General features: G+C 37.8%; 2 protein-coding genes across 6 annotated transcripts; one reads left to right on the plus strand and one right to left on the minus strand.

Moving 5' to 3' along the window:
- Positions 1-35,297: 35,297 nt before the first annotated feature.
- Positions 35,298-43,608, plus strand: LOC104233303 (nuclear matrix constituent protein 1-like). Of its 4 annotated transcripts, none has more exons than XR_712606.2 (8): positions 35,298-35,714; positions 36,562-36,771; positions 37,660-37,913; positions 38,054-38,324; positions 38,406-38,489; positions 39,040-41,081; positions 42,272-42,342; positions 43,026-43,608. XR_712606.2 is itself a non-coding variant. In XM_009786691.2 (8 exons), exons 1-8 carry the CDS (start codon positions 35,517-35,519, stop codon positions 43,275-43,277), a joined length of 3,429 nt encoding a protein of 1,142 aa, XP_009784993.1. In that variant the 5' UTR covers positions 35,298-35,516; the 3' UTR covers positions 43,278-43,608. The 4 variants fall into 4 exon arrangements, 2 of the variants coding, with proteins under 2 accessions (XP_009784993.1, XP_009784994.1); XR_011402388.1 differs by having other exon boundaries at positions 42,125-42,342; positions 43,026-43,094; XM_009786691.2 differs by having other exon boundaries at positions 42,225-42,342.
- Positions 43,609-44,275: 667 nt separating this feature from the next.
- LOC104231075 (uncharacterized) lies at positions 44,276-55,040 on the minus strand. Of its 2 annotated transcripts, none has more exons than XM_070156290.1 (9): positions 54,784-55,040; positions 51,523-51,927; positions 51,156-51,237; positions 50,632-50,707; positions 49,609-49,689; positions 48,147-48,280; positions 45,683-45,932; positions 45,444-45,507; positions 44,276-45,128 (listed from the first exon to the last, which is right to left on the minus strand). In XM_070156290.1, the coding sequence occupies exons 2-9, from the start codon at positions 51,905-51,907 to the stop codon at positions 44,593-44,595; spliced, it is 1,608 nt and encodes a 535-aa protein (XP_070012391.1). In that variant the 5' UTR covers positions 51,908-51,927; positions 54,784-55,040; the 3' UTR covers positions 44,276-44,592. The 2 variants fall into 2 exon arrangements, with proteins under 2 accessions (XP_070012391.1, XP_070012392.1); XM_070156291.1 differs by having other exon boundaries at positions 51,523-52,112; positions 54,784-54,986.
- Between the last annotated feature and the right edge of the window lie 17,049 nt (positions 55,041-72,089).

Raw genomic sequence — 72,089 nt, forward strand, 5'->3', positions numbered from 1 at the left:
ATTTTTGACTGAATTCGTGACGTGTTCCCGGGGGTCGGTTTTGGCCGATTTCGGATTTTGGCATATTTGTAGTTTTTATTGTGAAATTCAATTCTTTGGCACATTGTGATGGTATTAATCTGATTATGGTTAGATTTGGAGCTTTTGGAGACCGAGTCTAGAGACAAGGGCATCCCGGAGTAGGATTTTATGCGGTTGAGGTAAGTAACAGTTTTAACTCTAGCTTTGAGGGTATAAACACGAAGAATTTGATATCGTGTGACTGTTAGGAGGTGATACCCATGCTAGGTGACGGGCGTGTGGGTGTATACCTCAAGGGATGAAGACTTGGTCCGTCCTGTGAGGCCTCATGGCCATCATCTGTGTTTCCGCAGTTACTTGTTGTTGAACTTGTATACCTTCATGTTAGAGATCATGCTTAGGCTTTATTCATGCTCACATTATTTGTACTCAGTCATAGAAATTATTGTACATCTTTACCTCAGTCTCAATTATTTGCTAATATGATGTGATACTTGATGTGGGTTGTGTTCCCTTATTTGTTGATGATGGTGAGTCTAGTGAGGTACATGACTGAGTAAGGCCGAGGGCCTGGTTGTGAGGATATTAATACCATAGCAAGTGAGTTGTCTGCGTAGCACGTGAGTTGACCGTGCAGGTCCAGGTATTGATGCCATAGCGGTGAGTTGTCAGCGTAGCACGTGAGTTGACCGTGCGGATCCAGGTATTGATATGGTAGCACGTGAGTTGTCCGTGCTTAGCGCTTGGGATTTGGGAGCCCCTCCGAAGTCTGTACACACCCCTAGTGAGCGCAGAGTGTTGAGTGCGAGTGCTGAGTGATGGAGTTACATTGCTGTGAAGTTGCATTTACTTTTGATGTTGCTGCATTTATCTGTTAAATTTCTTTGTGGTATTTACTGAGTTATGGAATTTACATGTTTATTCATGTTTATTTTTTTAAAATTGTGAAAATAAATAATTGGACTGTTTTACTTAGCTCGCCACTACTGCTCAGTTCCTTAGTTATTTCTGTTACTACTGAGGTGGTTGTACTCATACTACACCCTGAACTTTATGTGCAGATCCAGGTGAGTTAGAGCGCGACAATAGTTGAGTTCAGGCCGGCTATCTTTGGAGACTGCAAGGTAGCTGCTAGCGTCCGCTGGGCCTTGTTACTCCTTTTGTCATTTCTTCTTTTGGACAGTTAGACAGTTTATATATCTTAGTTTATAGTTTTAGACGCTCATGACTTAGTGACACCCCGATGTTTGGGACTCGTTTTCATATTTTATATTATTTATATTAAGAGTTGGTTTAGTTTATCAGGAATTAAATTATTGCAAATATTTTATTAAATTCTTATAATTAAATTAGTAGTAATATTTTGGGAATAGGCTTACCTTGTAACACGATAAGAGCCATCACGACCATAGTTAGATTTTGGGTCGTGACAACTGTGCTGCTATTTTTCTTAATTTCTTTTGAAAAATAAACCAACATTGAGTCAAATATTCTCTTATAGTAACGGAACGACATTCATTTTTGGTAAAGATATACGTTCAGATCCCAAGGTTGCTCATAGACATGTATGGATCGTTCTTCCTGTATAATGAACCCAGTTCCCTTTTCCTATCAATGAATTTACTTACATGCCGTCTGTGTCTTCTCAATGCATATTGGATATTGTCCTCAGTTTGATGCTTTACTAGAAATTAAAAAACTTCAGCTTATATAGTGCTGAAGTTTTTACAAATGAACTAAATAACTTCAGCATCTCTGCTGAAGTTTTTGAAAAAGCTTATCCAGGACAAAAAAAACTTCAGCTTATTTAGTGCTGAAGTTTTTATAAATGAACTAAATAACTTCAGCATCTTCTGCTGAAGTTTTTGAAAAAGCTTAATGACAAAACTAATGAATTCAGGGACAAAAAAACTTCAGCTTATTTAGTGCAATTACAAACAAAAACTTCAGCAAATAGAGAACAAAACTTCAGCTACTATGCTTAAGTTCAGCAATTACAAAAAAAACTTCAGCAAATAGAGAACAAAACTTCAGCTACTATGCTTAAGTTCGGCAATTACAAACAAAAACTTCAGCACACTTGGTTCAGCACACTTGCTACTTCAGGCCCGTCTACTAGAATGCTGAAGTTTTGCGTGATTATCTTTGCTACTTCAGCCCCGTATGCTGAAGTTACGCGAAAAGCGGGTACGCTTGTAATTATTTTACAAAGCGGGCACAAGTTAAAATGTGACCCTAAAAGCGGGTATAGATGCAAATCCCCCCAATTTTTCATTTAGATACTTTAAGTAGGCTTTGTTCCTATTGAACACCTGAGTAGGCCCACATCATACCGGTCAGACACATTTCACTAACATGGTTGATAGCGTGAGTTGCACCTGAGAATGCTCGCGTTCATTATTCTCTACCGATGTCCTAGGAGTATTTTCGGTGCATATTATGTTCATACACACTTTCATCTCTTAATTACTCTATTTTTATTTAGAAAATATATTAATTATGGTTTATTTTTTGGTAAACTACAGCCCAGAACATCAAGCCAAAGAGTATTCTACGTTATGCAACTCATGCTATCAACTATATTAATGAATGTGTCAGATTTATATTTTGAGCCTATTACACGTATTCAATCAGAACAAGAACTATTGGATATGTCTAGATGAACAATCATGACAATGTTAAATGTCTCCTTATGTATTCGGACGAAAAGGAGTTCATCTATCTATATTATATTACAAGCACAAAGGCCTTTAGTCACATATCGTTCGCCTTTGTTTTTACCTTTTAAAGACATATTCTATTTTGGATAAAATTATAAAATCAAAAAACGTTTCTATAATTTAGGAGTTCAAAATCAAATAAGTTATTTTCAATATAATTATGAGTTGGGTGTCTTTTCCAAATAAAGACACAATATATTAAGAAAAAATAAAAAAGATTATCAAAAGATAAGAGGAAACTTTCTCTTTTCAACAAGAAAACTCCACAATTTGTATAATATTTTTGCTTTTTTCCCTTTCATTTGGACGATTTCCTCTTCCTAATTTAAGTTATAAGTAAATTTTTAAAAGTTTGATTTTTAAATCCGTTTTTTTCCTATTGTTTAAAATTTACTACAGTAAGTATTGCATAAAAAATATCTACCATTATGTTTTGAGAAAGTAATTATTGTTGGAAAAATAGCAATCTTTAACATCTTTTTTTAAATTTGTCACTAAATAGGATTTTGTACTAATATAATTTTGTCACGACCCAGAATTCCCACCCTCGGGACCTTGATGGCGCCTAACATTTCACTTGCTAGGCAAGCCAACGTTAGAATAACTTATCCATTTTTAGCAGCTTAAGTTAGATATTGGGAAGAACGGAAATAACTGAAATAAACCAAAGTAATAATGCGGAAGTTAAAATAGCCCAATGTTTAATACATCCCTGAACCCGGTGTTACAAGTGTACGAGCTACTAGAATAGTACATACAAGGGTCTGAAATAATTACAAAGTTGTCTGAATGAAAATACACAGCTGAATAAAATAAAAGGGAAGAGGAATCCAGGAGTCGCGGGCACTGAATAGTTGTACCTCAAGTCTCCGCAAGTTATCCGATCCAAGCTCACTAATAACCATCGTTAGGACCGACTCCAAAACCTGCACAAGAAATGCAAAGTGTAGTATAAGTACAATCGACCCCATATACTCTATAAGTGTCGAAGCCTAACGCGACGAAATAGTGACGAGGCTAAGGCAGGTAACTCACACTACAATCTGAACGCAGTATATAATAAAGGCAGAAAAAAAGAAAATACGGAACAGGATAAGAAAGTCAACTACAAATAATAATTGCAGCCTCAATAATAAGCCAGTGTCGTCAAGAATTACCAATCCTTAACATTTCAAATGAGAATACTGAAAACTAACACAACTCAAGGAAATAGAAATATATAGGTTATTGCGGCGCGCAACCCGATCCCACCCGTACACCATAGAATCCTCCCTTATTTCACCGTAATAACATTAACAATAACAATTAACATATATATGTTGCAGCGCGCAATTCGATCCCACCATATATCAATATCAGTATCAATGTTAATCTGTATTTCACTATATCAATCCACCCTTATTCCACCTGTTGCAGCGTGCAACCCTATCCCACCGTACAATACAAATTTACCCTTATTCCACCATATCAATCCACCCATATTCCACCTGTTGCGGCGTGCAACCCGATCCCACTATATAAGTACCAAATACTCAATGTGCACAGTCAATCTAAAAATTCAAATCACGAGAACCTTTACGATCATTGAATACCAAACTGAAGCAAAAAGGAAATCTTGTACAACATGGGCATCTACGTAAGTAATACTACACAGCGAGACCGGTCCATTAATTGACAACTACAAGGTGCAAATAAGCCAATTTAAGCAAATAACAGAGAATCATGAAACTATGTAAAGATCTAACATCATTAACAGGAGAAGACATTGATGAATAGGTAGCAGTTAAGCATGAAAAACAGTTAAGGCATATAACAATTAAGACAAGGACAGGGATAATTAAGGAAAAGAAGAAAATTAGGAAAAACAGATAATTCGGCGGCGTATAAGCACTCGTCACCTCGCATATACGCCGCTCACATGAAATTCACATAGTGCATAAACCGAGGGTTCCTAATTCCCTCAAGTCAAGGTTAATCACGACACTTACCTCACTCCGCAGTCATTTCAAAGCTCTACCGGGGATTTTCCCCTAGAATCCGCCTCCAAACCACTCATATCTAACCACAATTGACACAATAATATCAAATATTGCTAAAGAAATCAATTACAATGCATAAATTTAGAATTTCCAAACTTTCTCCCAAAAAGTCAAAAATCAATCTTGGGCCTGCTTGGTCCAAACCCGAAATTTGGACCAAAACTTGATTATCCATTCGCGTCTAAGCCCGGTTATGTAATTTATTTTGGAATCAAATCCCAATTTCTCAAAAATCCCTAATTTTACCCAAACCCCCAATACCATGCAAACACTAGATTTTAGGTTGAATTCTTAGGAAACGTAATGAAAGATTTAAATAAAATGGGTTAGAATCATTTACCAATGTATTAGGGAAGAAAGGGTCTTGGAAAAATTGCCTCTAGAGTTTTCTTGTTTTAAAATTTGAGGAATGAACAAAAATCATGTTTTTCTCTTGTTTTACCCAGCTACAGATATCGCAATTGCGACACAAGGTTTGTAATTGCGATGATCGCAATTGCGATCAATTCCTCGCAAATGAAAAGAATCACTGAGTCTGTCATCATCGCAAATATGATGCATATGTCGCAAATGCGAGCCAGGGTCATTTAAAGCGGTATTACGACTCACAAATGTGAGTCTTCCTTGACATGATTCCAGTCACAAATGCGAAAATTATCCCGCAAATGCAAACCCCGCCCCCATCGATTTGTGGACTTCTCTTTGCAAAAGCGAAGCTGACCCAACCCCCTCCCTTTTCGCAAATGCGAGCCTGACTTCGCATTTGCGAGGCTTGCATTTACAACCAAGTACTCGCAAATGCGAGATCTGCAGACCTGTTGCACTAGTTATGTTTTTTTCTAAGTCCAATTCACTCTGCAGCCTATCCGAAACTCACCGAGCTTCGGGCTCCAAACCAAACATGCACACAAGTCCAAAAACATCATACGAACTTGTGCGCGCAATCAAATCGCCAAAATAACTCCTATAACTACGAATTGAACACCAAATCAATTGAAATTTTCAAGAGAACTTTGAAACTTCTATTTTCACAACCGGACGTCCGAATCATGTCAAACCAACTCCGTTTCTCACAAAAATTGACAAATTAGTCATAAATATAGTAATGAACCTGTATCGGGCTCCGGAACTAAAATACAGATCCGGTATCAATAAATTTAAACATCAGTCAATTCTTAAAAATCATTAAACTTTCAATTTTCGATAAAAATTAATAACTCGAGCTAGGTGTTACATCTCGCGTTTTCGTACGTTAAATTTTATTTTCAATTAACCGATGTAGACTTGGGGATGAGATCATCTTGACGTTAACGTATTTATGTTATTTATACCAAGCGATAAATAAGTGTTATGAAGGATAAATGGGTACACGGATTAAAGAAAACGAGTTTCGTTGAAAGTGGCCAATTTGAAAAAATGCAGGTCGAGCGATAATACCCAATAATTATGAACTAGTACCATTAAAGATACCATATGACAACGGTAGTATAATATATAAAGTATATATGAAGTATTTTAAAAATAAATAGAATTTTAAGTAATTTATGACAATTTTTAAATTATGCGGGTAATTGATTAATCACCGGGTAACAAGATATTACCCAATTAACTAATAAAAGGATAAAAATTTAATAAATTAACCACCCTCCCACGTGGAACAAAGCCACCATGACAAGAAAATGACTCTTATCTTAGTCATTATGCCATGTGGCCACCAAAGACCTAACTAAGTAAGACTTGATTTTAAGTCTTACCTAGTTAAGACAAGAACTTGGAAACCAAGTCTTGAAAACTTTGAAATCAAGAATTTGAAACCAAAATCATTTCATGTCCTTGGCGGGAAACCAAGAACTTTGAAACAGAAGCTTGAAGCAAAACGTTGGAACAAGTTTAGCTTAAATCCATTCTTTGGTTCACAAAGCTTTAGAAGCAGAAGACAAGTTTGTTTCAATTTCAAGGAAATCCAAGTGTAGTTTTGTTCATATTTCGCAGAAGCAGATTCGTTCAAATAGTTTGTGAAACATGTATGTTAAGGCCCTCCCTTCTTTCTTTTGGCATGGTCCAAATTATACTGAAAAAAAACGAGCAAACATACAGTTTCCAAAAATTACTCTATTCATAGAAATAGTAGGGGTGTCTATATTCTTTATTCCCCATGAGAATTATTATTATCTTCTATTTATGGGTCTCAGAATAATACGTAGTTGGAAAAGTTTATCCGGAAAAAATATTGAGATTATTATGCATTTTTCATGCATTTCACTCATGTGCATTGATCCATGACCAGATGGTGTTATATACGTATATATATATATATATATATATATGGGATATGGAAAAAGGTTACGGCGTTATATACGCACCACCACCTGATCAGCTGGTATATGTTGATAATGTGTCCATAGTGGTCGAGACGATATGATGGGATGCCCTCAGTGGCTTGATGATATTATGTACACCCATAGCTATGCATGACACGACATTTATACGCATGTGCATGACGTTATAAATGTTTTAGAATTTACAAAGTTATTCAGATTTAAAGACAGGTTTCTATATTCCATGTTTCATCTATGTCTGTTACGTACTAATTTTCATGCCTTACATGCTCAGTACATTTTTCATACTGGCGCCCTATTTCATGGGGCCTGCATTTCATGCCCGCAGGTGCAGGTAGGCAAGCTGACGATCCCCCTCCTTAGGATCCCTGATCAGCGAGAGTTGGCGTGCTCCACTTGATCCGGAACTGCTTTGGTTTTGGTACGATACATTTGTATATTTGTATATGTATATGGGTATGACGTGTCTCGGTCTCATCTTTGTACAACTATGTTTCTATTAGAGGTCTCTAGACAGTATATCTAGTTGGGTTGTATGTGGCCTTGACGGCTTTTAGTTCTGGATATATAGTTGTCTATAGCAGCCTTAACGGCTCGCCCACTGTATTCTGCCTGTATACGTACATATGCCTTGAATGCAGGTTTTCTTCTTGTCTGTTATTTTTGTAATTCAGCAGATGTTATTCAGATTTATATTTTAGACGTATGCTTAGGGGTGTTTGACAGGTAGGACTCAGGAACCCGTCGCGGACCATCGGTTTGGGTCGTGACAAAAGTGGTATCAGAGCAGTTTGGTCCTAGGATTGTCTATAGACCATGTCTAGAGTCTTGTTTATGGGTGTGTTGTGCACCACACTTATAGACGGTAGGCTACAGGAGATATAGGATGATATCCTCTCTTCTTATCTTAGATCGTGCACTTTGACCATTCGTGTTCCTAACGATATGTTACATTTTTAGCGATGCCTCCGAAAACTACAGTCACTAGCACGGGTCAGAAGGCTATGATGGTGTTAGAAAGAGAGATAAGTTATACTATGGATTTAGACCCATCAGATATCATGTATTTTATTGAGGAGGATCCATCCGAGGATCCATATGAGTCATCCATTCGAGCTATTTCGACCACTCCGGTAGCAGATGGGGTGAGAGGAGTTTCGCCCTTTCCAAGGACCTTAGTTTCATTATCACAACCCGTTGATCAAGGTATGAGGGGGTAATGCATGGGTTGGCACAGCCGGGCTTCCCTCAGGCTCAAAATTATGTCATGGAATTTGAGGACACCAGCTCTTCTGAGGTTCCGGATAGTCCACAGTCTTGGGAGTCCATCAATCAAGGTTCGCCAGTATATGTTATGGGATATGCAGAGGAAGAGGATAGTAGTCGGGCCAAGAGAAGGAAGGTAACCGATAAGCATATGAAGGTCCCGCTTCGAAGTGTGTCTGATCAAGGTTCTTATATAGGACGAGGCAAGGACGCTCTACTGTAGACTTCCTCCAAGTGTCAGTTTTTGGTTGGTGAGTTCCACCTCTTCTTAGAATATTACCAAGTTAGGGTTCTAAATGTGTTAGGTTGTTTTATGAGGACGTAGAGAGCTCCTTCCCGACTTGTATATATTATGGTTATGCCTACTTAGAGGTTTTGCAAACATTAGCCTGTGTATAGTTTTGGGTATGACATGTTTACGACCTAGCCGACCCCTATGTATATAAACTTTTTTTGTAAATTAGTTATGCAAGTTATGTTTTAATATTGTTACCTATATATATGGATGTGGCCCGAAATGACCTGTGATAGGTTTGATAATAAACAAGGATAATATAGATGATGTTCGGTTGGGTAGGACTTGATATTATAATAGGTATGGATCGATTGGCCTTTTGTTATGCTAACATCAAGTGTGGATCAAAGATGGTTTGATTTCAGTATCTAGGAGAGCCTGTTTTGGAATGGAAAAGTAATACCGCATCGCCAAAAGGTAAACTTATCTCCTATCTCAAGGCAAGAAAAATAATCAGAAAAGACTATATTTATCACTGAGTTCGAGTTTGGGATGTGGAAGCAGAGTTATTAACCATTCAGTTCTTTCCTGTAGTCAATGCGTTTCCCGATGTTTTCCCCGATGATCTTCCGGGTCTTCTGCCAGAGCAAGAAATTGAGTTTGTCATTGACCTACTACTACCAGATATTCATCCAATATCTATTCCCCCTATAGAATGGCCCCTGCAGAGCTGAACGAGTTAAAGGGACAACTAAGGGGATTTCTTGGAAAAAGGTTTTATCAGATCTAGTACGTCACTGTGGGGAGCACATGTGTTGTTTGTGAGAAATGAGGATGGTTCCTTACGAATATGTATTAATTTTAGGTAGTTGAATAAGGTGACGATCAAGAATAAGAACTCGCTCTCGAGAATTGATGATTTATTTGATCAGTTGCAAGGTGCCAAGTGTTTTTCAAAGATAGACCTGAGGTCTGGATTCCATCCGGTAAGGGTTAAGGATATAGATATTCTGAAGACAACATTTAGGACCAGATACGGGCACTTTGAATTTCATGTTATGTCGTTTGGTTTGACCAATGCCCCAGCAGTATTCATGGATTCGATGAACCGTGTGTTCAGGCCCTTTTTAAGATTTGTTTGTAATCGGATTTATCGAAGATATATATTGGTATATTCTCGTTCAGTATGCAAATCACTTGCGTACTGTGCTCAAAGTTCTACAAAAAGGGAAGTTGTATGCAAAATTCTCTAAATGTGAATTCTGGTTGAACTCTGTAGCTTTCCTTAGGCATATCATTTCGCGTGAAGACATCCGAGTGGATACACAAGAGACTGAGACAGTGAAGACTTTTCCTATACCCACAACACCGATGAAAGTTCGTAGCTTCTCCGTTTGGCAGGTTATTACAGGAAACTTATAACAGGATTTTCTGCTCTTCTAAGCGCCTTCGACCAAAGTGGTATGTGGTGTCTCGCTTGATGTTCCAGAATAACATAAGGAAATCTATGGTGCAAGCAAGTTGAAGAAAGGTTGCGAATAAGTATAAATAGATATGTGTAGGTCGCAAGCTAAAGTATGGTAGAGCGACAATGTTTTAGGAAGATAGGAGGAAGGATAAGAAAAGATGAGTGAAAAAGGTAACGAGAATGGATAAGTCTTTGGGGATAAGTTCATAAGAAAGCTGATGATATCTCTAAGTTACAGAAGGCTCAGTATAGCCTGAAAGAACTTAAAGAGTCTAAGATTAGTAACGTTTAGAATAGATGAAATACTACCCTAATAGTGGGATAAGGGCATAATTGTAATGGATAAAGGATGATGTTTGGGCCTCCGAAGAGGGGAATTTCCTGAATTGTAAAGAAATTAGGATACCCCTGTAAGTTAACTCAGAAGGGAACTAAGTTTTCCATGGACCAATCCTTGCGAACGGAGTTTCGGGGCATTGAAGGACATGTTAACTTCAGCACCGGTTCTACTGCTCCCAGAAAGGACCGATGGTTATGTTATCTATTGTGACATTTCAAGCGTTGGATTGGATCGTGTGCTGATGTAGCTTAGTAAGGTTGTAGCTTATGCTTCTGGACAACTAAGTAAGCACGAGAAGAACTACCCGAACTGCGATTTAGAGTTAGCCTTGGTAATTCATGCACTAAAAATGTGGAGTCACTACTTGTATGGTATTCATGTTGGTATTTATACGGATCATAAGAGCCTCTAGTATATCTTTAAAAAAAATTGAATTTACGTCAAAGAAGATGGTTGTAGCTATTTAAAGATTATGACGTTGATGTTTCATGCCATCCGGGGAAAGCGAATGTAGTAGTCAACGCCCTCAGCCGTAGATCTATGGGTAGCCTATCGTATTTACAGCTAGAAAAGAGGGGAATAACCTATGAGGTTCATCAGCTAGCTAGTCTTAGAGTTCGATTACTGGACTCAGGTAACGTTTTGGAATTATTCTTCAAGATATGGCAACATCCTCTTTAGTAACTGAAGTAAAGGAACGCCAGTACGAGGTCCTGTGTTAGTTCATTATAGGGATACCACCCTTCAGAAGAAGAAAACACCGTTTGAAATTATAGGAGATGGGGTCCTCAAATATCGAGGACGATTATGTGTGCCTAATGTTGCAGGGTTGCGTCGGCAGGTTATGGGAAAAACTCACTATTCTCGTTATTTTATCTATCCAAGAGCAACAAAAATGTAATATCAAGAAGGTATATTGGTAGGACGGAATGAAAAAGGATATAACGGAGTTGGTTGCTCCGTGCCCTAACTGTTAGCAGGTTAAGATTGAGCTTTAAAAGTCCGATGGATTATTGTAGGTTATGGAGATTTCGACTTGGGAATGGAAAGTAATTAATATGGATTTTATCGTGGGCTTACCGCGTGCCCAACGAAAGTTCGATTCTATATGAGTGATTGTTGATAGGATTACAAAGTCAACCCATTTTCTGCTCATTAGGACTACCTATTCCGCAGAGGATTATGCCAGGCTTTATATCAAGAAGATAGCGCGACTACATGGTGTCTCTATATCTATTATCTCGGATAGATGAGCTAAGTTTACAGCTAACTTCTGGGGGTCCTTCCAAAAAGGATTGGTGACTCAAGTAAGTCTTAGTACAACATTTCATCCCCAGACAGACGGACAGGCTGAGCGTACTATTCAGACACTGGAGAACATGTTACGAGCTTGTATAATGGACTTCAAAGGTAGCTGAAATAATCATCTGCCGCTTGTTGAGTTCGCATATAATAATAACTACCATTCCAGTATTCAGATGGCTTCATACGAAGCTCTTTACGAACGGAAATGTAGGTTGCCTATATGGTGGTTCGATGTTGGAGAATCTAAATTACATAGGCCAGACCTGGTTCATGTCACGACCCAAAAATCCCTCCGAAGAAGTCGTGATGACACCTAGTCTCTAAACTAGGTAAGCCTAAAATTTACTGAAATAACATTGATATTTATTAACTTCAAATGAAATTTCTCTAAACAATTTACAATTCCCAAAACCGGTAGTACATGTCATAAGCCTTTTTAGGAGTATTCATACAACATAATTACATCACTATTCCGAACAAAGGGAACAAATGGAAATAAGTACAATTGAAGGTGACTCTGAGGACTACGAACGCTGCAGCAGGTTTACCTTGAGTCTCCACCGCAACGAATAGCTACTATCGATCAAATACCTGGATTTGTACACAAAAATGTACAGAAGTGTAGTATCAGCACAACCGACCACATGTGCTGGTAAGTGCCTAGCCTAACCTCGACGAAGTAGTGACGAGGCTAGGACCAGACTACCAAATAAACCTATGCAATATAGCGTACAAAAATAATACGAAGCAGGTACCGATGATGGCAACAATGATCAACCAATGATATAAAAAGCAGGTAACAAGAATACCATAAATGTTTCTCAACAATTAATAAATAAAAAGTGCAATCATCTAATCAAGTCCTTCAAATATAAATCTTTCACCTATAAATCCTTCAAGTAATAATCTTTAAGATAATATGCTTTTCAATGAATATCTTTTGAATATATTTCCTTCAAATAAATCTCTTTCAAATAAGCATCTTTCGAATATAATTCTTTCGAGTAAAGGTCATCTTGTGACACCTCATTTCATAATCATAATTAATATAGGTCTCAACCCACTTTCATATTTTTCACGACATTTCGTGCCCATATTTATATCACAACCGCACGGACAACACACGTGCTATTAAATAAAATCATAATATTTTTCCTGGTACCTCGTGCCTATATCATAATTTGTCATTAATAAAAATCATCATATTTTTCTCGGCACCTTGTGCCCACATGTCTCCGTCTCACATTTCGCAACAACATTCTCATGTTACTCAATTCATAGGGTCCATAACCCAATACAATTAAAAATGTTCAAAGAGCCTCATTTACTTAATATAAAGTAGAGTACAACTTCCAACCCAACTAGAAAATAAACAAGAAAAGATGAAGTTATTTTTAGAAATCGTTTGAATAAAGAAAATACCCTTTTTAATTAAAGTACAATTGTTGAAAATTTAAGTATTGAAAGCTTTATATAAATACAGCGAGATATTGAAAACAATATGGCTTACAACACAAGGTATCACAACACAGTAAAGGACTTTAAACAGTTAATACACTTGAAATGTTAATAACAAAAAAAACACAACAAATAGAAAGTGCACGGCATCACCCTTTGTGCTTTTACTCTCGTCCTCACCATACATGGCATCACCCTTCGTGCTTTACACTCTTCCTCACCATACACGACATCACCCTTCGTGTTTTACACTCTTCCTCACCCAAGCGACATTCACAAAGCAATCCAGGCAAGAACGTCAATAATATCAGGTATTAACAAGAAACTAATAAAGGAATATAAGGAAAGCCATAATTCAATTATCAACAAGAATCAGGAAAATAAAGGACAAGTGCACGGCATCACCCTTCGTGCTTTTACTCTCGTCCTCACCATAAAAATCAATATAATCTGCATGGCATCACCCTTCGTGCTTTTACTCTCATCCTGTCACGACCCAAACCCGGTCGTGATGGCGCCCAACACTAAAGCTAGGCAAGCCTAACCATCACTAGCTCTCAATTCGATAATAAATCTCAAACCTACAATTTAAGGAAAAATGTAATAATTTCTGAATAATAATAATCCCATAATATTAATAGAATAATTACGAAGATAATACGAAATCTGAATAATCACTCCCCAAAGATCTGGGTCACGAGTCTAGAGCCTCTAAACAAAACTGGATAATAATATCTGAATGAAATATAAAGAGTAGCCAGGTCCTGCGAACGTCAAGCAGCTACCTCAACGACTCTGAAAATAGCTGGAGACTACGAGTGCTCAGCTAAGCCTCTAGTGTACCTGAATCAGCACACAAGGTGCAGGGAGTAGGGGTGAGTACTACCGACTCAGTGAGTAATAAGCATATATAATGTCTGAAGGTAGGAAATCTACGAAATGCCACAAAGCAAAGCTAAAACTAACAGTCCTATACCTTAACTACGAACTAACAGCAAAGCAATATCAAATATAGCAGTCAAGTATCAGGTAAAGATGTAATGCAGTGCACATGAATTCGCTGCGGCGTACAGCCCGATCCATTTAACGTCGACGGCGCTCACTGGGGGTGTGTACAGACTCCGGAGGGGCTCCTTCAGCCCAAGCGCAATATCATTATATCATTGTTGCGGCATGCAGCCCAACCCATACTCAGTCCACAGTATGCATATGAGTCACATAATAGATTCAATCTAATTTTTTCCCAGTTTCCAATTATTAAGGTGAATATAATTTAGTTAATTAATTTCAGGAAAAAGGTGACTTAGCATTTAATAACAGTGATTAAACACAGGACTGAGATCAATGATTATGCAAATCATGCTATCATAAAGATATTCATTCTAGACGGATGCTACAAGTCGGCACAAGGCCCCAAACATGGCAATAAGCCCAATTATCAACAATACAACGTGCGTATCAGCCGCCAATAATTATATTTAGCTCTCGGGATGGACCAAGTCACAATCCCCAATCATATACGATCTCGCACCTGCCATGGGGTGCGAGTCACACCCTAACATAGCATCACGATGTGATAAACCAGGGTTTCAAACCCTCAGACCATCGTCTATACAAATTACTCACCTCTAACAGGTCGTAGACTGGTCCGCAATGCCCTTTCCCTTTGAATCTCCGTCTACGTGCATCGAATCTAGTCGAAACCACAATGAATACGTCACTATAGGCTAAATAAACATAACCCAATTGAAATTACTTGAAAAACACTAAAAATTGCGAAGTTGGTAAAACCCGAGCCCCGGGCTCACTTCTCGAAAAATTCTGAAAATCACATCATCGGATTCCTCGTCTCGCCACGAGTCCGTACATATAAAGTTTACCAAAAACGGAGTTCAAATGGCCTTTCAAATCCTCAAAATTCGTTTCTAAAAGCTATTAAAAATATTGAATAATATGTCCTAATTAGGCTAGAGAAAAATTTCATAATCTTAGCCAAACTCAAGATCAATTCTTGGTCCAATTAATAATAACAAGTACACAGTTACATGTCAATCAAATAGCCAAAACATTGCCACTGTGCCTTGTGCCAAAAATATCATCTAACATTTTAATCTAATCATTATCACATAATTACCTTTAATCATTGAATGTTATACCTTCTACGTTTCCTTCTTAAATATAGTATAAATTTCATATAATAGTTTCAGATTATTTTACAAACAGATTTTCAAAAGACTGTGATGGAGACTTCGTTCAAATTTCCAATTCCATATCTCATCTTTAGTTCTGTACTTATTAATTATTGTCTCCCAATGATTGATATAATCATTACAAACTAAATTATATGCAAATTACCTGATTTTAATTCCCAGGTTTTCTTCTTCGCCGCTTTCGAGTTCTGCTTCTCTTTGTTCTAATTCCTTGTTTTGTTTTAATTTTTAAGTAAGACCTAAATAACTCCTTTTCCTATACTTTAGGTATTTGTACATAGGCTAATAAGGAAAATACGTGAAGTTCAGCCCATTTATTTAATTTTTTTTATCTCAGTTATTTTATTATCTAACTTAATATGTGTAATAGTTAATTAGGTTCACTAACCATTTAAATAAATTTTAAAACTCTTAAGTTAATCCGTATATATAAAAATTTGGGTTATTACATTCTCCTCCACTTATCAAGCGTTCGTCCTCGAACGAGTCAAGAAACATACCTGGAGTATCAAACAAGTGAGGATATTTGCTGCGCATCTCCTGCTCGGTCTCCCAAGTGGCTTCCTCCACGGGCCGACCTCTCCACTACATCTTCACCGAAGCTATGTCCTTTGATCTCAACTTCCGAACCTAACGACCCAAAATGGCCACCAGCTCCACATCATAGGTCAAGTCCTCATCCAGCTGAATCGTGCTGAAGTCTAATACATGCGACGGGTCCCCAGCATACTTCCGGAGCATAGAAACATGGAACACCGAATGAACTCCCGACAAGCTAGGTGGCAAAGCGAGCATATAGGCCACCTCCCTAATCCTCCTAAGTATCTCAAAAGGTCCAATGAACCTTGGACTCAGCTTCCCTTTCTTCCCAAACCTCATAACGCCTTTCATAGGCGAAACCTTCAACAAGACCTTCTCGCCCACTGCATAAGATACATCTCGAACCTTCCGGTCCGCATAACTCTTCTGTCGCGACTGAGCTGTACGAAGTCTCTCCTAGATCACTTTTACCTTCTCTAAAGCATCCTGAACTAACTCTGTCCCCAATAATCTAGCCTCGCCGGGCTCAAACCAACCAACCGGAGATCTACACCGTCTCCCATATAAGGCCTCATACGGCGCCATCTGGATGCTGGATTGATAGTTGTTATTATATGCAAACTCCGCAAGTGTCAAGAATTCAGCCCAAGAACCTCCAAAATCAATAGCACAGGCACGCAACATGTCCTCCAATATCTGGATAGTACGCTCGGACTGCCCGTCCGTCTGTGGATGAAATGTTGTGCTCAACTGTACCTGTGTACCCAAATCTCGAGGAAAAGTACTCCAAAACTGGGAAGTAAACACGGTACCCCTATCTGATACAATGGAAACCAGGACCCCATGCAACTGTACAATCTCCCGGATGAAAATCTCTGCTAACTTCTCCGCAGAATAAGTAGTACATACTGGAATGAAGTGTGCGGACTTGGTCAGCCTATCCACAATCACCCAAATTGAATCAAACTTCTTCGAGGTACGAGGAAGACCACTCACAAAATTCATAGTAATATTCTCCCATTTCCACTCCGGAATATCCATCCGCTGGAGTACGCTACTGGGTCTCTGGTGCTCATGTTTGACTTGCTGACAGTTGAGACACCGAGCCACATAACTCACAATATCCTTTTTCATCCTCCTCCACCAGTAATGCTGTCTCAAATCCTGGTACATCTTCGCGGCACCCGGATGGATCGAATACCGCGAGCTGTGAGCCTCCTCTAATATTAACTCCCGGAGACCATCCACATTGGGCACGCAAATCCGGCCATGCATCTGCAACACACCATCATCACCAATGGTCACATCTCTGGCATCATCATGCTGGACCCTATCCTTCAGGACAAGCAAATGCGGGTCATCATATTGGCGCTCTCTGATGTGGTCATACAAAGAAGATCGGGAAACCACACTAGCCAACACCCGACTGGGCTCGGAAATATCTAATCTCACCATCTGATTGGCCAAGGCCTGAACATCAACCGCAAGGGGCCTCTCCCCAACTGGAATGTACGCCAAACTACCCATACTAATAGCCTTCCGGCTCAAAGCATCGGCCACCACATTGGCCTTCCCAGGATGATACAAAATGGTAATATCATAGTCTTTGAGTAAGTCAAGCCATCTCCGTTGTCTCAGATTAAGATCCTTCTGTTTAAACAAGTGTTGAAGACTGCGATGGTCCGTATATACCTCACAAGACACACCATAAAGATAATGCCTCCAAATCTTCAAGGCATGAACAATTGCATCTAACTCTAAGTCATGAACAGGGTAATTCTTCTCATGGGGCTTGAGCTGACAAGAAGCATAAGCAATCACTCTACCCTCCTGCATCAATACACAACCGATCCCAACTCTCGAAGCATCACAATACATCGTGTAAGAACCTAAAGCTGATGGCAATACTAGTACCGGAGCTGTGGTCAAAGCCGACTTGAGCTTCTGGAAGCTTTCCTCGCATTCATCCGACCACACAAATGGAGCATTCTTCTGTGTCAACTTTGTCAAAGGCGAAGCAATGGATGAAAAGCCCTGAATGAACCTGCGGTAATAACCCGCCAAACCGAGGAAACTCCGAATCTCAGTAGTTGAGGACGGTCTGGGCCAACTCTGCACCGCCTCAATCTTCTTTGGGTCAACCTGAATACCATCACTGGACACCACGTGTCCCAGAAAAGTCACAGTACTAAGCCAGAATTCACATTTGGAGAACTTTGCATAAAGCTTCTCCTCTCTCAATCTCTGCAATACCACCCTCAAGTGTTGCGCGTGCTCCTCTTGGCTACGCGAATACACCATAATATCGTCAATAAACACGATCACAAAAGAATCCAGATAAGGCCGAAATACACTATTCATCAAGTGCATGAACGCGGCTGGGGCATTAGTCAGCCCGAAAGACATCACTAGAAACTCGTAGTGCTCATATCTTGTCCTGAAAGCCGTCTTTATAATGTCTGAATCCCTAATCTTCAGCTGGTGATAGCCCGATCGAAGGTCAAGCTTAGAGAATACCCTTGCTCCCTGAAGTTGATCAAACAAATCCTCAAAACGGGGTAGTGGGTACTTGTTATTCACTGTCACCTTATTCAGCTGTCTGTAGTCAATGCACATTCTCATTGTGCCATCCTTCTTCTTTACAAATATTACCGGTGCACCCCAAGGTGAGACACTCGGGCGAATGAACCCCTTATTTAGGAGTTCCTGAAGCTGTTCTTTCAACTCCTTTAGCTCCGTTGGTGCCATAAGATAGGGAGGAATAGAGAAAGGCTGAGTGCCCGACACCAGATCAATACCGAAATCAATGTCCCTGTCCGGCGGCATGCCCGCCAAGTCCGCTGGAAACACATCGGGGAAATCCCTTAAAACGGGAACCGAATCAAGACTAGGAGCCTCGGCTTCCACATCTCTCACAAACGCCAAATACGATAAACAACCCTTTCCAACCATCCGTTGGGCTTTTAGGAAAGAAATCACCCTGCTGGGTACATAATCAGTCACGCCTCGCCACTCGATCCTAGGAATACCCGGAATAGCTAACGTAACTGTCTTGGCATGACAGTCCAGAATAGCATGGTATGGAGATAGCCAATCCATACCCAGAATCACATCAAAATCTACCATGCCTAATAATAATAAGTCAACTCGGGTCTCCAGACCCCCGATAGTCATCAGACAGGATCGATATACATGATCCACAATAATAATATCACCCACCGGGGTAGATACGTGCACGGGCAAGGCAAGACAACCACGGGTCGTACCCAAATGATGAGCAAAATATGAAGATACATATGAATAGGTAGATCCGGGATCAAATAAAACAGAAGCATTCCTATGGAAGACTGAGATAATACTTGTGATGACTGCATCCGAGGCAATAGCGTCCCTCCTATCTGGAAGGGCATAGAAACGAGCCTGACCACCGCCAGTACGGTCCTCACCCCTGGGGCGACCTCTGGCTACCTGGCCTCCACTCCTAGCTGACTGAGTGGGAGCCGAAGAAACCGGAGCAGAAGACGAGGGTTGATCCCTCTGCTGAGACTGCCTACTGCGGAGCCGAGGACACTGTCTCCTCATGTGACCCAACTCACCGCACTCATAATAACGACCTGAAGCTAGAGAAGGGGACTGATGAGAACCCCTCGCTGCAGACGAACCCTGAGCTGAAGGAGTAGGAGCAGAGCTCTGAGCTGAAAGAGCACTCAGTGCAAGCTGACTCTGCTGATGACCCTAATGGCCCCGGCCTGAAGAGGCTCCACTGGACTCTGTGCGTCCTGACTGAGGAGGCCTGAAGGAACGACCTCTACCATGCTGGAACTGGCCCCTAGACGGAGCACCGCTGAAATTACCTAAACCTCGAGGCCTCGTGACCTCTCTCTCCAAATGCTCGCGACGACGATCTGTCTCAATTAGTCGAGCCGCATCAACAACCTCCTCAAATGTAGCTGCTGTAGCCCTCTCTCTAGTCATCAATATACGGATCGTATAGTTGAGGCCATCTATAAACCTCCTGATCTTCTCTCTATCTGTCGGGATCATCCACATAGCATGCCTAGCCAGTTGTGTAAACCGCAACTCATACTGAGTCACTGACATATCTCCCTAAGTCAACCACTCGAACTGACGACGCAGCTCCTCCCTGTGAGACTGGGGCACATACTTCTCCAAAAATACTGTGGAGAACTGCTGCCAAGTGAGGGGTGCTGCCCCAATAGGCCTACGCCTCTCGAACTCTTCCCACCAAGTAAATGCAGCCCCTGTGAACGGGAAGGTGGTGAAAGCCACTCCGCTAGACTCCAGAATACCCGCAGTACGAAGCATACGCTGGCATTTATCCAGAAAACCTTGGGCATCCTCGCCCTCAGCACCACTGAATGTCGAAGGCTGGAGCCTACCGAACCTCTCCAAACGACGCTGCTCGTCATCCGGCATAGCTGGAACCACATGAGTTGGAGCTGGTGCGACTGGCGCAACTGGAACTACCGGTGCAACTGGAAAAACTGGCTGAACTGGCTGAACTGGCTGAACTGGAGCTACCTTAGGTGTCTGTAAGCCCTGAACAACCTGCTCGGGTGTGCGAGCATTGGGAGCCTGATGACCACCCCCGGTCTGAGAAGTAGCTGCTGCTGTAGTGGCTGAAACCGCCTGAGCCAGGCCAGTGCAGACGGACACAATCTGAGCCAAAGCCTCCTAGAGACCAAGAATCACGATGGGCACTGCTGGTGCCTGAATAGGTGTTGTAGGAGCATCCACAGCTGGAGGCTGATCCTGGACCTGGGCAGCTGGTGGGTCTGCAGGTGTTGCCCCTGCTGGTCCGCCTCGTCCAGCACCATGGCCACATCCACGGCCTCTAGCAGGTGGTACTGGTAGTCGTCCTCCTCATCCGTTAGCACGGGTTCTCGCCATCTGTGAGAGAATAGAATACATAAATTTTTAGTTTTCATAGCAACAAGCCGCACGATATGAATTTCAAGAAAGTGAGGTGTTTCCTAAAAGTTCTGTAGCCTCCCGAGGATAGATACGGACGTCTACGTACCGATCAGCGAGACTCTATTAAACCGGCTCATGACTCGCGAGTCCTAGTAACCTAGGCTCTGATACCAACTTGTCACGACCCAAACCCGATCGTGATGGCGCCCAACACTAAAGCTAGGCAAGCCTGGCCATCACTAGCTCTCAATTCGATAATAAATCTCAAACCGAAAATTTAAGGAAAAATAATAATTTCTGAATAATAATAATCCAATAATATTAATAGAATAATTACGAAGATAATACGAAATCTGAATAATCACTCCCCAAAGATCTGGGTCACGAGTCTAGAGCCTCTAAACAAAATTGGATAATAATATCTGAATGAAATATAAAGAGTAGCCAGGTCCTACGAACGTGAAGCAGCTACCTCAACGACTCTGAAAATAGCTGGAGACTATGAGTGCTCAGCTAAGCCTCCGGTGTACCTGAATCTGCACACAAGGTGCAGGGAGTAGGGGTGAGTACTACCGACTCAGTGAGTAATAAGCATATATAATGTCTGAAGGTAGGAAATCCACGAAATGCCACAAAGCAAAGCTAAAACTAACAGTCTTATACCTTAACTATGAACTAACAGCAAAGCAATATCAAATATAGCAGTCAAGTATCAGGTAAAGATGCAATGCAGTGCACATGAATTCGCTGCGGCGTACAGCCCGATCCGTTTAACGTCGACGGCGCTCACTGGGGGTGTGTACAGACTCCGGAGGGGCTCCTTCAGCCCAAGCGCAATATCATTATATCACTGTTGCGGCGTGCAGCCCAACCCATACTCAGTCCACAGTATGCATATGAGTCACATAATAGATTCAATCTAATTTTTTCCTAGTTTCCAATTATTAAGGTGAATATAATTTAGTTAATCAATTTCAGGAAAAAGGTGACTTAGCATTTAATAACAGTGATTAAACACGGGACTGAGATCAATAATTATGCAAATCATGCTATCACAAAGATATTCATCCTAGACGGATGCTACAGGTCGGCACAAGGCCCCAAACATGGCAATAAGCCCAATTATCAACAATACAATGTGCGTATCAGCCGCCAATAATTATATTTAGCTCTCGGGATGGACCAAGTCACAATCCCCAATTATATACGATCCCGCACCTGCCATGGGGTGCGAGTCACGCCCTAACATAGCACCACGATGTGATAAACCAGGGTTTCAAACCCTCAGGCCATCGTCTATACAAATTACTCACCTCTAACAGGTCGTAGACTGGTCCGCAATGCCCTTTCCCTTTGAATCTCCGTCTACGTGCGTCGAATCTAGTCGAAACCACAATAAATACGTCACTATAGGCTAAATAAACATAACCCAATTGAAATTACTTGAAAAACACTAAAAATAGCGAAGTTGGTAAAACCCGAGCCCCGGGCCCACTTCTCGAAAAATTCTAAAAATCATATCATCGGATTCCTCGTCTCGCCACGAGTCCGTACATATAAAGTTTACCAAAAACGGAGTTCAAATGGCCTTTCAAATCCCCAAAATTCGTTTCTAAAAGCTATTAAAAATATTGAATAACATGTCCTAATTAGGCTAGAGAAAAATTTCATAATCTTAGCCAAACTCAAGATCAATTCTTGGTCCAATTAATAATAACAAGTACACAGTTACATGTCAATCAAATAGCCGAAACACTGCCACTGTGCCTTGTGCCAAAAATATCATCTAACATTTTAATCTAATCATTATCACATAATTACCTTTAATCATTGAATGTTATACCTTCTACGTTTCCTTCTTAAATATAGTACAAATTTCATATAATAGTTTCAGATTATTTTACAAACAGATTTTAAAAAGACTGTGATGGAGATTTCGTTCAAATTTCCAATTCCATATCTCATCTTTAGTTCTGTACTTATTAATTATTGTCTCCCAATGATTGATATAATCATTACAAACTAAATTATATGCAAATTACCTGAATCTAATTCCCAGGTTTTCTTCTTCGCCGCTTTCGAGTTCTGCTTCTCTTTGTTCTAATTCCTTGTTTTGTTTTAATTTTTAAGTAAGACCTAAATAACTCCTTTTCCTATACTTTAGGTATTTGTACATAGTAGCCTATGTACTTTAGGAAAATACGTGAAGTTCAGCCCATTTATTTTTTTTTTTTTTTTTTTCTCAGTTATTTTATTATCCAACTTAATATGTGTAATAGTTAATTAGGTTTACTAACCATTTAAATAAATTTTAAAACTCTTAAGTTAATCCGTATATATAAAAATTTGGGTTATTACACATCCTCATCATAAAATCAATATAATCGGCACGGAATTGTACATCGTGCGACACGGCATCACCCTTCGTGCTTTAACACTCTTTCCTCACCATATGAATAATATAAATGTGCACGGCATCACCCTTCCTGCTTTATCGCTCTTCCTCACCCAAGCAACAATCAAAAAGCAATTTGGGCAAGGCAAAATCAAAAATATCACAATTTGAGCCAATGCTCTATAATGTTCAACAATTCAATTCTCAACTTGAGCCAATGCTCTATAATGTTCAACAATTCAATCCCGGCAAGGGAACAATAGTACAACAATCAAATCCCGGCAAGGGAAACAACATCAAAACAATAATATCCAGGCAAGGGAAACAACATCAAAATAATAATATCCTAGCAAGGGAAACAACATCAAAACAATAACATCCCGGCAAGGGAACAACATCAAAACAATAATATCCCGGCAAGGGAAACAACATCAAAACAATAATATCCCGGCAAGGGAAACAACATCAAAACAATAATACTTCCACAAGTCATATTCCTCAATAGAAATTATCATATAGAGCATATACACTACGAAACGGAGTCAGGTTAATCAAAGTATAAGACTCACGGGCATGCTTAACACCAACGTATAGATACTCGTCACCATGCCTATACGTCGTACTCCACAATTAACATGTAACAAATAAGACACAATTCTTAATCCCTCAAGCTAAGGTTAGACCAAACACTTACCTCGCTTTGCAACCAATTCAAAATTCCAACAAGTCTTTGCCTCGCGAATTTTTGCCCGAAATTCTCAAATCTAGTCATAAACAATTCGATTCAGTCAAGAAAAATTATAGGAATTAATTCCATATGAAATTCTACATTTTCCATTAAAATCCGAAATTGCACTAAAAATTTGCCCGTGGGTCCCATGTCTCGGAACCCGACAAAAATTACGGAATATGAAATCTCATCCAACCACGAGTCTAACCATACCAAAATTACTAAATTTCGATAACATTTTAACCCTCAAATCCTCAAATCTATCCGAGAGAGGTTTCAAACTCTTCCAACTAAATTCACAGATTTAGTATCAAAACTAGTAATAGATTCGGGTAATCTAACCAAAATTAAGTTAAGAATACTTACCCCGTTGTTTTCTTTGAAAATCTCCCGAAAATCGCCTCTTCCCGAGCTCCAATTTGACAAAAATGAAAAATGGGACAAAGTCCCATTTTCAGAAATTAAGAATCTGCCCAGAAAATGTCGGGGGCACTGTTCATGCGTTCGGGTACTGTTCACGATGCTGTAAAAAACAGCAGCTTCCCAAAGAGAATTTCAACAGCTTTTTCTACCCGTTGACCTTCCGAAATCCACCCGAGGCCCTCGGGACTTCAACAAAATACACCAACAAAGTCCTAAAATATGATGCGGACTTAGTCGAAACCTCAAATCGCATCAAATACTGCTAAAACCGTGAATCACATCACAATTCAAGCCTAATGAAACTAAGAACATCCAACTTCTATATTCGATGCAAAAACCTATCAAATCAAGTTCGATTGACTTCAAATTTTGCACACAAGTCATAAATGACATAACAAAGCTACAAAAATTTTCAAAACTGGATTCCGATCCCGATATCAAAAAGTCAAATCTCCGGTCAAACTTAAGAAATCTTTAGCCTTAAATTTCTAGATTCCGTTAAATGGCGATAATTTGATCTATGGACCTCTAGATTCGCTTTCGGGCATATGGCCAAGTCCCAAGTCACGATACGGAACTACTGAAATGGTCAAAACTTTCATCCGGGTTCGTTTGCTCAAAATGTTGACCGAAGTCAACTCAGTTGAGTTTTAAAGCTCTAGTTCCCAATTTAGTCCATTTTTCATATAAAAACCTTCCGGAAAATTATACGGAATGCGCACGCAAGTCGAGAAATTATTGATACCGCTTTTCAAGGCCTTAAAAATACCGAGATGGTTATTTAATTTAAAGATGACATTTTGGGTCATCATATTCTCCACCTCTAAAACAAACATTCGTCCTCGAACGTACTAAGAATTATTCTCAAGTTACCAAATTGATGATTTTACTTTTACACAATTATTCGTGGTTGATCCCACATTATTGCATTCGACATAAGTCCGACAACACCATTTCAATTGAGATCATTTCCTTTATCCATATTCGTAAACTTCAAGACCAAATTGCTTACACTCTAATCATTTCTAGAAAGGTCCGATTTTTACGTCAACACACGATATTAGTCCAGATTGGCTATAGCAACTAGTGCCTACGCACCCATCAAATACGGGGTATTACATTCTCCCCCACTTAGGGTCATTCATCCTTGAATGAGAAGTAGAGTCCGTCTTCAAACACATAATGTAACTTATCTCTTTCTTTGCACATCTCAATATCCCAAATTTTTCTAACTCCCAAAATTTTCAGAAATTTCGGCAGAGTCTCCCTTGTAATTGGGCCTATCCACCTGTCAGAGTAACACCCAAACAACTCCTAACAACATGTCCACAACCCAACAACGCACCACAAAGTATATATCAATAACACTAATCTCCGCATTACAAGCACGCCATTATCACAATGATATCTTGACATAAAATGTATCATATGTATGACCATAACCACATCTCTGGTCTTAATGGTTGTTCATAATAGATTACAACATCGCCAATTAACCTCATGTTAACAAAATTTCGTTTCAAACCTCCAGATTACTAACAACAAGGCATGAAGATCTTATAATTACTTACCCGAAGTAACGAGTCACAATTTAACGCCACTTTGCTCTCACCTTGTAGGCTAAAATTCAATAGTTACAATACAATTTTAGCAAATTATGCACAGAAATATTCATGCAAGAATTTTCAAATAAGCCTAATAGGCATGACTCCCTACAAGTGCTACAACACAAATTTTAATTTCACAAAAGGAGAATTTAAACACATAAAATTTTCACCACCAGGACCTCGTCCTTATATAACATCTACCGTAGCTTGTAGACCGGTTTAAATATTTCATATCATATAAAAATGTGAGGATCTCATCCTCAACTCTGAATCACAAGTATTTTGCATATTGTGCCAACTAAAATTCTCCATTTCCTTTCTTCCTTATTTCAATTAAATTCGGTTAAACAAAATCACAACATACAATGATCCCTCTTGCCGGTAGGGCATATAATTTACAATGGAAATCAATTATTTAGAAATAACATCAAACTCATTGAATTGATTAACAAGAGTCACTTTTAGCCTCACAACTATTTTTAGTGACCAACACATAATGATAGACATAGCTATCTCCATATAATCTCCCAACATGAGTATTCACATATGTAGATTTAAGAATTACGAAGCTCACTCATAAGTGGAGCACAATAGGAGAACTTTCCTCCTCGATACTCAAAATCGAATCAAGTTAAGGAAATTTTGACTTTATAATAATTCGAAACCGTACTTATAATGATACCGCCTGGTGTAGCAACCTCAGCCATACCATAGAAAATATATCAACGGACTGGGTCTCCACCTCTAGGAGTCTCACCTCCACCTCTAATATCCTGACCTTTACGTATGGTTGGTCATGTAAGTGGAGTAGTAACTGCAATGGGGCACATAGCTTGAGTGCTTTGACGAAATATGTCTCTCACAAGTCTAGGATAATTTCTCAAGATGTTCCTAGTATCACCATTTTCATAACAACCCATCTGCAGTTCGACTGCTCATACTAAGTCTGTACCGGATAACTTAAATAACCATTGCAGGAAATTTCATGTCACTGGTACATTAAAAGATGATTGCCCCACGTAAGTGCCCTGATTAACTGGAGCACTATGAGTATTCTGAAATTGTTTCCATGTCCCTGCTGATACTGAAATGTAGAATTATTAAGGACGCGGGAATACCAAAAGTCCCATCATCATTCCTTTCAAATATCAGCTCTTAATCATATACAAGTTTCGACAAACCTTTCAATACCACATATATACAGCTTAAGACAAAACTAATATAACACATGACCCCACAATTTGAGCGTTGATAGGAAACTCCTCTCACTTGCAACGAAGCCATATGAAACATTCCGATGATTCACAATACTAACCTTTATCGCTCGTACGACACCGGTCATAAGACACCTCAAGCTATTTATTTGGCGCATGTCATCCTCGTGATAGTTAAACTCGCCTCTTCCAGTGTCTCGGCTTGCTAGTAAATACCATTCGCTAAATAGAAATCCCATACGAAACACATAATCTCTAATACGACCAACTATTTTTAGATCTACATCCACATGTGATGATTAGGCAACCAATTAAACCTTCTTAAGATATTACTTATCAACCAAATGTCAGAATCTGATGCACCCCCATGCGCACAACTGAAAGATCTCTTTGCGCTTCCATATCTTCAATTCTGAACGACACGTGTTAACAATGGTTGAGTAGCCCTGGCTCTCTTATAACCTTTTACGGTATCACAAACCATTGGCGTAGTGCGCAATTCCATACATGAGTGGATGCAAAAGAACATAAGATATATGTTTCAAGCTGAATAAATGTTGCACGATAAGGAATGAATGAAGTGGAAATTTTTCCTACTAGTTTTGTAGCCTCTCGAAGATAAGTACAGACGTCTCCGTACTGATCCGCAAGACTCTACTAAACTCGCTTATGACTTGTAGCACCTATGAACCTAGAGCTTTGATACCAACTTGTCATGACCCAAAAATCCCTCCGAAGGAGTCGTGATGACACCTAGTCTCTAAACTAGGTAAGCCTAAAATTTACTAAAATAACATTGATATTTATTAACTTCAAATGAAATTTCTCTAAACAATTTACAATTCCCAGAACCGGTAGTACAAGTCATAAGCCTTTCTAGGAGTAGTCATACAACATAATTACATCACTATTCCGAAACAAAGGGAACAAATGGAAATAAGTACAATTGAAGGTGACTCTGAGGACTACGAACGTTGCAGCAGGTTTACCTTGAGTCTCCACCGCAACGAATAGCTACTAACGATCAAATACCTGAATCTGTACACAAAAATGTACAGAAGTGTAGTATCAGCACAACCGACCCCATGTGCTGGTAAGTGCCTAGCCTAACCTCGGCGAAGTAGTGACGAGGCTAGGACCAGACTACCAAATAAACCTGTGCAATATAGCGTACAAAAATAATACAAAGCAGGTACCGATGATGGCAACAATGATCAACCAATGATATAAAAAGCAGGTAACAAGAATACCATAAATGTTTCTCAACAATTAATAAATACAAGTGCAATCATCTAATCAAGTCCTTCAAATATAAATATTTCACCTATAAATCCTTCAAAAATAATCTTTAAGATAATATGCTTTTCAATAAATATCTTTTGAATATATTTCCTTCAAATAAATCTCTTTCAAAGAAGCATCTTTCGAATATAATTCTTTCGAGTAAAGGTCATCTTGTGACACCTCATTTCATAATCATAATTAATATAGGTCTCAACCCACTTTCATATTTTTCACGACATTTCGTGCCCATATTTATATCACAACCGCACGGACAACTCACGTGCTATTAAATAAAACCATAATATTTTCCCTGGTACCTCGTGCCTATATCATAATCTGTCATTAATAAAAATCATCATATTTTTCTCGGCACCTTGTGCCCACATGTCTCCGTCTCACATTTCGCAACAACATTCTCATGTTACTCAATTCATAGGGTCCATAACCCAATACAATTAAAAATGTTCAAAGAGCCTCATTTACTTAATATAAAGTAGAGTACAACTTCCAACCCAACTAGAAAATAAACAAGAAAAGATGAAGTTATTTTTAGAAATCGTTTGAATAAAGAAAATACCCTTTTTAATTAAAGTACAATTGTTGAAAATTTAAGTATTGAAAGCTTTATATAAATGCGGCGAGATATTGAAAACAATATGGCTTACAACACAAGGTATCACAACACAGTAAAGGACTCTAAACAATTAATACACTTGAAATGTTAATAACAAAAAAAAACACAACAAATAGAAAGTGCACGGCATCACCCTTCGTGCTTTTACTCTCGTCCTCACCATACACGGCATCACCCTTCGTGCTTTACACTCTTCCTCACCATACACGACATCACCCTTCGTGTTTTACACTCTTCCTCACCCAAGCAACATTCACAAAGCAATCCAGGCAAGGAAGTCAATAATATCAGGTATTAACAAGAAACCAATAAAGGAATATAAGGAAAGCCATAATTCAATTATCAACAAGAATCAGGAAAATAAAGGACAAGTGCACGGCATCACCCTTCGTGCTTTTACGTCCTCACCATAAAAATCAATATAATCTGCACGGCATCACTCTTCGTGCTTTTACTCTCATCCTCACCATAAAATCAATATAATCGGCACGGAATTGTACATCGTGCGACACGACATCACCCTTCGTGCTTTAACACTCTCTCATCACCATATGAATAATATAAATGTGCACGGCATCACCCTTCCTGCTTTATCGCTCTTCCTCACCCAAGCAACAATCACAAAGCAATTTGGGCAAGGCAAAATCAAAAATATCACAATTTGAGCCAATGCTCTATAATGTTCAACAATTCAATTCTCAACTTGAGCTAATGCTCTATAATGTTCAACAATTCAATCCCGGCAAGGGAACAATAGTACAACAATCAAATCCCGGCAAGGGAAACAACATCAAAACAATAACATTCCGGTAAGAAAAACAACATCAAAACAATAATATCCCGGCAAGGGAAACAACATCAAAACAATAACATCCCGGCAAGGGAACAACATCAAAACAATAATATCCCGGCAAGGGAAACAACATCAAAACAATAATATCCCGGCAAGGGAAACAACATCAAAACAATAATACTTCCACAAGTCATATTCCTCAATAGAAATTATCATATAGAGCATATACACTACGAAACGGAGTCAGGTTAATCAAAGTATAAGACTCACGGGCATGCTTGACACCAACGTATAGATACTCGTCACCATGCCTATACGTCGTACTCCTCAATTAACATGTAACAAATAAGACACAATTCCTAATCCCTCAAGCTAAGGTTAGACCAAACACTTACCTCGCTTTGCAACCAATTCAAAATTCCTACAAGTCTTTGCCTCGCGAATTTGTGCCCGAAATTCTCAAATCTAGTCATAAACAATTCGATTCAGTCAATAAAAATTATAGGAGTTAATTCCATATGAAATTCTACATTTTTCATTAAAATCCGAAATTGCACTAAAAATTTGCCCGTGGGGCCCACGTCTCGGAACCCGACAAAAATTACGGAATATGAAACTTCATCCAACCACGAGTCTAACCATACCAAAATTACTAAATTTCGATAACATTTTGACCCTCAAATCCTCAAATCTATCCGAGAGAGTTTTCAAACTCTTCCAACTAAATTCACAAATTTAGTATCAAAACTAGTAATAGATTCGGATAATCTAACCAAAATTAAGTTAAGAACACTTACCACGTTGTTTTCTCTGAAAATCTCCCGAAAATCGCCTATTCCCGAGCTCCAATTTGACAAAAATGAAAAATGGGACAAAGTCCCATTTTCAGAAATTAAGAATCTGCCTAGAAAATGTCGGGGGCACTGTTCACGCGTTCGGGTACTATTCACGGTACTGTTCACAGGGTACTATATACGGTACTGTTCACGGGGGTACTGTTCATGGGGTACTGTTCACGATGCTGTAAAAAAACAACAGCTTCCCAAAGAGAATTTCAGCAGCTTTTTCTACCCGTTGACCTTCCGAAATCCACCCGAGGCCCTCGGGACTTCAACAAAATACACCAACAAGTCCTAGAATATGATGCGGACTTAGTCGAAACCTCAAATCGCATCAAATAATGATAAAACCGTGAATCACATCCCAATTCAAGCCTAATGAAACTAAGAACGTCCAACTTCTATATTCGATGCAAAAACCTATCAAATCAAGTCCGATTGACTTCAAATTTGCACACAGGTCATAAATGAAATAACGAAGCTATAAAATATTTCAAAACTGGATTCCGATCCCGATATCAAAAAGTCAACTCTCCGGTCAAACTTAAGAAATCTTTAGCCTTAGATTTCTAGATTCCGTTAAATGGCGATAATTTGATCTAGGGACCTCCAAATTCGCTTTCGGGCATATGACCAAGTCCCAAGTCACGATGCGGAACTACCGGAATGGTCAAAACTTTTATCCGGGTTCGTTTGCTCAAAATGTTGACCGAAGTCAACTCAGTTGAGTTTTAAAGCTCTAGTTCCATATTTAGTCCATTTTTCACATAAAAACCTTCCAGAAAATTATACGGACTGCGCACGCAAGTCGAGGAATTATTGATACCGCTTTTCAAGGTCTTAAAAATACTGAGATGGTTATTTAATTTAGAGATGACATTTTGGGTCATCACAGTTCAGCAGGCCATAGAAAAAGTAAAGCTTATCCGGGATCGACTATTGACAGCTTAGAGTCATTAGAAGTCATATTCTGACGTGCGACGACAAGATTTAGAGTTCGGGGTTGATGACTGGGTATTCTTAAAGGTGTCACCTATGAAGGGTGTGATGAGATTTGGCAAGAAAGGAAAACTTAGCCCACGATATATTGGTCCTTATAGGATCATTCGGAGAGTGGGCCAAGTAGCTTATGAGTCAGAATTGCCCTCGAAATTAGAGTCTGTCCATCCAGTTTTTTCACGTATCTATGTTACGGAAGTGCATTGGCGATCCTACCCAAGTGGTTCCCATGGATGATGTACAGATGACTTATCATACGAGGAAATTCCGATTGCCATCCTAGGCCGACAAATCCGCAAGCTACAGAATAAGGAGGTAGCCTCCGTGAAAGTACTTTGGAGAAACAACATGTGGAAGATATGACTTGGGAGGCCAAGGAAAAAATGAAGTCTAGATATCCCTACTTATTTTCTTCTCCAAAGAAGGGTCCGACTAAGACGTCATAATCATAAGGTACGTGTATAAATTCTTGTGTTGGTTATTGTCGTTGGTCATGTGAGACCATTGTCGTTATTGATAATTGTGGCCCGATATGGTGTTGGATTATTAAGCTTCTACAGGGAGAGTTGGTAGTAGTGTTGTTACAAAGGCGACCCTGCCAAAGTTATATGGATCACGGAGAGTTGAACATTCAAGGACAAATGTTTCTAAGGGGGGAAGGATGTTACATCTCGCGTTTCCGTACGTTAAAATTTCGTTTTCAGTTAACCGATGTAGACTCGGGGATGAGATCATCTTGACGTTAACGTATTTACGCTATTTATAACAAGCGATAAACAAGTGTTATGAAGGATAAAGGGGTACACGGATTAAAGAAAACGAGTTTCGTTGAAAGTGGCCAATTTGGAAAAATGCGGGTCGAGCGATAATACCCGATAATTATGAACTAGTACCATGCAAGGTACCATATGACCATGGTAATATAATATATAAAGTATATATGAAGTATTTTAAAAATAAATAGAATTTTAAGTAATTTGTGATAATTTTTAAATTATGCGGGTAATTGATTAATTACTGGGTAATAGGACATTACCCAGTTAACTAATAAGTGAATAAAAATATAATAAATTAACCACCCTCCCACGTGGCACAAAGCCACCATGACAAGATAATGACTCTTATCTTAGTCATTTTGTCATGTGACCACTAAAGTCTTACCTAGTTAAGATAAGAACTTGAAAACCAAGTCTTGAAAACGTTGAAATCAAGAATTTGAAACCAAAATCATTTCATGTCCTTGGCTAGAAACCAAGAACTTTGAAACAGAACTTGAAGCAAAACATTGGGACAAGTTTAGCTTAAATCCATTCTTTGGTTCACAAAGCTTTAGAAGCAGAAGGCAAGTTCGTTTCAATTTCAAGGAAATCCAAGTGTAGTTTCGTTCATATTTCGCAGAAGCAGATTCGTTCAAATAATTCGAGAAACAAGTATGTTAAGGCTCTCCCTTCTTTCTTTTGGCATGGTCCAAATTATACTGAAAAAAACTAGCAAACACACAGTTTACATAAATTACTCTATTAATAGAAATAGTAGGGGTGTCTATATTCTTGATTTTCCATGAGAATTATTATTATCTTCTATTCATGGGTCTCAAAATAATACGCAGTTGAAAAAGCTTATCCGAAAGAAATATTGAGATCATTATGCATTTTTCATGCATTTCACTCATGTGCATTGACCTATGACCAGATGGAGTTATATACGCGTATATATGTAATTATATGTATATAGAATATAGGAAAAGGTTACGGCGTTATATACGTACCAGCACCTGATCAGCTGGTATATGTTGATGATGTGCCCATAGTGGCCGAGACGATATGATGAGATGCCCTAAGTGGCTTGATGATATTATGTACACCCATACCTATGCATGACACTACATTTATACGCATGTGCATGGCGTTATAAACGTTTTAGAATTTACAAAGTTATACAGATTTAAAGACTAGTTTCTATATTCCATGTTTCATCTATGTCTGTTACGTACAAATTTTCATGCCTTACATACTTAGTACATTTTTCGTACTAACGCCATATTTCACGGGGCCTGCGTTTCATGCCCGCAGGTGCAGGTAGGCAAGCTGATGATCCCCCTTCTTAGGATCCCTGATCAACGAGAGTTGGCATGCTCCACTTGATCCGGAGCTGCTTTGGTTTTGGTACGATACGTTTGTATATATGTATATGTATATGGGTCTCAGTCCCGTCATTGTACAACTATGTTTCTATTAGAGGTCTGTAGACAGTATGTCTAGTTGGGTTGTATGTGACCTTGACGGCTTTCAGTTTTGGATGTATAGTTGTCGATAGCATCCTTGCCGGCTCGCCCACTGTATTCTGCCTGTATACGTACATATGCCTTGAAGGCAAGTTTCCTTCTTGTACGTTATTTTCGTAATTCAGCAGATGTTATTCAGATTCATATCTTAGACGCATGCTTAGGGGTGTTTGACAGGTAGGACTCCGACACCCGTCGCGGCCCATCGGTTTGGGTCGTGACATTAGGGACCTTTGAATTCGATTCCGGACATACGCCCAGATCCCAAATTACTATACGGACTCATCGTGACCGTCAAAACACGAATTCGGGTCTGTTTGCTCAAAACGCTGGCCGAAGTCAACTCAAATGAACTTTTAAGACAAAATTCTTATTTTTATCAGTTTTCAACATAAAAGCTCTCCGAAAAAACATCCGGACTGCGCACGTAAATCGAAGAGGACTAAAATGAGGTATTTAAGACTTCAAAGCACAAAATTAGGTTTTAAAACATAAGATGACCTATCGGGTCATCACAAATTTTCCCATAGCTAATTCTTTTTCGTTTTATAGTTAGTTGTCTAGAAAACATAGTACCTAAAAGATCATGTTGATACGGAATTAAAACCAAAAAAAGGTATACATGATAGATCACTAAGCTTTCAAAACTATCTTGGCTATTTTCATGCTTTGCAAGGCCATTCTCTACTTTGTTAATCAAATATGACCAATATTCTTATTTTCAAGAGTTTATAGTTTGTAATTTTATTTTATACGTATCCTAAGTCTAGTAAATTAATAACCATGAAAGCCCACAAGGGACCAATAAATTTAGTTAGAAATGGATAATGTGAAATGTGTGCAGAGTGCAGACAGACAAAATACATGGCTCAAAAAGAACCCCACTCGCCTCTTCCCAAAGCTTCCTACAACCAACCTGTTAACACCGTGGCATTACCAAGCATCATAATATTCCTCTCCTGAACCCCCGAAAATACCCTTAGATCCTTCTATATTTACACCTTTGTCCCTTTCCTTTAACTACCTTTTAAGGTCGTTTTCGACAATAGCCAAAACAAAAGTCACTTTTCATCCAAAGGCGGCTCACGAAATTCCCAAAACACCCTAGCCTAACGGATATAATTATACAAAACAGAAGGTTATAAATGTAACTGCACAGAAAAGAATTGGCTGCTGGACTTCAAACAGTAAATAAATTAAAATTAAAACAAACAAAACTGAGAAGTTGGGTTACGATAAAGATTTCATAAGGGGGTAGGTAGTTCAAGAACTCCGGCGAGGGTTTTCAAAAATTCCCTTATATTTTTCTGCTTTTTTATTTCCTTATCGTGAAACCCACTAATTTTTTCTTCTTCTTTTTCATAAAGTTCAAATCTTTGATCTGTAATTTTGCCAATTTTTGAGAAAACGAAAGAGTCCCTTTTGGGTAATTTTCCAAATGTCTACTCCGCCGAGAAAGATTTTCTCCGGCTGGACTTTGACACCAAGAACCGATCCGGCAAATAGGGCAGTTTCAAAGGGTAAAGATGTTGGCTTTATGGGTTCTGCACAAAAGGGTGTTTTCTTAAGCCAAGATTGTGATGATACTATGGACAAACAACTGATTCTTGAGAAGCTCTCAAATCTTGAAAATGAGGTTAATCTACTAACCCCACTTGTATTTTATAGTTTTTTTAATTATTTATTGAATATGGCTGTTTTGCTCTTTGGTACTTTAGTTTTCTTGGGTTTAGACTATGTAAGAAGAAAGAGGTTTGTTATTTGTTTAGTTCCTCATGAAGGAATAGTTGTATTTTGCTTGGTATTATAAATTATGAAGAATTATATTTTGTGCTTTGTACATGGATCTTGCAAGAATTTGGGTTCTGTTTGTTTATTAAGTATATGCTAGGGTAGAAAGTAGTTTGTGCAATTTTAGGGACAACTGGAGTTGGGTCAGAAGCCCACAGAGGATTTTTTTTTTCAATATTAAACGGATGACAATTTTGAACTCGTTTCTTGCAAGTGGAGCTGATGTTGTGAAATCTAACTTGTGGATACTGTTTTGACATCTCAGTTTAGGTAACAGTAAGACATCTTATGCTGTTTATGAGTTCATCTATCTATTATTAGCTTTTAAACAACACGAAACCCAATGTAAACCTTACCCCTACCCTGTGAAGGTAGAGAGGCTATTTCTGATAGACTCTCGGCTCAAGGAACAGTGAAGGTATCATGCTTTTGCATATAGAAAATTCATGTAAGTTGTATTTGCAATGAATGGTTTAGCCCAACCTAATTTCCCCGCGCATCGATAGAAGGGAGGGGGGGCGGTGTGATCTTGCCAGTGATAAAGGATAAAATGTGCTAGCACTTGCTGCTTCTATGCTTGATGTATATGTTAATGTTTTTCAGTATATATCTGCTGTGCCAGAGGAGTTACTTCTCTTGAGTTTCAAGTGAGTTAACAAGGATTTTGTTGGACTGCTTCATTTTTTCTGTAGCTCTTGGACTATCAATACAATATGGGCCTTCTCTTGATTGAGAAAAAGGAGTGGTCTTCTAAGTATGAAGAAATTAAGCAAGCCTTAGATAAAGCAAAGGAGGATTATAGAAGAGAACAAAACACTTACTCAATTACTCTATCTGAAGTGGAGAAACGGGAGGAGAATTTGAGGAATGCATTGGGTGTTGAGAAGCAATGTGTGCTTGAGGTACACTTCTACTTCTTCATTAGGCTACCATGTTTTTCTGATCCATTTTTCTTTCGCGAAATGTATGATTAGCAAGCTAACATGATTAATTACTATCAGAAAGAACTAATTTAAAAACTGGTGTCTGTTGCTAGGAGACAATAATGTTTGTTAGCTTTGCCTTGAAAGCCTTGGAAGTAATGCCAGCTTAGTTGTAGACTCCTGATTGGTAAAATAATAGTAGAAAAATTATCTCCGTCTCTTTTCCTTTAGGCAGCAGTACATTCCATCTCATGTGCTTTTAGAACATCACCAGTGTTTGTTGTCACGGATTAATATAACGATTTATAGCATATGAACCAGTTATGACCATGCAGTATGTTAACTACCGAGCAGACAAACTCTGCATATGTGCTAGAATACCAGACTTAGCCTTCTGCTCCATATGGGTAAAACATGAGTTAACTTTTTCTTCCATTCACTAATTAAAAAAAATCTGCAAATGTTCGAGGGCTACACATGTTTATCTGGAATACTTCCATGTAGTGCAAATCTGTCATATGAACATTTACCTTGACCTCTGGTATGACGCAATTGATTTTTAGTCATGTAATTATTAAAGAGGATCTAAAACATCTAAAATTCCAAGTTATAGAAGGCACTAGGAGGTAATTTTCTTGATCTCCATGCCTTTTATGTTGTGAACTTGCTCGATTCTCCTGTATGAATATCGATCTGGATCCCCTTTAGGAATGTGTCCTGTAAATTTCAACTTTGTAACAAATTTTCTGGCGAGGTTTTACATGTGCTTCTTAAAGTGAAGGTTCTTGGCACTCTTGTTCAGTTTTATGATGATACTAACCCAGTGTATTGCCTTTTAATATCTTCTAATCGTGTTGGTTGGTGCAGCTAGAGAAGGAATTGCGTGAGATGCGATCGGAGTATGCAGAGACTAAATATACAGCTGATTCAAAATTAAAAGAGGCAACTGCATTGGCTACTAGTGTTGAAGAGAATTCACTACAACTAGAATTGAAATTGCGTGCAGCTGATGCCAAGATCGCTGAGGTGAACAGAAAAAGTTCAGAAGTTGAGAGAAAACTATGTGATATTGAGGCTCAAGAAAATGCACTTAGAAGAGAACGGTCCTCTTTCAATACCGAGTATGTTCCTTCGAACACTATTATTTTCCCTCATTTCTCTATGCCACTTCGTAGTTTTGATGTCTGCAGTTTTGAATGATGAAAGTGATGCGACAGCATCCATTGACAGTAACAGTGTTTTCTTCTTCTTGTTATCTCAGGCGTGAAGCTCATGAGAGTGCTCTATCTAAACAAAGAGAAGAGTTGCGAGAATGGGAAAGAAAACTAAAGGAAGGAGAGGAGAGGCTGGCTGATGCTCGAACATTGCTAAACCAAAGAGAGCAACGAGCAAATGAGAATGATAGCGTTTTGATGCAGAAGCAGAATGACCTTGAAAATGAGTCGAGGAAAATTGACATAGCTAACTCAGTTTTGAGGAAGAAAGAAGATGATATGAGCAGCCGACTAACTAGCGTTGCTCATAAGGAGAAGGCAAGTTTCCTTGGATTTCTCCAATAGAGTAGCTAATTTGTATTTTGATCTTTATGTTTACTAGTTCTCCAATTGATGCAGGAACTTGAGGATGTGAAAAAGAGCCTGGAGATAAAAGAGAAAGAATTAGATGAACTACAGGAAAAGCTAAATGCAAAAGAGAGAGTGAGTACCTGCATTTATTAGTAATTTATTATTCTGTATGCGTGATTGATATTTATGAGGACAGTCCCTCCTCCCTCGAGTCAATTTCTCTACAGTACTTTTTCTACAAGATTAGGCCACATTATCTTCACTTACTCTTATTTAAAATTTTCTTATTTATACCCCTTCCAGTATTTGGAGTACTCTTGCCCCAGGGCCTTGGTCTAGTAGTAAGTGCACAGTGCGTGATGTGTGGGTTAGGTGCATGTCACGAGTTTGAATCGTGACACAGATAGCCTGGAATGTAAGTGGAGAAGGGTAGATGGGTGGGTACATTATCCACCGAGTCCTCGGTTGTCAAAAAAAATATCTGGAGTACTCTTCTAAAAATTTCTCTGCCTCTCATTATCTCTGGTTGTCAGTTATCTGTTTTGCTGCTCCTATTGTCCCTTTAAAGTCTTTTTTGTTTCCGAGGAAGAAATAAACTTGAAAAAGAGCTGTCAAGTATTTCAATTAACGATAGGACTATCGTACTTACTTTATACTTATCCTTGTGATTGGAAATTAACAGGAGGAGATACAAAAGTTAATGGATGAACACCGAGCTATCCTGCAATCAAAAGAAGAGGAGTTTGAATTGGAAATGAGGCAGAGGCGGACATCACTAGATGAGGAACTGAAAAGCAAGGTGATTGAACTGGAGAAGAAGGAAGCTGAAGTTAATCACATTGAAGAGAAACTCAAAAAACGAGAACAGGCACTTGAAAAGAGAAATGACAAAATGAAAGAGAAGGAGAAGGATCTTGAATTGAAGCTGAAAGCATTGAAGGGAAGAGAGAAGTCTCTGAAAACTGATGAGAAAGAATTGGAAACTGAAAAGAAGCAGATATTTACTGAAAAGGAGAGTTTACTGGCTTTAAAGGCTGAGCTTGAGAATGAAAGAGCTGAACTTGAAAAACAACAGATCAAGATCAATGAGGACATGGAACAGCTTAAAGTAACAGAAGATGAGAAAATGGAACATGCTCGCCTTCTTTCAGAACTGAAGCAGGAGACAGACAATTGTAGACTTTTACGAGAAACTCTTCTGAAGGAAGCTGAGGATTTAAAGCAGGAAAAAGAGAGATTTGAGAAAGAATGGGAAGAGCTGGATGAGAAAAGATCTATGATCGAGAAGGAGTTGAAGGAAGTTAATGAATTGAAAAGGAATTTTGAAAAACTGCAGCACACTGAGGAGGAAAGGTTGAACAAGGAGAAGCTGGAAACAGAAAATTATGTTCAGAGAGAGTTGGAAGCCCTTAAAGTGGCACAAGAGACATTTGCGGCAACTATGGATCATGAGAGGTCAGTATTAGCTGAGAAAACTCAAAGTGAGAAAATGCAAATGCTTCATGATTTTGAAAGACAAAAACGAGAACTTGAGAGTGAAATGCTGCGGAAGCAGGAGGAAATGGAGTCCGCGCTGCATGAGCGGGAGAAACTCTTTGAGGAAGAGAGGCAGAGGGAACTCAGCAATGTTAATTATTTAAGGGAAGTTGCCCGTAAGGAAATGGAAGAGATGAAGTCAGAAAGAGTTCGGCTGGAAAAAGAAAAAAAGGAAATTTCTGCAAACAAGATGCATCTCGAAGAACAACAGTTAGAGATGAAAAAAGATATCGATGTGCTCGATGGTTTAAGCAGGAAGTTGAAGGATCAAAGGGCAGCTTTTGCAAAGGAAAGAGAGAGGTTCATTGCTTTTGTCAAAAATCTGGGGAGTTGCAGCTCATGTGGAGAGGGAATTCGGCTATTTGAGCTTTCTGGCCTTCAAGCTCTACATGATGTGGAGAATTTCGAGGCCCCTCCCTTGCGAAGTGTGGCACAGGAATATCTAAAGGATGGTCTCCAGGGCTCACCTGGAAGTGCTAACAACGAGTTGTCCCCTGGTGTTCTTAATTCAGGATCTACTGCTTCTGCTGGAACCATGTCCTGGCTTCGAAAATGTACATCAAAGCTTCTCATATTCTCACCAGGTAAGAAGATTGAGCATCCTGCATCTCAAGGTCTCATTGGTGGATCTTCTCTGGCAGAGAAATCGGTTGGTGAATTACCTGATGGACTATCGAAAAACGATGATCAACCAGATCTGGCTGTTTCCATCAATGACACGTGTGATGACCAGAGACATCAAAGTGATAACAGCATTAGAGAGGTGGAAGCTGGCCATGATATTCGCGAAGACTCTCAGCATTCCGACGTGAATGCTGGCCAGCGCAGACCTGTCAGGAAAGGGCGTGGTAAAAATACTAAGACAGGTTCAACAAAGGCAAAAGCAATCCTTGGAAAAAATCTTAAGGAGACTGAGAATACGCACGTGAATGGAGGTTTGGAGAGCTCAATTAATATAAATGACGAGAGCCAGAAAGAATCTAGTCTTTTGGGTGGAGCGCCAAGTAACACCAGAAAGCGTACTCGCACCCATACATCACAGGGAACGGCAAGTGAATTTGATGGAAATCATAGTGATGGACAGTCAGATAGTGTGACGGCTGGCGGTCGGAGGAAGAGGAGACAAAGGGCTGCCCCGTCTGTGCAGGTTCTTGGTGAAAGAAGATATAATCTCCGCCGTCCCAAAAGGTAAATCCCTTTTATGGTTTTTGATTTCTGAATTTTGTTGTATTGCATAAGATAAATTGAACTGTAATGCAAAGACTATAAACAAGATCTGTCTTTAAATGTTAAATACAATGTTAGAGAAGACCACTCCCCCCCCCCCCCCCCAAAAAAAAAAAAAAAAAAAAAAGAGAACCTGACATGCAAAAAGAAATTTAAGAAACATCTAGAAGGGCATGTTTCTGGAGAAGAGAAACGAACCTCGCCTTCCCTCCCTCCTTCACTGCCGCAACCAATAGGTGGTAAAAGCCAAGAATTAATGGGGAAAACTGAAATGCTTAAGCTTGTCCTCTATATTTTCAGGAAGGTTGTTAACCTCAAAGCTGTGGGTACTGTGGTACTTCCATGGCTAATGGAAGTCAAACCGATTCACTTCTGAGGTCCTTAAGTCTCTTGGATAAGGTCGCTTGTGGACATTTAGAAATATTGGGTTCTTAAGGACTATGAATGACAGTTGAATGCTTAAGTTTGGATGCACTGTTCCGAAACGAGATGTGGAATTGAAATTACTCATTCACAGTTCCATCCTCGTCCTTGTACTTCAAGAGTGACGACTTCCATGTCATGGACATTGGTCTTAGGTTAGGGTGATGCTATCAGTACCCTAAAAATTCTCTTTCCCTGAACTTTTTCTTCTCTTTAGTAAAAGTTTTAGGTTTTGAATGAAGAATTTAGCTAATCATGTACTCCGGACAGCAGACAGCTTGATATAGTTTACTAGAGCTCTAAAGAGGTTTGTTTTACTGGAAGGAAGAGGTTGTGAAATTTGAATGCTTTCTTTTTATGACCTATTTATTTCTGTAAACTCAATTTAATGAAATTAAGTAGAACATGCAGACCAACCCCGGTTTGCTTGGGTGTATGCAGACCAATACCAAAGAGATTTCAAAATTTAGTAATAGGTACTTCATAGTCGTTAGTCCTGTTATCACCTGGTATCAAGTGGTACTGGCCTTATTGGGATCTTCAATCTTGTACCAAAGTCTTGTTTAATGGTGTCTTCTCAGAGGGACTAGGAACAAGATTGATCACCTGGTATCAAGTGGTACTGGCCTTATTGGGATCTTCAATCTTGTACCAATGTCTTGTTTAATGGTGTCTTCTCAGAGGGACTAGGAACAAGATTGATCACCATCATCCTCGTGCTCCTGCAGAGGTCAGCAGTGGAGATAATGGAGAACTCAGAAACTCGGGTGCGGGTCTTCCCACTGTAGCCGATAGCCCTGTAAGTATACACTCTATTCTCCTGCCCCGTCTGATGTACAAATGTCCATTATCTCACCCCTACTATTTTTGTTTAATTTACTGCATTCCATCTGCATGTATGCTATGTATGTATATCATACTTCATTTTGTTCCCCGGCACCTCTTTCCCCTGGATATTAACCCACAACAGCACAGGTGTATGAAATTACTAAACTGGATCTTTTACTCGAATGAAATATTCAAATACATTTTTCTGGCTACAACTGTTTCAGCGAGGGGTCCTTTGGTTGGTGTAGGAAGAGATTCAATCTCCAATAAAATACAGCATTATATTATAAAATGTTTGCTTGCTACTTCTGTTTTCGTAGCAAATAATGCTTGCATAAGTTATGTGGAAATCTATGTATTATTTTATGTGGGATAGAATGTGAAATAAGAATCCGGATATTAATAATAAATGGATTACACACGCTGAGATGGCAATACATAATTGTAAACTAACTTTTATTTTACTTAAAAAGTAAGCACATTTTAAATTACACATTGCGCACTAATTTGTAACATATCAAACCTAACATCCTACAAGAAATCAGTAGTCTTTGGCACTACTAATCTCTGCACTAAAGTCGCAACATTACTAATCCATCCATAACATGTCTCTAAATTAAACTTTCTTAAGTTTTGCTATTATTTGTCTGGCAGTTGAAGGGTGCAGCAGACAGTGCTGATATAGCTAACGAATTGGTAGATGATACGGGATTGAGTGAAGAAGTGAATGGAACACCAGAAGGGCCGTCAGGTTACAGTGTATACGATGAGGAACACAAAGGTGAACAGGATGAGGATGATGATGGTAAGAACGAAGAAGATAACGAGGGCAACGAGGAGGAAGAGGTTCAACATCCCGGTGAAGTCTCTATAGGGAAGAAGATTTGGACTTTCATCACCACATAGTGAAGGCCAAAATGACAGTGCCGCTTTGGTTGCATGCTTGAGGGAATTTTTCTAGGCATATTGACAACTATTCCATTTGTTTTGCTACTTTTAGTATAGTTTCATGCTTTTAGAGTTTGTCTAGTGGTGTGTGTATTCTTCTGGAAATGAAGTTAAAACAGAAGTCGGTTCAGATCGGGATTGTTGTGGTAGGCTTTTAATGCATGTGATTAGGATGTCAGGTGCTTGCATATTGTTTAACAATCGTAGTGTCCATAATATCGTGGTATCACGACTTAACCATTGTAACACTAGACTTCCGGTACTTAATGTTATTGAAACATTGCTAAAATGACTTGATTGTTTCATTGTATCTGCTTTATTGCCACTTACAGACAGAAGAACTGAATATGAGACGAGTCAATGGTTATCATACCACCTTTCCTGCAGCCACATTAGCTACATATTGCAATCAAGCTACAAACTTGGATTACTTAATAGACATAACCAAGTAATCAACTGAGATTGATGTTAACGCCTTTCGTCACCTTGAGATTTCCCAAAACGGAAAAAGGAAAGCTTAATTAGAAAAGCTTCTACCTTCAAAAGATAAGGGTAAGGAAAGCTTAAACTGATTAGATATGTTCCAACTTTCTACACCTTCAAGTCGGGAGTCAAATTCAAAATATGCCTATATGCTCGTTCTCTGTCTCCTTTTATTGGTGCTATTAGGAACCTCATGAATCTATCAATAGGGATTCGAACACTCAACAAGTTTATTAGAAATATCTTTTGTGTTCTTCCTACGTTAAGAAAATTAATGATAAAACACATGCATTGAGAACAAAATTGATAGAGTTTATACGAGCAGTATCTTTTCTGTTACTTCCGGGAGATTCAATAAAGTTCAGCGGTGTTACCCCTGATGTATAAGCCAGTTTTATGTACTGCAATATTAAACAATTGTGAACCTCCTAAACTGCAAAAATTACAACTAAATAGTAGTTAACCAAGCAGGCTGCACAGTAAAAGACATACCACTGGATCATTACGAGACTGCAGGATTTGTCGACTTCAATCAAGCTACCACTATTTTACAATACACATCAAAGATCAGGAGTTACCGGCTTACTGAACTCCTACAAAAATTTGTTAACTCACATATCCAACAAATCTCATTCAGATCTAGCTTATGTACAACATTTCACTTTCTTGAATCGGAATGCAGATTCAAAACATGCCATTAGTCTTCGAATGGGAAAATCGTATTTGCAATGGCAAAGAGAATGCTGAATCTGAGGTTAGATCCTCCACTTTATCAGATTGTCTAGAAAGTCTATCTAGGAGATGTGTAGTACAAACCATGGAAACTGTGGTTTGTACTACCATCATTGACAAGTGGGCTTCTTCTACCTCTATCTGACAAGGATCTTCCAAAACTAGGGCTTCTTGGCATTGAAGCACTATCCCTTGGGCTAATAGATGAATAATGCGAGTCATACGCCCCATATCTGTAAGAATAGCCTGACAAGGAGGGGCTAGTTCCAGGATCGCAACCAGGAGGTCCATCATCTTCAAAATCCCTAGACCAACGTCGCTCATGATAATGCCCTCTGTTGATAGGGTCTGGTGTATGGTTATATCGATTGTGTGAATGGCTTCTTGAAAGACTCGAACTCGAAGATCCAGGCGCCCAACGTCTTTCATCAGCATGTTCAGGTATTGGCGCATTTACACCAGGAAAATCAACACTCATCTTCCTAGGCGGATTAGGGAAGCTTTTATCAAGAATTTCCCCTTCCTCTGTTTCTTCCTTCTTTTCCTCATCTGCAAATATTGTGATTCCAGAGGGTAGATTTTCGTCGTCTGGATCTAAAAAGGTCATAAATTGCAGAACAGTCAGTAGATTTGACAACAGCTGTTAGGTAATTTGAGGACAGCATGCATTAATCTAGAAGCAAAACCAAAGAAAGTTTGTGTCCAAAAATCTGAAGAAAAAAGATGATCAGAAGTATGGTAAGAAAGAGTTGGCTGAGTGGTTTGGGCCTAGCCTACTAATTTGGTTAGAAGGTAAATGTTTAACCAGGTCCAGTACTAACTTGACAAAAAACTGCCATAAATATAATTTGGATTACCAACAGAATACAAACAGACATCCAATAAACTAATGAGGACATGTATATTTACCCAAATATCCTGGTGGATATCCCATTTCCCTCATTCTATTAATCCAGGGAGGTGGATCAAGCTCCTGAAAAATGAAAAAGGAAAAGACTGTTGATAAAAATGAAGCATATCGGAACACCAGTGTCTTAGCACTTCCATTACTAGAATGAATTGCACTGGATAGAAAACTTTAAACAGTTAAGACCACGTAAAATCATTTTTCATGTGAGAAAGCAAATTCATAACATGGTCTATCTCACCCCAAGGCCCAGAAGTTTTCGTGTTTCAGGCTCCAGGACACCTGGTCTTAAACCGTCATACTTCCCCTTTGGAGAATCTTGATAATATCGAGTTGGATTGCGGGAACTGGCATTTTGATTCCTTCTGGACTTGTGTTGTTTACGAGCAATATTTACAGCAGCATTGTCACGAGGCTTAGGGCAATCTTTCAAAGAGTGGCCATAGGAACCACAATTGAAACATCGCGAACTATCAACCATTTCAATTCCGCTGCAATGCAAAAGACATCATAAGATATTATGCCTAAATAATCACACAAACAAGTACAAAGTCTTGTCGCCAGAAAACGCACATTCAAATATCTTGTCAACAGGATCCTACATACTTCCTTCGGTTGTATTGCCTTTTCTTTTACGACTAAGAATATAAGCAGAGAACAGAGATCATAGAAGGACACAACTCATAGAAGGACAGAGATCTTTTACGCACATTCAAATTTTTTTTATTTTTTATTTTTTTTTTATTTTTTTGGATATTTACAATAGTTACCAATTCAAAAAAAAAAATTGCAAACAAGGATATCCCCCCTTTTTTTTCCGGATAAGGTGAAGATTTTATTAAAAACAGTTCAAGCTGATATCGTGAACATACAGAGAGAGTGTTAGCTTAAAAACATTAAAATCCTAAGCAGTCTAGCAAGTCCAGCATGTTATGTAAATCCATAACAACATTTCCATCTTTTCAATAGTACAAATAATGCAAACAACTATATTTCACACATTGCAGCTGCTCCTTCTTGCTTCAAAACACCTATTATTTCTTTCTTTCCATATAGTCCAAGCTATGCAAAGAGGAATAGCTCTCCAGATCTTCTTTAGGGATGCTTCTGTAGGCATAATGAACTTTTGGGATGCTTCTGGACGCTTAAGAGGAATTGCAAACAAGGATATCTATAGGCATACTCTCAACATTGTCGAAGAAAACTACTATCATAAAACAATCCAAATGAAGTTTTCCAACGCAATCTCTAGGGCAAATGAACTTTTAAAGTGGAAGACTGACATAACATAATATCAGATAAATATTTCAAATGCAAAGAATGACATGATACTAAACCGGGCCGTGTTCCAGAATGACACAGGCTACAATAGATATTGATTTCCATGAGTCTTATTGCAGGAGCCGGCAACACATGCCACTGTCTGACATTGAAGAATAATCAAAATGCAACCTCTAGATATAATCATGTCAGAGATTAACAAGATGACAGGACGAGGAAGATACATCTGACTCACAAAAGGTAAAGTTCAAGACTATTACAACAGGAAGGAAAAGAATGGGAGGAAGATTCAATTAAGAGATGGAATGGAATGAAAAAGAGGAACGGAATTTATAAGGTTGCATAGAGACCAACACGTGAAAACTCCACTACCACATCAGCCTAGGAAAATCTTTGTAAGATACCAGTCACGGTCAACCAATTCCCAATAAATGTGTGTGTGTATGAAAGCCTAAAACATCCATACAACAACAACAACAACTACTCAGTAAAATCCCACATAGTGGGGTCTGGGGAGGATAATGTGTACGCAGACCTTACCCCTGCCCCGATAGGGGCCGAGAGGCTGTTTCCGATAGACCCTCGGCTCAGAAAGACGAAAATAAAGTAAAAAAACAAGAGGAGAGAATTCATTAGTAACTCCAATAGAAACCGTAATAGTAACATACACATAAAAACCGAAAGATGAATGACATGCAATAACAGTAACCATAATCTAAGGCCCGGGGCTAAGACAAACAACAAGAATAGTGTGGGTCCAACATAAACTGCAAGCCATCTAAGACCAACCCTAATCCAACCCCGCCTCACCCCCGGAATGAAGTAAGGAAAGCTTTACTACCCCTATCCTACAACCCTAATGCTTGACCTCCATGCCTTCCTATCAAGGGCCATGTCCTCGGAAATGTGCAGTCGTGCCATATCCTGCCTGATCACCTCTTCCCAATACTTCTTAGGTCTCCCTCTACCTCTTCTCGTACCCACCACGGCCAACCGCTCACACCTCCTCACCGGTGCATCGAGGCTTCTCCTCTGCACGTGCCCGAACCATCTAAGCCTCGCTTCCCGCATCTTGTCATCCACAGGGGCGACGCCCACCTTCTTCCGAATATCTTCATTCCTAATCTTGTCTATACTAGTGTGCCCGCACATCCACCTCAGCATCCGCATCTCTGCTACTTTTATCCTCTGGATATGGGAGTTCTTAACCGGCCAACACTCTACCCCATACAACATGGTCGGTCTAACTACAGCTCTATAATACTTAGCAAAGCCTAAAACATCCATGATTTTTGAAATAGCACGGCATCACGGCGTTCATTTTAATTCATCCATATAGTACTCCAAACTAACAACTGAAAGATTATAAGATATATGTTCTAGGAATGAACTTACAGCCAAACAAGAATTTAACTACAACTTACGCTTCCACATTGCTTGAACCATCAGTTGCAGTCAAAGCAAATGAATATCCACGATCATATAGCGGGACAGAGTTGCTGTCCAATGGAATAAACTCGCTTTTGTTGTTCCTTGCTTGTTTGTCCACCCAATAAGTCTAACAGAAAATAGTACTTTTTAGCCTCTTAAGAAAAAGCAAATGCCAGGCAGTCGAGAAAGTCTAATTACAGTACAACTCTTCTCAAAATTTGAAGCAGCAATGCCATATGGGTAGATACAACAGCATAACAGCTACCGTGAGAGGATCGGGGGTGTGCAAGACGAACACATCTTTCAGATAAGAATTTAAAATATGAAAGACTTGGACGGCAAAGTTAAACATTCTACACAAACAAATTTTTTTTAGATGAAGACATTCTACACAAACAAATTATTTTGTGTCTTAACTCAATCAGAGGATAAAATATAAGAACGTTATCTAATAATATTGAAAACAAGCAACAATTCCTCAAAGCAAAACTTCAATTCTAACAGGTCAATAATATTGCATAATCAACAAGTTTTTGCAAACAAAATTTGTCACTTACAGACCTCCATAAATTTACACCATAATCCAAAAGCAACCGTCAAGAGAATTAATTTTAAGAATGAGAGCCTGAACGTGTTCACGTTTTTTTTTTTTGTTGAGATAAGATGATATTAATGGATGACGATAGCCGGGTGGCGATAACCCGGTGTACGAGCTGTAAACCTGAAACATATGAGTTCTCAAGAAAAACCCAGTGTTGTTAAAATCCGCATTAAGCTATAGGAAGCGCTCAGCCCATTTTACCCTTAGCTTCAGAGCTGAACCGCGCCCAAGCAAGCCTTTGAAACATTGGTAGTTATTTGTAAGGAACAGAGTGAATTACGTGACACAAAATAAAAGGTCATTTTAACATGGTAGGCTAAAAAAGGTCATTTTATTTTGCTATCACAAACAATTATGGTTACAGAATTATAGAATTTAGATAATACTCCAAAATTTAAATTTTAGATATTAACAAATATACTGAATAATAGCAATCTAACCAAGAGAATAACTTATCCCCATAAAGCTAGTTCCAGATCTTCTTGGAAACAATTACTTGAATGGTTCTGAAATTTGCTTCCTTTCTCTTTATTTCTTTTTTTTCAGGGAGTGGGGGACAGGGATGGGGAAGGTCTATATACAAGTTCTTCCCCTATTTATCCACTCACTAACAAAAAAATGCAATGTGCAAAATCCAATCAGTCGATTAGATTCGATTTGTCTATTCCTTTGGGAAACCCTGGTGGCTGATGAGAATACATGTCACCTTTTACACGTTAAGTATAAAATAGTATGCAAATAAGCGGAGGCAAATGTCTTTGGTTTACTTTTTTTAAAAAGATCATCAAATACAGTGGTAACAATAGCTCAACAGAAAATTTGAATTTGTACATGCAGGAGAGATAGAAATATACCACTGCAGAAGATTTCTCCAGACCAACATGAAGAGCAGGAAAGTACGTCTCCTCACCAGATTCAACAACTTCTTTTGAATCCTGATACCAACAAAACAAGGCTCAGCACTCTCAAGATGAAACCTACAGAGACACTGAAGTTTCCTAGAAAAACCCTCACTAAAACAACAACTACAAACCCAGTGTAATACCATAAGTGGGGTCTAGGGAGGGTAGTGTGTACGCAGACCTTACCCCACCCTATAAAGGCAGAGAGGCAGAAAAACCCTTACTAATCATAACACAAAAGGTTAGACTCATTGTCGACTGTTACATAACTATAGTAAAACGATATTAGGAGTAGTTAAAATAAAAAATAATGCATAAATGATGCCAGAGAAGCAAATAGCATACGTTTGACCATTCTTAACTACACATCAAACATGCCAACTAACTTCGACCTCCGTGCAAAATCTGGACAGTGGATCACGCTCTCTTTTTTGATAACCCAGTGGATCACGCTCTCTTAACTTGGGCACTCCCAATAATCACTAATTATTCAATGGAAAAGAATCAAGACATATTCTGACAATGTTAACGTAATATTATCTCTTACACTTGAAAACAGACATATAAAGATCTTAGTTATATTCAACAGCGCATGTGCATGCCCTGCTCTCAGCTTTTGAGTTCAAAAAACTTCTAACTGATTTCCACTTACGGCAAAAGAAATGGAACATGAGTTGCAACAGCAGGTCAAAAGTCTAACTAATAGAATTTCTTAATTCAAGTGAAATGCCTTATTGTTCAACAATTTTCATTTCAAACTTTCCCTTCCCCTTCTGCTCTGCAACTAGCAATAGAAAATGAAAGGGTTACATGAACACCCAAGGGTGTGGCCTAATGGTCAATGAAGTGGGTACAAACCTTGGAGACCTGGGTTCAAATCCTAGCAGAGACAGAAACACTAGGCAAGGAGTGCACATGTTGGCCCGGACACCACAGTTATAACCAAAAAAAAAAAAAAAGACATGAAAGGCTTACATGAGCTGAAGAGCAATGTTTGGCATGCCACTCTGACCATTGTTGTAGCAGCCCCTCAAGCATCTTTCTGCTCTCTCTGTAACACAAGGTTAACCCGTCAGGATCGAGAAATACAAGGATGACATTTTTACTAAAAATATCTGTCTAATGACAGAAAGGAATAACTACTACAGTTGGTTATTCAAAGGAAAAAGAAGAGTGGTGAAAAGGGGCAACTGATTTATTTTTATTTTTTAGTAAAATGATTGAATTAATTCCCTATGTTTAGTATTTAACCCCCTATCATACAAGAGGAAGAAAATTACATGAGCATACTTCCTCTTGTGCCATTTTAAACAGGTTACAAAAGATGACATTCAGGGTAACGCAATTCCGTTCAATCCTCGTCCAGTTGTGAACCAAACAAGACAAATTATCCTAACCCCTCCTCATGTACTTCCCCGTGTCACTCCAAAAGTCCAAATAAACATAATCTTAAAGTAGATATGGAAGAATATAAAAGAACATGGGAACTTTTGTCAAACCTTGTCAAGGAATTATAAATGATATGCACAGACGGTTGTTCAACATCAGGAGTTGCTCGAGGTCTCTTAACTCCAGATAAACCTGCTAATAAGGTCCACATTTAGAGAAATATATCTCAACCAATAGGGGCTAAGTCAAAACAAAAACAATAATAATATTTATCAAAAAGACACAAACTTGACACAAATAAAATGGAGCTGTAGGCATAAAGATTTCTTGCTTAATTCCAGAAAAAATATGCAGTTGCAAAAATCAAAATAGTAGTTCTAATTTGTTGGCCCTATTAGTTGTTGTGGGTCACGAGCATGTAAAAGACTATACCTATTGGGCAAGAATAGAACAAGAAATATCAAAGAAACAACGTACATTTGGAACCAACAATCTCCTGAGTGCTCACAAGATCTTGATCCTCTTTATGACTGATACTATCGCTCTCGTCTTGCAAACTTAGATGTCCATTTTCGGCATGCATTACAGCGTTGATGGTAGTTAGATTCTCTGTTATCGCAACGGTTTCAGTCAACTCAACGCCAACTTGTGTGAGTGTTTCAGCCGACTTAACACCAACTTGCGAGCCTGGGTCACTCTCCAAATCCATGTCACTATCACTTTCCTGTAAAGGTTCCTTGCTTTCCCCAACAACATAATCAGTGGTTTCGGAACTCTCTCCAATTGCACCATCTTCATTATTTTTAGTTCCTCTTTCAAGATTATCAGATGCAGGAAGGTTGTTTGAATCCTCAGTCCCCATGCAAGTGAAATTCCTATAGGCTGAAAACACAAACTATAATTAAACTTCATGGTTTACTAGTCTTTAGCTCAACAGATCTCTTCAAATAAACTTAAAAAAAAAATATTTGCATTCATCATTGAAGTTGATATAAAATTCTGCACAAGCATAGTTGCCAAGTCAGGATATCATTGTGTATTGAGTGCCCATTTTGTCATCATCCACCCTATTCCATAAGATAGAACTGAATTAGAATGTTGCATCAAAATGTAACATGTTTACAAGCTCTTCCTCTGAAATATTATATCCTTCCGCAGAAAATAATCATATGTTCGGAAGGTTATTAAATGACTGGGAGCTTGATAGAATATTAGAGTTTTCAGTCTATTGACACAGTTCAGAGATACTACTACTGCTAGGATTGCATGGTGTGGCAAAGAGACAGTAAAGATGTATTCTCTGTTAAGTCAGCTTATAGAGAAGAATACAACATTTCCAATAATCAGGTTGGGTGTTGGCCATGGAAGATGATTTGGAAAGTCATGTTTCACTTGGCTTTTGACAAAGCAGGCAGTCTTGACACATGATAATTTGGTTAAAGCCTTAAAGGGGCTACCAGCTATGTTCCAATGTTACTTATGTGGAGAAAAGGAATTTACACCGCAATTGGACAATCAGCTTTGGAAAATCTTCATCAACCTGAGGGAATTAGGTGGGTGATGCCAGGAAGAATAGTTAATGTGTTAAAGAGTTGGAGTAGGGATGGTAACCTATCTAGTAAGAAGGAGAGATGGAGGATTGTCCGAACATGCATTTGGTGGACAGTTTGGAATGAGAGGAATCAAAGATGCTTTGAGGACAAATACAATCACTTCCAAAAGATGAAGATAAACTGCTTAGTGCTTACTCCTTCGAAATTTTTGGTCTAAACGAGGTTTCTTAGAAGATGTTGAATCTGTTTTGATGTACTAGATTATCTGTATGATGATATACACCTAGGAATTTTTGTTTTTACTTGTATTTTGCTTTGTACTTTTAGTGACTCCACAACTTGTGTAGTGCACCTTTCTTTATATATAAAACTTGTTATCTTTCTCAGAATAAAATAATAATCATACGTTCGGGAACTAATCGACTCTTTTTCAAACTAAGCTAGAAATCTCATTTTAACAAGATAACAAGTGCTATAGCCAAGGGAAGGTCGCACAAGTGCTTACTCCTTCGAAATTTTTGGTCTAAACGAGGTTTCTTAGAAGATGTTATCTATTTTGATGTACTAGATTATCTTTATGATGATATACACCTAGGAATTTTTGTTTTTACTTGTATTTTGCTTTGTAGTTTTAGTGACTCCACAACTTGTGTTGTGCACCTTTCTTTATATATAAAACTTGTTACCTTTCTCAGAATAAAATAATAATCATATGTTCGGGAACTAATCGACTCTTTTTCAAACAAAGCTAGAAATCTCATTTTAACAAGATAACAAGTACTATAGTCAAGGGAAGGTCGCACAATAATGAAACAAGCGCTGACAGAAAGTAAACTAAGAAAAAGGCCTTTTCATACACATTATTCATCTTTAAGATCAAGATCACCTCTATCATCAAGAACTTCTAGACCACAAGTTTTAAAAGTCTTTCTTACTTCCTTAAACTCTATGCCAGAAAACACCTTCCCATAAATTGGGACGGAGGGACAACTGACAAACGGAAAGAGGTAATAAAGATTCAAAGCACGGAACATGCGTCCTCGGCAAAGTAGAGCTCCAAGAACCTCAAATCCAACACATGCAGGCCTCACCCTTAGAGTGAGACTAGCCAGTTAGGAGTTAGACTAAGAATGACATTGGTCGTCTATTGATGCAGGGCTTTACCTGCTAGTTTTACTATACCAGCCATCTATTTCGTATTTCGTATTCTGTATTTCATATCTCTTATATTGCTGTTATTTTATTATGCATTTTTATGGTACTAATATATCGGCTCTTGTTGCTTTTTTGAGCCGAGGGTCTCCTGGAAACAACCTCTCTACCCGCGAAGGTAGGGGTAAGGTCTGCGTACATATTACCCTCCCCAGACCCCACTTGTGGGATTATACTGGGTCGTTGTTGTTGTTGTTGTTGTTGCAGGCCTCACCCTTAGGACCAACCGCAGCCTTCGAAACTCGGGTATATCGTCCCACCTCTCTACCCTTCTCCACTCAAATACCAGGTTTAATTCACACTAAAATACCAGGTTTAGTTACATGGCGCAGGGCTCAAACCTGTAGCCACTACTGGAACTAAGCAGAGGGAAGAGGATTCAACCTTTCATCGAAAAATTACACTGTGAAAATATGTAAAAATGATATTTTTTGGTTATATACAAGCTGTTGAATCCCCTTGATTTGATGAAAAGTCCAAGTGTAATGGTGAAGGGGTTCAAAAGTTGCTTCAGGTCATAGTTTCAAATCCCAACTGTGACATACTAACTTATTTTTTTGAATCCCGTTGCTTAAATTCCTGGCTCCACCACCGAGTGTAACTAAGTCACAAGTGCCTTTTCGTTTCTTTTTTATAGTCAAGTTTTCATAATAACCAGAAATAGATATACTTCGGTAAACAATATATTGTGAGACATAAATCTGAGTTCTCCAACATACTGACATTAACTCGAACAGCAGGTTGGATATACTAATCTGATATTAAATACAAGTGATTGGGGAAAGAGACTTGAAATTTATGACTTTAATCACAATTTTCTAGCATATTCTTAGGAGAAAATGAGAGAAAAGGGGATAAGGGTTTTTGCCACACGAGAGACAGAGAGAGAAATCTAGAGAGAGAATGTGTGTGTGTGTGTGTGTGTGAGAGAGAGAGAGAGAGAGAAGAGAATTAAGGGGGGAAGAGAACTTACGATTTGGTTTCACCGGAGAGAGAAATCGCCGAGGAATTCGCCGGAGAAAGAGATCCGAGTTTGCAGATTGGGAGGGAGAATAATGTCAAATTGGGGAGAAAGGAGGAAATGTGAACTTGGGGCCCAAATAAGTTGAATTGGGTCCGAAATTCTGATATTTGGACTGCAATATTGGGAGTTTACGTCCAATAAACCTTCCGACGCGTCTGGCGGCTCTAGTCCGAGCGTTTACCCGCATATAGTGTTCATATCAAGCTAACGTAATAAGTGGGCGTTTGGGCATAAGAATCGGAAAATTCCGGAAAATAGTGAAAAAAAATTCGAGTGAAAATGATATTTGACAGTTAGAGTTGTATTTGGACAAGAATATAATTTGCGCTTTTTTTAATTTTTGTGAATGATTCAAAGTGAAAATTTTGAAAAACTGCATTTTTGAGTTTTTTAAATTTTCGAACAATTCTGAAATTCATCTTCAAGTCATGGCCAAACACTGACTTTGACAAAAAGTAAATTTTTTTAAAAAAAATGTGAAAAATTTTGTATGGCAAACGGCCCCTTAAAATATGTATTTGAAACATACATATTTTACGTTCATTAATCTATACTATATTAAAAGCACGAAGGCCCTTAGCGAAATATTGTTCGCCTTTTTTACCCCTTAAAAATAGATTTTACATTGAATTAAATTGTAATTTAATTATATTTCCTAATATTTAGGAATTTAAAATTATCTAAAATTATGGTTATTAAATTTTTCCTTATTTGAGTTAAGTAGAAACTCCTAATATTTAGGACCATAAATTCTATTAAGATTTTACCTTGATATTTTTCATAATATGTATGTTATTTTTAGCAGAATATATTAGTAATACGGAAGAATCATGAACCTACTATACCTTATATACTTCTAATAAATACGAAGGAGTCCTTCAATAACCACTTTTTATTTTTACAGAAATAGAAATAAGTAGCGAATTCACAACTATAGTCAAGATACAAATTGTGGACTTCAAAATTTGGATTTTAAGTCCTTGATACTAACAGGGAAAAAGTCCTTAAACTTTTGGTATAATATTTCTCTCTCTCCCCCTCTCTATATATATATTAGAGATCATACTAATTATCATTTTATCCAATTTGAAAGTAAAAAATTAATCAAACATATTGTTTAAATCTTCCTAAGTTTATAGTATATAGACAAAATGTATTCATCGAGACATGTAAGACACAATTTTTTTGTATCTCATATTATAAGATACGTATAATTGCAAAACAATGTACAATTAATTTAACTGAAGTTATTATTTGTGCATATTCAGAAGATATTAAATTCAACTGTTGTGTAATGTGATAACATTTACTTTCATCATTTAAACAAATATTGCATTTCATTTTTACGTTAATGTGCTTTAGCGAAATATCGTTCTTCTTTTCACCCTTTTAAAATAGATTTTATACTGGACAAAATAGTCATTTAATTATGTTTATAATATTTAGAAATATTCATTTAAGAAACTTTTTACTATTTATAAATAGTCATTTAATTATTCTTCTAATATTTAAAACTTTGGTTTGTAATCAACTCCTTATTTGAACTATATAAAAAAATTAAATATTTGAATCTTGAAATACTTAAATCTGAAAATCAATTCAATTTTTACTTTGTGCACATATATAACTTTTTTTAACATAAAAGCACGATAATTATATTACTTAAAACATATTATAATAGGAGGACATAGTCTTTAGGGCATTACTATTGTCCATACTTTCTAAGTAAGTACAAACATCGCTAGAGATACTTTTAACACTATTACAAACTGAATAAGTATGAATTCAAACAAATCTTTTTTCTTCCTTCCGAACTCAAGTAATTAATCTAAACAATTATATTTCTTTTAGTATTTTTATGTAATATAGTGAAAAGGTGAATTACCATCGTGATCGTAAATCCAAAACTTAAATTACTGGCTCGAACTTTTAATCTCTTATTGATTTAGAAAACTATAACCCTTCTTATATTAATTATTTTTTACCATTAAAAAAAGAAATAATTGGATAAAATAGTAATTACTAAATATTTAAAATTTGGTATGAGCTAGCATTAACGATTCGAATCAACAAGAAAATAAAGTATTTTCTTATGTGAGAACAAATATTGAGAATTAACTAATTAGCAAAATAATCCAATTCAATTCTTCTAGAATTGATCATACAAGTAAAATTATTTTTTTTAAATCAACATGATAAGATCCGTAAATTGTGCCCCTAAGAAGAGAATCAGCAGCAAAAGAAATCAAAAAATAAGAGAAATATCATTTTTAGTATAATATTAAGAGTCAAATTAATAAATTGCTATGCATTTAACTGAATTAACCTTCTTCACTTAGTTTCTTATCTTTTATTTTATAACTTAAGTACGGAATATAATTTTTTGACATAATATTTTGATAATTAAAAAATCTATATTTATTGAGTTGGGTATACGCGCAACGCGCGTAGCCTAAAACTAGTTTAATATAAATACAAGTAGAAGTAACTTTATTTTAAATTAGAGGAAAATGGGAAAATATGGGATAAAATCTAAACGAGGTAAGAAAATTATGAGGTGAATATGAGTTTTCTGTATTGATCTTGCAGTATTAATTTTGTAATTTTATTTTAAGTGACAATTTAGTTTTAGTACCTGACGACAATTTGATGAATTTTTGCTAACTTTCAATTTTATTACAAGATATAGGGATGGTGGATGTACTTTTTATAGCTTTTTTGGATGTTTTGTTTTTGACAAAACAAAGATAATATATTAAACATTACGAAGTACCATAAGTTATATCATTAAGGAAACTACAGGCCTTGAGGACATTCATATTCCCCATTGCGGCTAAACTGCAACATACATCAGTACTAATGTTTTTTACCAAATATACATAACCGTACTTATCCGTTGCTAGGTTATTTAACACAAAAGGGGTAGGTTTATCAAAAAGCTGGTGGTTTTTTGCATGCTTGATTGTCTCCTTTGACATCTTATGAGCTACCTTGTTTCCTTCTCGAAAGTTATGGTTGATCCTCGGTTGCTTCAGCTGGTGCATTAACCACCTGCAAGTAAAAATAGTCGTGTTGTAAGGAATAGAGTCAGAATGTAGTGATTTGATTACCTCTGTTGCGTCAGTTTCAACGACCAGTGGTGTATAGAGCAATTGTTAAGTCCTTCTTTGAGGGCTTCCAATTCTGCCTCTAGGGGGAGCTTGAGGGGCAGGAGTGTTGATAACCCATTATCCACTTTCCCATATGGTCTCTAAATACTTCTCATATGCCTCCCATGTTTGCATTTCCTTTGAAGCCCCATCTAGGTTTAGTTTGAAAGAATTTTGAGGCGATTTGTACCATGCAACCTCAATTGCATGGAAATGAACAGTAAAGTGTTCGTTTATGGTGAAGAGCTTATATTCTAAAGCTAGTGAAATTGCATGAGAGGGATTATAATTCATAGTCATGTTTGAGTAATTATTATTATTTCGATTTAGCCAAATACTCCACAGGACAAAGGGATAAAGATCCTCCTATTTAAGGTAAGGAGAGGAGGTGAAAGAGTTTAGGTTTCTAATTTTATGGAGACAGTGTGTACCATTATGACTGGGAGAGAAAATTAAACCCAATGTTGCCCGATAATGCATGACTGCTTTATAAGCTGTAAAAATGTGTCCAATGGTTTCAGTTTCCTTTTTATACACGGGACATAAAGGATCAATATTCAAGCCTATATGGTTAAGGTATGAGCGTGTGGGCAGTCTTCTATGAAGGCATTTCCACAGCAAGAATTTTATCTTATTTGGGCAGTGAGTATCCCAAATCCACTTAAATCCTTAGAGTTGTGTTCATTTGGCTGGATTAGTTTGTAGCAACTTTTCGACGAGAAAATTCCATTTTCCGTTAGTTTCCAGTAACATGAGTCATAAGCATTATGAAGAGGATGAATTGAGAGGATGGCATTCTTAATGGGTTGAGGAAGGTCAAAGGGAATTTTTGTTAAGTCCCATTTATTTTCAGTCCAAATGTCTTTGATGGTAAGGTTATTGGTATGAATTGTGAGAGGTCCTTCTAATTGATTTCTTAGCAAAGAAGTTTTAGGGATCCAGTTTGTATCCCAGATGTTCATAGAAGAATTTGTGTGTGGGATCCATTTTAAATCTTTGTTACAAAATTTTCACCCTCTTACTACACTTTTCAAATAAAAGAAGTATTTTTTAAAGTAGTGGAGGAGCCATATAGCGAGGTAAGTATTTTTGACCAAGGTAGTTTAGAGTTATGGATGAGTCTCCAGGATAGGTTGTCAGGGTTACTAGGTTTTTTCTTTTGTTGAGTGGATGCCAAGCTCCCTTTGTTTTTTTTCCTTCGTCAAAGTATCCCAAGAGACTAGATAATTTTTTTTTGAGTTTATAGTGGATCCCCAGATAAAATTTTTCTGGATTTTGTCAATTTGTTTGATAATCCTAGTGGGAAGGTACTCATACTGCATGACATGGTTAGGAATACTGTTTAGGGAAGCAGAGGCAAGAGTTGTTCTCCTTGCCATATTAAGAAAATTTGATTTCCAGGAGGCCAATTTATTTGCCATATTATCAAGGATAAACTGGTAATCGGAAGGTCTAGGCTTGTTGTTTGTAATTGGAAAACCTAGGTATTTTTCAAAACTATTACTAATTTTTATATTGAATAGTTTCGACAATGCCTTTGAAGTATGAGTGGGGCAGTTTTTGGAGACAATAATTTTTGACTTTGAGAAATTTATTTTTTGGCCTGACAATGTGCAAAATGAATTTTGGCAATTGAGAATAGATTTGGGGGATTTTTTGTCAATCTTGCACATTATAGTTAGATCATCTGCATAGAATAGATGGGATAATTGACATTGGTTCTTTCCCATCTTGATGGGAGACCAAGTACCAATATCAACTTGGCGGTTGATTTGAATAGAAAGCATTTCCATGCAAAGGATAAAAATATAGGGAGATAAGGGGTCTCCCTGCCTAATACCTCTACTAGGAGAGAAGAAATTACTCTTGCTACCATTAACTAAGACAGATATCTTGCTGGTTGTGATACAAGACATAATTAGGGAAGAGATTTTTGGAGGGAAATTAAAATAATGAAGGGTTCTGTATATAAAAGACCATTCTAATCGGTCAAAAGCCTTTTCTAGGTCTATTTTTAGAACCAAGTTTGCATTTGTTCCTTTTTGTCTGTGCATTTTAAGCATTAGTTCCTGAATAATAATAACATTATCACTAGTATGTCTACCTTTGATAAAACTAGCTTGGTAAGGGCAAATTATATTTTCTAAAAAGGGTTTTAGTCTATTGGCTATAGTTTTTGAAATAATTTTATAAATTGGGTTACATAGACCAATAGGCCGGAAATTTTTCAAATTATTTGCATTGGAAATTTTTGGGATAAGACAGAGATAAGTTTCATTTATCCCCTCTGGGAGTTTGCCTGATTCAAAGGCTTGGTGGCAAAGATGTGTGACCAAATTTTTTAGGTATTGCCAATATTTTTGAAAAAAGAACGGGTGAAAGTCATCTGGCCCATGTGATTTAAAAGGTTTATAATTAAAGACTTCTTTTTTGATTTCTAAATGAGATAAAGGATTGTCTAAAGAAGATAAGTTATAAATTTTGTAACTAGGGGATCAGTTTTAATAGCGGACCAATTGGAATAGCTATGGTCAATAGTGAAAATTTGCTCAAAATAGTTGAGGGTATGATCCATGATTTTTTGAGGTTCATCTATCCAGTTACTTTCAATATCCTTGAAAAACACAATCTTATTAATTCTTCTATTATTTGTGACACAAATGTGGAAGAATTTTGAGTTCAAATCCCCTTCATTGAGCTAGTTTATTCTAGAACGTAATTTTCAAAATCTTCCTCCATTTTTAGGATATTGTTATAATCATATTTGAGGGTGATTTCTAGATTATTAAGGAAGGTGCTCAAGCCATATGAGTTAGAATTTTGAATACCCTTTAATCTAGCCAATTTTTTTTTTCCTAAAGGTCTCCAAAGGTCATATTTTTCCAATCAATAATATGATTCTTAAATATAGTAGAGGCTACAATAAAGTTGGAGTTAAGCCAGCATTCCTTAACAATGTTACCAAATTCAGGGTGGCCACACCAATAAGATTCTAGTCTGAAAGGTTTTGGTAGGATGTTTGCCTATTTAGGAATTAATTCTAGTAGAATAGGATTGTGGTCCGAATAGATTTTTGGTAAGTGAATTACGGATGCTTTGGGGAACAACTTACCCATGCATCATTCGCTAGTAATATATCTAATCTTTCCATAATACGGTTATTGCTAATTTTAATGTGATTTGACCAAGTATCTTTATAACCTTTAAAGCCTAAGTCCATTAGCTTACAATAATTAATTTTATTCCATAATTTAGCAACCCTTTCTTCTATTTATAGGGTTACCCCCTAGTTTATCATCTGCTACTATTACATCATTGAAATCCCCTCCCAATAGCCAATCACCTTTATAATTATCAAAAATATTTGTAATATTTTTTCACATGTTGTTTCTATTTGAAATATTTGTATTAGCATAAATAGATAAAAACAATCAAGATTTTTGAGAAGGGATTACATCAAGTAGTGCATGAATTTCATTATTTCTTTTGACAAAATTGTTGACGTTCACCATGTTTATATCCCACATTATAGCCATACCACCTGATTGTCCCTCTGTTGGGACTTCTATCATATCCGTAAAACCAAATTCATTCATGAGACTATCATGGTTTGTTATCCTTGTTTCAAGTAAGGTGACCCTGCAAGGGTGGTGAGTGACAATTAATTCATGAAAATTTCTTCTAAATTCTGCATTATTTCCTCGTCTAATATTCCAGATAATAATATTTTTAGCACAATTCATTGGGTGGTGAAGGTGATGTGGAGGACCATTGGACTGACTTACTTGTGGGAATATTGGGTTCCTCCTTAACAAGGGAACTAGTATCATGGTTAACTTCCCTACCGTGGGGTCCTGGGGTGACCTTATGTCCATTGTGCATTTGAATAGTGAAGGTGGACATGCTAGAATAAACCTCTTCTCCCGCCTCTCCTCGAATAGATACACATTTACTTCGTCTAGGTTTGAAGGCTCTACCATTAGCTCCCCTGTAAGATCTATCTTCCTCTCCCCCCCCCCCCCCTTCTAGATTTCCTATACCTTGTGGCATATGGGGTTGAGGAGCCTATTGGTCCATTAGACCTATATTCATTGGCATTTCTTGTTGCATGGGATTCTAAGGGAGTTTCCAAGGCATCAAGATTGGATTTAGGGCAGGTAACTCTTGGGGAGGAAAAAAGGGTAGATCTAGACCCATGTTTTGAGGGAGATAAGGATTTTGAGAGAAGAGTTGGGGCATATTCCATTGGGCACGCATGGTTTGGAATAGATTGTTGTTTATCCCGGGTGCTAGAGGTTGCATGATGTTGTTCACCCAAATGTGATTCAAGTAGTTGCTCATTGATAAGTGTAGACCCTCGGACACTATTTGTACTAGGAATTGTGGGTTGTTGATCAGTATTTTACTCTCATGCCCGTTGATGTTCACTTGGAGTGATACGGCCTCCTTATTAGACCTAGCTCTATCCATGAGGTTGGGTGATGGTTCTGTGGAGGAGGTGGTTGAGCATAAACTATTGGGAGAGGAGGCATTTGCTGGGGGAAGGGAGGAAGGTTGTCCATGAGGTGAGTTCTTTGGTTTCTCAGTATTTGAGTTAGTCGGAATCTTCTCCGATTGTTTAATGGGAGTCTTGGCATTTAGGAGAAGAGGTTTGGCAATATAAGGGTTGAGGGGTTGGAGTAGAGGAATGATTACCTCTATTTGCATGTCACCGGAGAGGTTTAGCGTATTTGGAGATATAGAGGATTTTGCATGGGATTTGCTAAGCATGTGTATAGGGTTTTTTGCCATTTGTAAGGAAGGGTGTGTATGGTTGGACGAGTGTGCTTCTGTATGCAAGGGGTTTGTTTGTTTGAAGATTTTTGTCATTTATAAAGGGATTAAAACTTAGGTTATGATCATTATTATTTAAAGAAGTAACCCCCGATTGGTTAGTAGGTTTAATGGGGGGGGGGGGGGGGTCTTGCTTATTAGATAGTTTGTCTTTTAGTGGATTTAGAAGATTTTGTTAGGATTTGATTTTTGAGCCCGGTTCAAATAATCTATACTGAAGTAGTTTTGGTTTTGTTGTGAGGTGGTATTACTTAAAACCACTTGCTGATGTTCTGAAATTAGAAGACCTTTAGAAGCATCTATCGGGTTATTTTTGGGGGTGATATGAGATGAAGAATGATGAGATTTTAGTTGTTGATCATTTTTAGAATCCTTATTAAAAACTTTTGGAACATATTTAAGTTTTTGAGTAATAAAATACTTACCCGTTGTGGCATTGATTAACTTGGCATTAATACCTGATTCTTGAATCCCTGAATCAATCTCTTTTGGTTTTGTTTGTTGAAGCCTCCTGCATTGTGGGAAGGGGAGTGTTTTCCATCCCTCGTCCAGAGAATCCGTTGGTTGATGCTGAGATTTCTTTGTTTGAATCGTAGTTGTAGAATTTGTTTCCTTTGATGTAACTTGTTTCTCCTGACAATCTATGGTTCTATGTTTCAAGCGACCACATGATTTACAAAGTGATTGTCCGCCTCATAATGGATTTGTTGTCTATGACTTCCGATGAAGATGAACTTTTTCACTGGTTCGTCCATAGGCAATTCAATTCAAAGTCTAGCATACCTTCCTCTTAGGGAAGAAGATGTACATGTGTCTACCTTTAGGAGTCTTCCTATGGCTTCCCCAACCTTTTGTAATATTTGACTATCATAGAATTCTGTAGGTAATTGGAGTAGTCTTACCCAAACGGCAGTATGGATTTGTTTTGCATTCTTGGCTATAAAGTTTGGTTACCAGCGTTGGATTGATAAAAAGAAACCACATATAAACCATGGACCGTCTTGGAGGATATGGTTCATGTTTCCTTCATTTTGTAGTTTGACAATGAAGTAATCATTGCTCAAGTCAATGATAGGAATTTTTTAAAATTTTCCATAGTTCTTGAATTTTATGTTTCAAAATTTGATGGAGGATTCTTTTTCCATGTAATTTTATTATTAGAGAGTATTTCTATGGATGGTATATTCTTTGCTTGTTTTCAAGAGTGATGGGGACAGAGATAGATAGATTTTCATGATCCTCTTCTGAGTGAGGGAAAACCTCTTCTTCTTGAATGAGGGAAGATATGGGGTCAATGGAGATATTAATTCTTCCCTCATTTCCAGCTAGCTTTTCTTAAAGGTAGCCGAAATGGAGTCGTTTGGATTTTCTAGGCCGTTTGGATCCCTAGTTAAATTGAGAGGTATTAAATTATCCGGTGGTTTTGGGGGGATTTTGGTAGTATCTAGATTGGAAAGGTTTGATTTCATGGGGAACTTGAGTGTGTGACTGGAATTTGAGAGAGGGTAAGTTAGAGAGATGGAAGAGCTTCTTTCGCTTTTTTGGATGGTTGTTATATATCATTTCATAATATATCTTATAGTATTGTCTAGTATTGTATTGTATCGTTTTGATTTATATAATGTTTGGATAAACTGTATTGTTAGATGTCATTTCATGATGTCATGCACCAACAATATTAAAAATAAACTTGAAATATTATAAATAAAAAAAGATACGAGGTAGAATTATTATATAAAAAAGGTACGTAAAAGATAAAATATGATTATTTAATATTAAGGAATGACAAAATGAGAGGGAAAAAAATAACAATGCGACCACACCAAATTGTTGGTTCCATAAAGTGGTACTTTTTATTGTTACGTAACGATAAATTTAACGATACGATACAATAAAGTTTAAAAACAATCAAAACAAACAATGTATGTAAAGTAACAATATGCTACAATACAACATGTAACAACCATCCAAAATTTACAAAATTTAGTTTAAAGTTTTTTGTTTCAATTAACTTATGTACATAATTTTTAGAGGAATCTTACGGGAATGTACCAAGAAAGATACTATTTACCAATAACTAGCCATTTTAGTCATGCTACCAAGAATAGCCAAAAAATTACCAATGATATATGACATTCAAAAAGCATCGGCAAAATAAAAAATCAAAAAATCAGTGGGTATTATTGCGATTCATTGAAAACACATAAATAAGGCAATATATACAATTTTGATAAAGTTTGAAGGCAAATTAGACTAGTTTGGAGTCAAAATTCATTACCATTGATATAAAATATTAAAAAAAAGCAGGGCAAAATACGATTTTTTTCCAATGGGTATATTTGGAATTAGAGGGTTCATGGTCCGATTTGGATCGGGTTTTTCCTAAAAAGAAACCAAACCAAGTAAGTCGGTTCTTCAAATATTGGAACCAAATCAAACCAATTAAGTCAGTTTTTTATCGATTCAGTTTTTGTCGATTTTTCGGTTATTTATCAATTTTTTCTTAAATATGAGACATACACTACCAAACAGATATTCCGGTACATTTTTAACGTAACACTATCAAACTAATTGCTCTTTGAGAATCTATCATTTACCAAGATATATTGATGATAATTGAATTAAAGAGTGATGAATAATTTAAGTACTCAATTAAACTCGATTATTTTTAACATAATAATTTTTTGTACTTAGCGAAAGGTAACTACCAATCAAACTAGAATGTAAAGGCAAAGAATTAGATTATTATAATAGCAAAAAACTAGACTAAAAATACAAACGACTAATATGTACCATAAAATTTTAGAAACTTTATATATATATATATATATATATATATATATATATATATATATATATATATATATATATAGGTGTATTAATAAATTTAAATAGCTACTTCTACAGTCAGGTTCGGGTTTTTTCGGTTATTTTTTTATTAAAACCAAAACCAAACTAAATTTGATCGGTTTTTAAAATTCAAAACCAAAATCAAACCAAACCTAAAAAGTATCGGGTTTTTTGGTCGGTTTCGTTCGATTTTTGGTTTGGTTTGATTTTTCGGGTTTTATGAACACCCCTAGTTGGAATTCATTAATAACATATAGATGAGGCAATATACAAAATGTAAAAAAAATTGGAGGTGATTTGAAATTGGTATCCAAATTCGTAGTTAAAATCGAGTTTAAAAGATTCTTCTGCGACGCATGTATCAAACTGTAACGAACCGACCGGTTGTTTTGAGCAATTGTATCCGGTTCGGCAGTTTGAGGTCACATGCAGCTTCATATTATGTGTATCGACTTGCATGCATGGTTGGATTCTGTTTTCGAATGAATCGGAGTCGAATTGGAAGAAGGAATCTAGTTTTGGAAGCTTAAGCGGTGAGAATTTGACCGGAATTTGACTTTTGAGTAAACGGCTTCGGAATAAGTTTTGGATGATCTCAATAGCTTCGTATAGTGATTTTGGACTTAGGCGTGCGTTCGGATTTGGATTTGGAAGCCCGTAAGGTAATTTGAGGCATTTCGGCGAAAGTTGGAAAAATTGAAGTTTCGAAAATGGAGAGGTTTGACCCATAGTTGACTTTTGTGTTATCGAGGTCACAATGTGATTCCGAAAGTTGGAACAGCTCCGTTATGTCATTTGGGACTTGTCTTCAAAATTTGGCGTCGTTGGGAGTTGATTTGATATGGTTCGGATGCTTGGTTGCAATTCTAGAAGTTCTTGAAGTTCATGGTGATTTTCATGCATTTTGGCATCCGATTCTTGGTTCTAGAGGTTATTTTAATGTTCTGTTCATGCAAGCGAGTTCGTATTATATGTTCATACTTGTGTGGGTGTTTGGTTTGGAGCCACAGGGGCTCAGGTGAGTTTCGGATAGTTTTGTTAATCTTTATGTGTGTCGGTTCTAGTTTTCTCGCATTTGCGAGGTTTTGGTCCCAATTGCGAATACCACAATTGAGAGGTAGTCATCGCAATTGTGAACTTGGGCTGCTGGGGACCGGGTCGCATTTGCGAAGAAAATACCGCATTTGCGAAACCTTTAGAGTTCGCATTTGCGAACTCCATATCGCATTTCCGATGAAGACAGTGTTGTTCCAGGCTTGCATTTGACGGTTTCTTTGCTTTTTCGAGTTCGCATTTGCGAACCCAGTGTCACAAATGCAACATCTGCAGCCTGCTAAAAGCTGGGTATTCCGAGTTTTTGCTTCATTTTCATATTTTTGAACCCTAGCTTCGAGGTGAGGCGATTTTGAGAGGGGATTTTCATACCAAAACATTGAGTGAGTATCTTTAATCAATTTCCAACTATATTTTGTGATTATATCTTAGATTTAACATCAAATTCAAGAGAATCTAAAAGAAAATTTGGGAAAAATTGTAAAATCTTTCAAAAATGTAAAATGATGATTTGAAAGACCAAATGATATCAAAATTTGATAATTTTTGTATTGGGTGAACTCAAATCGGAATGAGTATTCGCTTTTTGAAAATTTTGTCGGGTTCTGAAGTACGACCTCGGGGAGTTGACTTTTGTTGACTTTTTGCAAATTGTATAAGAATCATGGCTTTGTTAATTGAAATTGTTTCTCTTGCATTATTTGATGTATTCAAGTCGTTTTTGTCTAGATTGAGCCGGGCGTTGATGAATTGGTAAAGGAAAAACTAAATTGAGTATTGAATTGGCTGGATTGAGGTAAATATCTTTCCTAACTTTGTGTGGGGAACCCCCCCCCCTTAGGATTTGAGTCTTCTATACTAATTGTAGTCCGTGTACGCGAGGTGACGAGTGTGTGCTCGGACTTATTTGTGGAAAATTTTCTTTTAGGGTTCTTAGGTCCTTATGTATAAGTGGGAAGTATTCCAATATGATTGGGTTTCCTAGTTGCTTGATTTACCTCTATATACTCCATACGATATTGTTAGCTTTCCTCTAACTCTTACTTGTTACTTGGCCCTTATTTGCCTTAGTTGAAGTGATTGTCCTCCTTATTGATTTGTTATTTCTTAATTGTGAATTCCTCTATGACCCATGCATATATGCTAGTTGTCGATGTAGTTATCACGTGCCTTATGTGTCTTGTTGTTTTTGTAAAGGTTGTTATGCTTCTTGGGTTTTCCATGATTCTCTTGTTGTCGTGTACTCATACTCTTGGTGGTAGAAATCCTTGTGATTGGGTTGTTGAATTGTTATTGTTGTTGATTTTAAACGATGTTTGGTTGTTGATATGTTGAGGAGAAATAAGAGAGAATTGATGTTGTCTAGTGGGATCGGGTTGCACGTTGCAATAGAGGGTGATATATATTGAGGAGTAATAAGGGTGGACTGGTGGGATCAAATTACACGCCGCAACACGGAGTAATAAAGGTGAATGATCATGTTGTTACTGATATGGTGATATATATACTATTTACTCTCATTGTAATTGTTACGAAGGAATAAGGGAGGATTGGTGGGATCGAGTTGCATGCCGCAACAAATATATACTAATTATTTTTATTGTAATTGTTATGGAGGAATAAGGGAGGATTAGTGGGATCAGGATGCACACCAAATCAATATATATATATATATATATATATATATATATATATATATATATATATATGCTTATATATTCCTCTTTAACTGTACACGTTATTCAGTGGTTTTACGTTTTATTTAGGATTTGGTTATAGCTGAATACTGAGAAGACCCTAGTTCACTTAATTAAGACTTGACAATTTGTATTTAGGGTTTCACCGAGTTGTGAGGATTGGGTTATTGGCATTGAGTTGTTGACTTGCCGTTGTTTCTTGAATTCTTTCCCTGAAATTATTATTCTGGTGAATTAATTTTTAAAGTAAATTTACTACGTTGAATCATTTCCTCTTGTCCTGTTAAGTTATTAGTAATATCGTGATTTAAAATAAAGAAATTAGTACTACGCTACTATATATGACTTTTAAATTTGAACTCGCCGTGTATATATACACATTTTAAAAAAAAATCAAATTCCTATAAATGTTATGTTTTATTTCAATTAGTTTCTCAATTAAATTTCATTAACCCGAAGATATTTAATCTTACTTAAAAAGGAATTTCTATTAAGTTTTAATTTATTAAATCCTATATTAAAAATAATAATTCATTCGATGTTGGATTTTATTTGAAAAGGCTATTTTCTTTATTCAAATGATTTAAAAAAAAACTTCAACTTTTCTTGTTGATTTCCTAATTGGTTTAGAAGCTGTAATTTACTTTATGTTATATAAATGAGACTCTTTGAACATCTTAATTACATTGGTTATGGTCCCATTGGTTATGATATGAGACATCGAGTTTTGAGATGGTGGGAATTGTGCATCAGAATAGATGTGATTGATTGAGTTAACATCACCTTCCTTATTTGAGTACATTTTACTTGTCTGTGTCCCAGCTATGTTGATGTTAATTTATTTGGTTATCTTGAGTTACCATTCGTGTTCCCTTTTATTGTCTCTGCTGTTTGTAGTTTGATTTTTCCCTGTTATCGGTATTATTTTGTTGTCTTTACCATTGTTAGTTTATTACTATATCATGTTCAATTTATTAGACCAGTAGGTGTCTTGACTGTCCCGCGTCACTACCCCACCGAGGTTAGTCTTGATACTTACTGGGCACCGTTGCGGTATGTTTATACTCCACTTCTGTACATTGTTTTTGTACATATCCAGGTATTTGATCGGTAGTAGCTGTGCGGACCATCGCGGTGGTGACTCAAGGTAAACCTGATGCTGCATTCGCAGGCCTTGGAGTCACATTCGTTTATACTTATTTTCATTGGTTCCTTTTTGTTCTGGAACAGTGACGTATTTATTTTGTATAACTACTCTTAGAAAGGCTTATGACTTGTACCACCAGTTTTGGGAATTGTAATTGTTCAGAGTTATCTTATTTGAAGTTAGTGAATATCAATATTATTTCTGTAAATGTTAGGCTTAACTAGTTTAGAGACTAGGTGCCATCACGATTCCTTCGGAGAGATTTTGGGTTGTGACAAGTTGGTATCAGAGCTCTAGGTTCACAGGTGCTACGAGTCATAAGCAGGTTTAGTAGAGTCTTGCGGATTGGTACGGAGGCGTCTGTACTTATCTTTGAGAGGCTACATAACTATTAGAAAATTTTACTTCTTTCATTCCTTATCGTGTGATATTGATTCAGCTCGAAGTATATAACTTATGTTCCTTTACATCCACTCGTGTATGATATTATGCTCTCAGTATCTGCTATGCGCCAGTGGTTCGTGATGCTACAGACGGGCTACGAGGGAGTCAGGGATGCTCAGACATTGTCTCAACGTGTTGTCCAGACTGAAGATTATTGAGAGATTATTCAGTTGTTCATATGGAGGCGCAGCGGTTTCCGACATCTACTTGGTGAATGCGAGCTTGGGAAGGTTTAATTTGTTGACTAGTCGTCGCGATTGTGGCAAGGTCACGAGGTAGGTATTAATTGGGGATAATTGGTGGTATTGGAGTACCTTGTGATTTGTATTATTTGAGCTGTGAAGGTTAGTTTTGCGGATCATCAAATGATGTTTTCTATGGCTTCGCGCCAAGTGGAAGGGTCCACTAGCGACATTCAGATTACAGAGTCAAATTTACATCGGTGTTGGCCTGAGGTATGTGTGTATGTGGTATTGGTAGGTTCCCAGATTTTGTGTATGACTAAGGTCTGAGATCTTGTACGGTATGATGTTGGGGCCTACGGTGTTTCCGCATCATTAATGAATCTACATTTCATTATCAAGGGGAGTCGGAGGAACAACTTCAGATTCACAGAAGTTTTATTCAGCGTGGGTATCATGGTTGCGGCAGGACGAGGTGCTTAAGAGGAAATGTGGTGGTTTATGAGCTTCTGGGCTATGTGGTTCGTGTTAGGATCATCTGTATTAGGGGCTTTGATTGGTATCGACTATCCGAATAAATAGGTCAATTCTGTGGTGTTGGGTCAGCATGGCAATGGAAGTAATTGGTCCTTTGAATAGGAATTCTCTACCGGCATTTGTGGCAACACTCTGGTATTGGACAGTTTGTGTGACTCGGTTGAGTTGGGAAGATGCAGTCCTAATGGCTTAGTTACGTGAGGGCGAATCTCGGGGATTTTTTGATGATTTGGGCAATGGCTTGAGTCGGCTAGCTGCTATGGGCATAAGGAATATGTTGTACATTGTGGATTTCTCCTAAATGGGTATCAGAAATTAATAGGGTGTTGGCATTGTTGGCTATCATATGTGAAGAATGTGCATTTTTGGGAAGGACCTTGAGTTTTGATTTGCGAGTGTGTAGCTAGTAGCATGGTGATTATTGGGTTTTGAGGCTTTCGAGGTTCATGTTTTGTTACGCGGCCAGAAACTCTATATAAGTGCTTCAACAGAATGATGGGGTGAGAGTGATATATCAGCCATTTGATTTGCGTAATTGAGTTTGGGTATGGAAATTTTGGTATTCCCGAGGTTTTGGGGCTAGATGCCCTCATGTGTGGATTATTTCTTGATTGCGGATTGTGAAGAAATGTCGAGAATGGGATAATTAATAGCATGCATTATCGATAGGTTGTTGTGTATTTTTGAAGAATATTTTACCTAATTGGGAAGGATCAGGATTTGGTTGGGGGATATTTGGAAGCTCAACAAGAATATGTATTTTGTATCAGGTCAAGTTTGTGTGCTCCTGTGAGATTGTCATTATGGTTATGTTATCAGGCAGAATGGATATTATATGTGCCCCTAGCCCATGTTATGTGTTACTCTTTTGTGTTGTGTTAGGTGGTGAGGTTGTATGATTATTCCCCACGCATGTTGTAATTATGTTCAGGACTTATGGCGATGCGGGCGATATAGCCCTCATGATGTTGATCTGCTCATTGCAACTTAGTTGTGCTTGCTTTCGTCCATGTCTATTTATTTATTTCTATTCAATCTCACAGTTATAATTGTGCACTCTGTTGTGCTTGATATCAGTATTCATATTATCGATGAACCCGAGCATTTTGGCTTGATGAATATTTTTGAGTGGGCTGCATGCCGCAAAGGATGTTATGTGGGATACCCTTTCCTTGTGTTTATTTGGTGTTGTGTTTTCCCTCTGTGGGACGATTTGATGAAAAAATATACTTCCGTTATGACACATGTTGTACTTGTTAGATAATTCTTATACTTTGCTCTCCTTTATTTGTGCTGCATAATTGAGTTATTGCTGGTTTGGTGTACGAACTGTGTGGTGTGAGAATCCGCGTGGTTCCATGAT

The sequence above is a fragment of the Nicotiana sylvestris genome, chromosome 9, assembly GCF_000393655.2.
Source record: "Nicotiana sylvestris chromosome 9, ASM39365v2, whole genome shotgun sequence".
Classification (NCBI taxonomy): domain Eukaryota; kingdom Viridiplantae; phylum Streptophyta; class Magnoliopsida; order Solanales; family Solanaceae; genus Nicotiana; species Nicotiana sylvestris.

What these genes read in the sequence shown, in the direction of transcription:
- LOC104231075 (XM_070156290.1), bottom strand. Translation starts at nt 51,907, where the DNA reads ATGGGGACTGAGGATTCAAACAACCTTCCTGCATCTGATAATCTTGAA. An exon ending in AACATTGCTCTTCAGCTCAT is followed by an intron (nt 49,690 to 50,631) that starts GTAAGCCTTTCA and finishes TGTTGGTATCAG; the next exon opens with GATTCAAAAGAAGTTGTTGA. An exon ending in TGGAGAAATCTTCTGCAGTG is followed by an intron (nt 48,281 to 49,608) that starts GTATATTTCTAT and finishes ATTTTCTGTTAG; the next exon opens with ACTTATTGGGTGGACAAACA.
- LOC104233303 (XM_009786691.2), top strand. Translation starts at nt 35,517, where the DNA reads ATGTCTACTCCGCCGAGAAAGATTTTCTCCGGCTGGACTTTGACACCA. An exon ending in CGGTCCTCTTTCAATACCGA is followed by an intron (nt 37,914 to 38,053) that starts GTATGTTCCTTC and finishes TTGTTATCTCAG; the next exon opens with GCGTGAAGCTCATGAGAGTG. An exon ending in GCGTTGCTCATAAGGAGAAG is followed by an intron (nt 38,325 to 38,405) that starts GCAAGTTTCCTT and finishes CAATTGATGCAG; the next exon opens with GAACTTGAGGATGTGAAAAA.